Below are 60,848 nucleotides of genomic sequence, written 5' to 3'. Positions count from 1 at the left end.
GGTGGATCGAAATAATATATGAACCTTCAAAATTAGAATTCCATCCTGCTTTGGTTGTATTCAAACAAAGTTCAATTCTGCCCAATTTTCTAGAATGGAGTTGATGCTGCTAAGTTAGGAACTTAGGAGTTTCACAAATGCAGTTTCCCTCAGGGCTCAGGCTCAACTCTCAAGTTGAGCAATGCAATGATTGCTTCATTTGGTTGTACAAGTCACTTGTTATTGCTCATGAAAATTGAAAAGGTCTTGCCATTTCAGCAAGAGCAAGTATTGCTAATGCAGAATTCAGGGTGGACTACAGAACTTCAGAAGGGTTAATATATGAACGGTACTCATCATGATGGTATATGAAGAAGTCCAATTACGAATAGCATATAATTATGAAGATAAGGCCTTTTTATAAGGGCTCTGAGTCGACGCTTTCATGGTCAGACCGTCAGATGAGCGGCAACCGGCAAGACCAGGAAGAATTGCCTTCTTTTTTTCGATGCTTGCCGATTTTCATTTCCCCAGTTGAACTCACTAGCAAACGTCCCAAACCAGCTTAGTTTAAAGATAGACATTTTTATTCTCAAAAGAAGGCACTGCCACTAAAGATGTTTACTCAATCACCGTCCAAAAACAACTCCCAAGCCCAACTGGAATCCAACAAAGCTCCGCAGGGAACAACTCTACCGGGCCATGCTTACGTAAGTCCGGAAATTGTAGCGGATATAATCAAGCTCATTTACTTAGTGTAGAATAGCAGCGCTAACGATGATTAGGTAGGTGTGACCCATGGTTGAACTAGTATATGGTTGAACTAGTATATAGTTCAACTATGAGTGTGACCCGTTGCCGCTTCTTGTAATGTTCATAATTTGCTTAAAGTGAGTCTTAAAACTAATCATTTAATCGGTTCTATCCAAACTGACTCTGATGCTATAAGGCTTATTGTTGCAATCTATGTAAATGTTCTAATAAACTTTGCTCTAAACTCAATTCTAAATATTACTTATGCGAAAATAACAAAATTATTAATACATAAAATAAGTGATGTGTGAATGTACTCGCAAGAAATAATTCTCGCATGAATAATTCTAGTCAAGAAAAATGCAAGAATCGGCGACAGGCCTATTCTTCAATGCCGAAGATACTATACAATACTAAATGAAGCTCACGCCAGTTGGCAAGTGTAAACGCTAAGGTGTGTTGCACAGGCGTTTTAACATGCGTCTACTTGGAGTGTTGCACAAGCGCTCTACCACGTGTGTTGCACAGGCAGTTTCTAACACGCGTTCTACCAAACATGTTACGAAGTTGTTTTAACACGCATCCTATCAGGCATATTCTACCTTTTTTCAACATGCTTCGTACCAAACACGTTGCAAAGGCATTTGACAAGCGTTTTACAGTCGTGTTGTAATGACGGTTTGTAACACGAGTTCTACCAGGCGTTTTGTAAAGACGGTTTGTAACACGAGTTCTACCAGGCGTGTTGTAAGACGGGTTGTAACACGAGTTCTACCAGGCGTGTTGTAGCAAGAGTTCTACCAAGCGTGTTGTAAGACGGGCTGTAGCAAGAGTTCTACCAAGCGTGTTGTAAGACGGGTTGTAATACGAGTTCTACCAGGCGTGTTGTAAGACGGTTTGTATCAAGAGTTCTACCAGGTGCGTTGTAATGGAGTTCAACATTCAATGTTGTGTGAACTGACGAATTCATTGAAGGCGCCGATGCTGCTGATGTCGCGCGCCCTGCAGACGTCGCCGCGCGTCCTCTGTCGCCGTCTCCTGTCAAGCGGCAACTCTCGTCCTACAGTTCATTCTTAAGGAGTTATGACGTCATGTATTTCAGTCGACATTGAAATCGCTCACACGTTCACGAGAATTGCTTCCGTGTTTAGCAGTTAAAATTAACAATAAATTGGAATAAGATTTTATCACATTCTTCCTTATTTCTCCCACCTGTCACCCGTTCACACATTTTTCGCGAGTAGTGCTGATGTTAATTCTTATACCTTTTTTATACACCAATGGATTTATCGCACGATATATATCAATAAAAGAATATATTTATGTATTCTTGTCATGACTTCTGACCTAGCAACACTTCGCTGTCCTACAATACCTCCCAACTCACGTCGTTACATCTGGCCTGTAACACTTCGCTGTCCTGCCACTCTCGTCGCGACTAATGGCCTGCAACACCTCGCTGTCCTGCCACTCTCGTCACGACTAATGGCCTGCAACACCTCGCTGTCCTGCAACTCTCGTCAGGACTTCTGGCCTGCAACACCTCGCTTGTCCTGCAACTCGCGTCACGACTAATGGCCTGCAACATCTCGCTGTCCTGCAACTCTCATCGGGACTTCTGGCCCGCAACACCTCGCTGTCCTGCAACTCATCGTTATTTCTGGCCTGCAATAACTCGCTGTCCTGTTATTATCGTCGTTACTTCTGGTCAAGCAAAACCTCGCTGTCCTGCAACTCTCGTCAGGACTTCTGGCCTGCAATGCTGTTGCCGTTTTGTGAGTCTCCAGCCACAGACGAGCTGAATGCGACACATTCTCGGTGCAACTACATAAGTAAGTAGGTAGTAGAATGGTTTCCTAGCGTTTCAGCTATCAAGCAATTACGCACCGGAGGTCAAAATTTAACATCGCCAACGAGGCGGAAGGTCTCAATTATTCAGAGTCTCAACTTAATCATCACCCACAAGGGTCGGGAGGTCTCAGATGTCCAGCCCGTTGAAGCTGGCTCGAAAGAAGCAGCAAAAGATACTCATAGAGACGAAGTGACAAGGAGGGACAGGTGAAGTGAAAAGCAACAGAAACAAGAGGTCGCTTACACGGGATGTCGGCCGATCGCACGAGAGAGACAGAGAAGAGAAATGTAAGGAATCCTACCTACATAATAACTTAATGCAATGAATCCTAAATACATAATAACTTAACCCCACAACTGAGACCAACAGTCAGACACCGCGAGCTCAGCGGTGGGGCGCTCAGGAACAATCCCCCTAGGAGCGCGAAATCCCATAGGACTTCTGACGAGCACAGACACACGTCTGAAGTCCCCACTGAGGGGGGTTCAACTACATAATTTAATGCTTAATAAAAGTTGGTGTTTTCTGATTTTTAATGAGCAAAGTTGGTACAAAGAATACATAGTAGTTTTTTACAAAGGATCAATTGATATAATTCTGGCACTGCTAGAGTTGTCTATAAATTAAGAATAACTGAGGAGAAAGACAGTTTATGAGTAAATTCGAGCATTAAAAGTAAACATGGAATAGCTAAGAACTTGAATATTTTTGAGGAAAATGGACACATTTTGGTTTGCCAAAACTGTTACAAAAATAAATGTTATAATAACCATCAAGAGAAATGTAATGCATACCTACAATACAAAGAAAGAGAGCTGAGGAACACCAGGCAAGCACGCCTTAAAATACTCAGTATTTTAAGCCATGTATCAGTATTATCAGCATACAATATTTTATTTAAATTTTTAGGAACCGTAACAAAGGATTCAGTCCTTTAGCAGCAAAATTAAAAATAAATTGATTCCCATTTAATGAACAAATCATTTTCTGGAAATAGGACACTTAATAAAATAAAATCACTTCCCAGTATCTTAAATTTTATGTCATCATTACGTTGGGGCTAGTTTAGCATCGACAAACGTTGACACCAACAAAAGATGAAATTCAATTAACCAAAGTTTTGCACAGTCACTTAATGACTGGAGGGTCAATCAATTGTACAACAATGCAAGAGTGTATTCTGGTATCAGAAAACCAGCAGCAAAGTTAGTAACCATCAGTCAGTAAACCTGGGGGTAACTGCAACAGTTTGGCCCGAAATGAAGTCTTCAAGAAATATGGATGCTGATATTCCAATGAACAGCATTCAAGCCCCAACAAGTGAGAGGCATTCTTGTTCTCTTCCATACCCACACCGTTCTGAGCTATTGCCACCTTTGAGGGACACTGAACAGGTGCGCCCCTATTCCTTCACGGCAGTGGTCATCTTTGTTTAGGTACTCTACATAGCTTGGTCCTATTGTCTCAAAATATCAAATGTTATGCACTTGATTTCTGTGTCTAGCTCCCTCCATCCACATGCCTCTTCACTTGAGCCACTGAAATGCTTTTTGATGGATTCTGGAGATTAAGTGCTGTTCAAATATGTATGCATTTTAGATACACATATCCCACTCAATGGTGCATCTAATGGGCTTTTTCTGTAGAATGCTGCAGAAGAAAATGTCTTTTCAAAACTTGTTTTGTGATAAAAGAATAATCACACTCAGGGCACTGAATGGGCTTGACAAAATGTTTGAAGTAAATGTGACTTCTTAAGGGCTTTTTTTTGTTGGAAGTGTAACCACACTCAAAGCATTTAAAAGGCTTGCTTGTTGAATGCTTGCTAAGGAAATGATATTCCAAGTTTATTTTTGTGGTGCAAGCATAATCACACTTGGAACACTGGAAAGGTTTTTTGGTTGAATGTTTGCAAAGGATATGATGTTCCAAGTTCAATTTTGTAGTGCAAGCATAATTACACTTTGAACACTGAAAAGGTTTTTTTGTTGAATGTTTGTATAGACAGTGACTGTCTAATTGTCTTTTTCTGGTGCAAGCATAATCGCACTTAGAGCAGCAAAACTTCTTCATTGATGAACGTTTAGGAGGGCAATGCTTTTGCAAGATTTTTTTGCAACCACCCATGTATTTACCCATGGGTTTTTTCCCTTTCTTTTTTTGAGGATGAAGCAAGAGAATATGTTGTTCGAGATCAGCATCAGTAGCACATGAAATCAAACAGAATTTGCATTGGTGTTTAATTCTTCTCAAATAATTGGAGTTGATTTGCTCTTGAAGTGATTTTCTTGTGTAGTCCTTTTTTTTCTTCGGTAGTACACTTCCCGAACTAGAGGTGTATTTAGAGCAGTTAGCAGGTCCTGAAGCAGGATGTTCTAAATCAATGTGCTGCTGCAGTTGGCCTGCACCTGCAGGCACCAATCCACACTGGGAACACCCGAGCCAGATGTGTTGCTTTGTGCTGCACACTTCACAACCATCAGCGCCACCAGCAGCCTCTCCTGATGCTGACCCATCTTTGTCTTGCTAATGATAAAATATATAGATTAAAATATTCTCACATAATAATAACAGCCATATTAAACTGTTGACTTTTAAGTTTGATTCTCAAAGAAATCCCTTATGTGTCAAAACAAAAATGTAAAATTGTGACAAAAATATTGTAATCGTTTGGGAATTTTCACTTAGTATGATCTGATTCATGAAACAATTTCTCAGCATCATTATTATTATTTTGTATAAAGTCAGATACAATTATTTTTTTTAATTTGCTGTGCTGATAAGTAATAGAGCTATAGTTTTGCCATAGTGTAAGGGGTCGTCTTTATTGGTTAAGTGAGGGAAGGTATTCAAGGTTCTTTAAGAATCTAAAGGGTTAAATAAAAGATGGCCTCCCAACTCCCCTTATAGCCATCCCTGTCCACCAGGTGTTTTTTCTTTTTTTTTTTTTGTTTAACTTTATTTAATGCTAATACAAGAATTAATCATTAAGGGACTTAAATTTAATCCTGATATGGAACCCTAAATCAAAAAAACCTTGCCAAATAACTGGGTAACTGGAAAACCATTAATCATATACCCGAATAACCATATAACTGCTAGACGGGACAACCGGCAACTGAACAACTAGGCAAACGGGCAACCAGATAACCAGACCCAGACAACTGGACAACTGGGGCATGAGTCGCTCATGAAAGTACTTGAAGATGCTTCTGTAAAATATTTATATTATCAACACCTAATGCACTATTATTAAACACAACATCACTACAAACTTCAAAGCATATATACACAATAAACTATCAAGCAGGATAACAGATAAATATATTTCTCATCTATAACGGTATTCTCAAAAACACGACATTAAAATCTTCATCAATGAATATATGAGCAGTGATTACAAAAGGTAGGTATATTTTGTCAACTACTCACCAACCACAGGCAGTAGTGTGAGTATAGGGTATCAATTGATAGGAGATTTGGAATTTAAATCACCACTGACACATAAAATAATGGTCTGCAAAAAGGCAAAGAGAATGAGATGAAGAGCACTGATAACACAAATATAGATAATGTTCACCATGAATTTCAGGATTCTAAATAATTTCGCATTAACTCAGAACTGGGGGAGCATTACTTCCCCAAGTGGGATCAGGGTAACCACCACACTCCAGCAGTAAGAGTGACAGCCCATAACAATAGTAGTGTAGTTACTCTTCAACAGCAAGGCAATACCCAACTTTTTCCAATACCTACAAGCTGTTAATCTCAACCACCAAATCAATAGTAACCCTCACATGGCCCAGTACCTTTACTGCCCTCAAATAAAAATTAATAACCAACTGCTTCAACTTGAACACTACCTAAAACTCCTTGGCCTAACCATTGATGCTATGTCCACTTTTCCTGCCCACCAGAAAACCACAACCAAAAAGTCACAATACTTAATATTGTACTATAAGCCCTCTCACAAACATCATATGTACAAAGACAAGGACTAAACCCACAAAAACCACACAAAACCATGTCATCCAATAATCCACTATGCCTGCCCAATCTGGACCTCTGAACAATTATTCCCCAGATCTACAAGACAGATGCTGCCAAAACTTCGTGCTTGTCTAAGCATTCTCCTAAACAGCTTGAAAAGCAGAATCAACATCAATGCATGCAGCTACTGTTATCTCTACGGAGACATACAGCAGCGGTCGCACATTGGCTGCAGCCTCTGCAGGGGCCAGTGATGCCTCAGCTGGCCACAACAACAACCTTGCATTTTATATTTTGAAACAATATTTTCAGAATTACTGAGATGAATATAACCCTTGAATTTGAAATTTGTATTTTGCTGTTCTAATGCTGAATATTAATCAACTATTTTTGTGTTCTTGTTGATGATAGTTCAGGGGCCACATAAAGTAGGACATACTTTGCTATATCTATATATTATGGATATTTAGGTAATATTATCACAAGCAGACCATGGACAACTTCAAGATGAAAGAACTACTGTTGGCAGTGTAAACAATCCACCCTTGCCTCAAGGTGGCAAGGATGGTTTTGATAATAATATGTGGTGTTGAGAATAATGAACACCAAAAACATGAGAAAAAGGTAATAACATTGTAAATCCTTCCATAAATGTGATTCCAGATTCAAGAGAGTGACCATGTCACATTGAATGTAACTGATTTGAGTTCATTTCCTCATATCCCCACACTATAAAAACAAGATGTCTTGTTCAAGGATTTCGTCCTTGCTTAGGGGAAATCAAAGGAATTGATTTCTGTTTTTGAAGATCAAAAACCATCAACTCTCACTTGCAGGATTAGAAATTTATGAGGAAAATGTACCAGTTTCAATACCAAGTATTTATAAAGTTCCCTATTTCTAACACTTCTCTTTAACTTCACTGGGTACCTGTTGTTTGTCTGCTGCAAATCTTATAATCAATATTTAACACACTTTTACCTGTTCTATCAACCTGAAATTTTGCACACTTGCAAGAAGTCAGAGACAATGCATGAATAAGCCAACAGAATAAGTATGGTAATTTTAAAAATGAAAAAATTTTATATATATTAAAAAAAATTTATATAAGAATATTTAAAAAAGAAAAAAAAATTTTGGAGACACTGGCCTCTTTAGAAGTGATATCTTTAAAAAGTTATTTTTTACCACATATTACCATTATAACTAAATCCGAACAATAAAACAAAACATTAACATTAGTAATGTTGAAGATTTGGGTTCTCTCAAAAATTCTCTTCAGCATTACGAATGTTCTCTCAAAAATTCATTGGATACAGGTAGTGTAAAAGATGAAAAGCTGATGTTATAGGCAGTCACTCTTACTGCTGGAGAGTGTTGTTACCTTGATCCCACTTGGGAAGTATAATGCTCCCCCAATTCTGGGTTAATATGAAGTTATTTTGAATCCTGACATTCACTGTGAACATTACCCATTTTTGTGTTTATCAGTGCTCACCATCTCATCCTCTTTACTGACCATTATTTCATACGTCAGTGTTGATTCCAATTGAACATCTGCCAACAGTCGTTACCGTGTACTTACACTACTGCCTGTGGTTGGTGAGTAGTTGCCAATATTTACCCTTTTTAAAGCACTGCCCATATATCCATTGATGAAGATTTTAATGCAGAGGTTTTGATAATACTGTTATAGCTGAGAAATATATTTATCTGTTATCTGTTTGATAGTTTATTGAGCATATATGTTTTTTCAGTTTGTATTGACATTTGTGTTTAATAATGGTTGTGTTATGTGTTGATAGTGTGAATATTTTACAGAAGCATCTTCAAGTGTTTTCTTAAGCAACCTCCAGCCTGCACAGTGGCAGCTGTGGTCGACATATTGAAAGCTTTCAATAGTGTAGACCCCCTCTCCTCAATATGATTGTGGTCATGGACCTACACCACAATCTGGTGTGCTGGCAGTGCTTCTACCTCCCATGTCCCTCAGCGTCTATCTCCCATGTCCCTCAGCATCTATCTCCCACATCACCTATTCTATAGACACTATATTCCCCTATTCGTCCCCTGTGCTTCTATCTCCCACGTCCAGGCTGTGCTTCTATCTCCCATGTCCCTCAGCGTCTCCTCATTGTGGGACAGCCATGTGGAGGCAGTGGCATTCCTGGCCACCCTCCCTGCCTTTGCCCTTCTCTTCCAGTACCTCTCCCTTGGCCACCACCATAGCCTCCAGCTCTGTGAGTGCGATGTCGGCGCAAGAAACCACAACCTGTTTTGTTGTTTAGCGGTTTAGGTAATGCCTAATGGTTGGATTCCACCAAGTTACATGGTTATTTGGTTAGGCTTTTTGATTTAGGGTTCCCATTTGAGCCACTTGCCCATTTGAGCCACTGCTTTGAGCCACAGTTGTGTTAAGTTCTCACGTAGGTTTAAATTTGAATTCTCTAATAATTAAGTTTTGTATCAGAATAAAATAAAGTTGAAAAGAAAAAAAAAAAACGCCTGGTGGACAGGGTTGGCTATAAGGGGAGTTGGGAGGCCAACTTTTATCTAACCCCTTGGATTTTAAAGAGCCTTGAATACCTTCCCTCATTTAGCCAATCAAGACAACCCAATACATCAATAATATTACAAAACTCAGACTATTCAGAATTGAGAAAAATTTTTAAGCTCCAGATAGATTGTAATTGTGCAAAGAGTAAACAAATTTAGGAGGAAAAATATCACTGGCCTTGTAAATCTCTAAGGTCAAGTGTTAATTTTTATCTAAATTTTCAGGATCATCATCTAAATTTTTAGGATTATATGATATCAATCTTGAAGATCATAATCAATATTTGAAAACTTGAAATTCAAATATACAACTTTACAATACATGATTCCACATAAATATGAAATGTAATTATATAAGCTTTGCCAAATAGATATAAGAATGACAAAAGAAAAAATACATTAAGCACAAAAAAACTGGATCACTATATGAATATGTTTGCCAGGTATAATTAACCACTTTTATCATCAATTCCAGTGAAACCTTACCTTGATGAGATCAGGATTCAGGGCTTCATTCCAGTCAAGCTCGGTCTTCACATCAACTACCTCCTCTTCGAGTTTGATGCCAATAATGGCATCAGGTTGTGTGCAGACACCAACACTTGGAACATCAAGCTCTTCTTTGATGAACACTGTTTCTATTGCAGAAGCACAGAAGTTCTTGGATTCAAAAAATGACTCCTCTAAAGTATTGTCTGTTACATCTACATCCATTTTTACAACACTTCTCTTTAACTTCACTTCTTGTCTGTTTGTCTGTCTGCTACAAATCTTGTAATCAAAATTTAATACACTTCTACTTATCCTATTGACCTGAAATTTTGCACACTTGTGTTAAGTTGGAGACAATGCATGAATCAAATGTCAAAATAAATTATTTCAAAAATTAATAAACAATTTTTTTTAATATTGAAAAAATTTAAAAAATAATTTTGTCAGCTTCAAATCTTATAACTGATATTTGACACACTTTTACCTGTCTAATTGATCTGAAATTTTGCACACTTGTGTGAAGTCAGAGGCAATGCATGAATTAATTAATAGAATAAATAATTTTGAAAAAAATTATATATTTAAAAAAACTTATATATTAAAAAAATTTGAAAAATAATTTTTTTTAATATTCGAAAATTAAATGAGAAATTCATTGTACATCTGTAAGATTGGAGACACTGGATTCTTTGGAAGTGTTGTCTTTAAAAAGTAATTTTTAAACGTATATTATTAGGTGGACAGGTTATATTAATAATTTAGTTGACAATCTCTTTTTCAAAATTATTTGTTGTCTGTAATTAATATTGAGAAGATAAGTTAATCAGAGGTAACAGGTTAATTTTGGATCAAGGTTAATCATATGTGCTAAGTAGATTGCATGTCACTATTGACAATGTTGAATCTTGAATTGCTATGCAGGATCTCCCAGACCTCAGTTCACAATTCTGGTGTTCACAACTTCACAACAAGTTAAAACACTTCTGCTTTGATCTGAATCCACAAGATCTTTTTATAGTAATAATTAGTCTGATTTAGTCAGTTGTCAAGGATACAAAACTGATTTACACTAATTAATTTTTTATTCCATTCAAATTTTCAAGATTCCCAAAAGATCATCAAATTTATTATTGTCGTTTACAACGTCGCAATTTTGCCATTGTGTTGTTGTTGGCAGCTTGTAGGTGAGGAAGTAGCCGCCCGATGACCACTTGTTACACCTGGACTCAGCAGGATTTACTTGGGAAGTTTCAGTGTTATTTCACTGGTTCTTTGAGATCTTATTCAATGGGCTTATAGCTTTTGGATCTGAGCTCAAACAAAGATGTTACTTGTGCATTACAGAGAAGCCAGGTAATTTGTCTGTGTTAAATTGATGACTGTTGCTCTTATTATTGCATGCTGAACCTTTCTGCAAAAGTTGCCTCCTCCAAAAAGTATCTGAACAGATGGAGGCTGACACCCAAGGCTTGAGTACTATTGATCAGCATCTGATGCTCCAGGCAGTACTACAAACATGCCAGGAGAAAATGCCCTATGGTATCCTCCACCCCACAGTGCAAGCACATGGCAGTGATGACATCCCCCGACACATGGGGGGATCATTGCTGACATACCACCAGACATCAGCCATACAGAACAGTAGTTGAACCGTGCAGACAGGGTGCACCTCAGCAGACTCTGCTGCGGTCACCATCCTGGCAGCACCCAGGCTGCAGGCAGACATAACATCCATCGTGCAGCTATGGTCCATGCAGCCTTGGGTGGCAGCTTTCTTGCACAGCGCAGGCTTCCTGGCATGACGGGTTCGGAAAACATCAACAACAACATGGTAGTTTCAGCCATGCCAAATTGATGAAGGTATGATCGAACCCCAGCATGACCCAAACAAAGGGATGTAAGAACCATGGCAGCATGACAGGAGCAACATGCAACCCATGGAACAGGGGACAAATTAGTCTGCACAGAAGCAAGATGATGTCCCTTACCCTCAACAGCCAATGTAGAGATCCAGTCCAGCTCCCAAGACCTGACAAAGCAAGAACAAAGCAAAGCAAGTGTGTCAGAACACAAGAGATGAAATAACACAGAAGGGTCCAGAGTATGACCCATCTTTGCAACTGCATCTGCCTGCTCATTCCCAATAATGTCAGCATGGGCCCTGACCCATTGTAGGCGCACAGTTTTCCTCTCATTCAGATCCAGGAGCAGCTGACGAATTTGATATACAAGATCGCAATTTGTATCCATTGGGGAACATAGGAGCTGCAAGGCCACAAGTGAATCTGAGAAAATAACCCAGTATAGAGATGTCTCACTTACAACAAGCTTCAAAGCATGTAATATGGTGATCAATTCAGCTGACAGGATGCTATGCCTGGGGTTAAGCCTCCATGCAACTGCCCTTGCATGTGATGGTATATATAAACCACAGGCTTTAGATGGATTGTCCATCAATCGCAACCCATCACAGTAGATTGCCTTGTCCCCAGGGTAATGTTCCCTACCATGAGCAGAAAAAACAGTTGAATCAGTCAAGCCAGCGATGAAGCGAAAAACAAGACAAATAAGACAAGCCACACAAATCTGAGGGGGAACCGGATCAAATGCTGGTAGAGGCTGGCGATAACAAATCTGGAGCCCCAGGTCAGTGAGCAGCTGAAGGCCCCGGCTGAGCACTGATGTAGCACCGCCACATACAGCTGCTGCGGTATGATCCCTAGCCGGATGATATTGCAGCATTATATATGTACTAGCAGTCAAGTATTGCTGTCTCAGGGCCAATGGGGGAACATGGGCCTCAATACCAAGTGAAATTACTGGTGTAGTACAACGAGTGCCTAGGACAAGTCTCAAACAAGCATGTTGAAGTATGTCTAATTTTGATAATTGTGCAGATGATGCAGTTGCAGTCAGATAAAGAACACACCCATAGTGTGTTATTTAGCCCTGATATAGGCACAGTAAAATAGATGGAGGAAGTGACAACTGACACCCCAGTTTGGTGATGCCAAGTGTTCAAGCAAGTCCATATGGTGTATCACATCTGTGCAAAAATGGCACAAATGTGGCCCCCACTTGAGGCAAGGAGCATCCAATATCATTCCTAATAACTTATGCTGTTGTTCATATCTAAGTGGTTGTTGACCACATCTCTAAACTGGGACATTTACATGCTTATGAGTAAAATATTGGAAGACAGTTTTTTGTGCATTTACTACTAACCCCCAAGTTGCGCAGTATGCCCTAAATATGTTCAAGTATTGCTGTGTGAGAGACTTGGCTGCCCCCATTGTTGCGCCCCCGGACACACACTGTTATGTCATCAGCATATAATAGCACATTGACTCCATCAAGCTGAGGGACATCCATCAACATGAGGTTGAAGAGCAAAGGGCTTGGAACAGCACCCTGAGGCACCCCTGTAGATAATTGGAGGTGGTCAGACAGAACTCCATTGACTCTCACACGAACAGTGCGAGATGTCAAGATGTCAAATAGGCATGCAGCCAACATGCCATTGCACCACCAATTCCAGCAATTGCCAACTTATAAAGCAGACCATCTACCCATACCTTATCAAATGCCGATTGCAAATCTATAAAAACAACCAAACACACCTAAGCACCAACTTTGAGCTGAGCAAATATGTTTCTCTGGCCTAAGCAGGACATCCATAGTGCTGTGCCCACGTCAAAAACCACATTGGTTAGGGGAGAGAAGAGACATTTGGTCAACTAAATACTCGGGCGAGCAGCCACAAGACATTCTAATCATTTATCAATAAAGGAAAGCAGCGTAACAGGGCAATAAGAGGTTGACATTGTAGGATCTTTCCCCAGTTTCAGGATTGGCAATATAATACCTTCCTTCCAGGAGTTTGGAAGGATGCCCAGTTGAAAGCTTTGGTTATATAAGGCCAAAATTGAGTCTTTATGTTCATCAGAAAGGGCCTTTAGAAAGCTATTATGTATTTCATCCCTGCCTGCTGTACTCATCTGCATGTGCCTCGTAGCTCGGCACAGCTCATCCCTACTGAAAGGAGTTATAGTCCCCAGTTCCAGCCCAGCTTCCAACAATAATCCTTTGTAGATCTGCAGTGGCTCTTAATTCTCCACTTTCTCCAACAGCCTGAAAGTTATGGCAGAGTAAATTTGCCTTGTCAAGGGTATTACTCAACATTTGCCCATTGTCAACAATAGGGTACATAGGCAGAGTAAACCTTGATCATAGTAGGCAGATTTTCCTCCATGCAACTCCAATTGGTGTTGTGTAGGTTATTGATGACAGAAATTCTCTTTTATATCTACACTTGCTTTGAAGTATACAATTCCTGGCCACGGCCTGGCAGCGTTTATATTCAATAAGATTGGCTCAAGTGGGATGCCTCTCCAGTGCTTGATGAGCATGGTGCTCACCCTTAACTGCTTCACCACAAGCCTCATTCCACCAAGGAGAAGTTTGTCGATTTATATGCATGCCACTTTGTTGAATACAAGCAGATGCAGCATCAATAATGCATGAAGTTATCCTGTCTGCCACTTCATCAACTGAGGCTGGTTGAACCAAGCTAGGGAGAGTTAGGTTTCCAGGCAATTTATGCAATGTTTCTGGTGTAGGTTTCCATTTTGGCACAGGTAAAGATGCTAAGGTGTGAAGAGGACAGGGTTGGCGATTTTTTTGATTTTTTTAAAAAAATCAAAAAAATCAAAAATCAATAATTTTTTTGATTTTTTCATGATTTTTTTTATTTATTTGATTTTTTTGATTTTTTCAGCTTTTTTGTATTTTCGAGGTGTTATTTTTTATGTTGCAATTAGCCTACTAACAATAACAGTATATGGATCATAATGTATGGCTAAAAAGGGCACTTATTGCCTTCAATAATGGTCAACAGGCCAAGGTGGTGTTTACCACTTTGGGATTTTTGGGTAAACAATTATTGATAAGTCTATTCATTAGCTTTGTAAAGTTTGTATGGAGCAAGGTAATGAGCTAAAAATTGACCATTTAACTGGCTTCAATATACAAAAACACTTCAGGAATGCAGATCTCCTAAACATTGAAGAGTCGCATAACAGATAGGTAGCTGATTGCACAGTGCACAGCACTATCAATAGATCTACTTGTTTTATGTCCTATAAATCTACCAGACTCTACCTTCTATACACACCTACTAGTAGTGACTGAGTGACTGACTGCACGGTTCCCATTTAATTCAGACCAATAAACCAATACTACTAAACATAAACTGAACGATAACCAAACAAACCTCATACGACTTGAAACGAGACTTAAGTTATGAGAAAAGCTAACACTGTTTGAAATAAACATGTGCACAATTTAAATATTTTATATCCATTCACTGCATTCAAGTATTTTATATATACATAGTCTTATAATTGTAATTGTTTTGTTTCTAGTTTCAAATTCACATATTTAAAGATTGAAATTAAATATTTTAATTAGAATACCTACTCATATTAGGGTGGAAAATCTTTTTAATTGCCTAAAAGGTCAATACAATCTCAACCTCTCAATATACAGGGTGGAGCAGAACCAATTGAGCAGTTTTGAGGTAAAATAAAAGAGTATAATGGAGGTACTACATAAAGAAGAAAGTTTATTTTCCTAGAGGTTAGCATAACATACCATTTAGAATACTTATGTTGTGAAAACAATATCTGGAAGATGGGGGCCATTAGCTGCAACACACTGTTGGAGTCGTTCTCAGAGGAGGGAGTAACCGTAACAGTGAATTCCAATCGCTATGCTGCAAAATTTCTAACAGCCCATGATGGAAAACATTGTTGAAAATGAAGCATTGAGAGATGTGTGGTTCCAGCAGGATGGGGCTACAGCTCACACAGCCCGAATGTCACTCAATGTTTTGAAACGCATGTTCCCAGACTCTGAGGGGTGATTTACAGTGGCCTGCTAGGTCACCTGATTTGAGCATTTGCGATTTCTTTCTTTGGGGACGGGGGGTTCAGAAACGGGGATGGGGGGGACGGGGGGTTCAAAGAAAGGGGTTCAGAAGTCACACTCACACCCTACCACAGCTAAGGGAACGGATTATTGCAGCAGAGGTTATGGCCATACCTTGCCATATGTGTGAACGTGCTGATGGAAACTTCCGAGAACAACTCCAACAGTGTGATGCAGCTAACAAACCCCATCTTCCTGATATTGTTTTCAAAACATAAGTATCTTAAATGGTATGTTATGCTAATCATGAGGAAAATAAACTTTCTTCTTTATGTACCTCCATTACTCTCTTATTTTGCCTCAAAACTGTTCAATCAGTTCTGCCCCACCCTGTATAAGCTAGCTAACATATTTAAATTGTATATTGTAATCAATATATAACAAATAGTCAAATAGTTAGACTTCTTTTAGCCTTATAAGAATTAGCTAAGCTGCTAGCTACGTACAATGTATTGCACACTTGATGCCTCTGTGCCAAAAACATTCCATTTATTGGAACCTAATACACACTAAAGGCAACAAGTTTATATACCAATTTGTCATTCATAGTACATTAATACTAATGCATGAATAACAGAACCTCAATATAAATTACAGACTGCCACTTAATATTTTTAAATATATGAAAAAATCAAAAAAATCAAAAAAATCGAAAAAATAAAAAAAATCATGATTTTTTTATAAAAAAATCATGTGATTTAATCACATGATTTAATCATTTAGATTTAATCATTGCCAACCCTGGAAGAGGAATATATGAAGAGGCTATAATGGGGTAGTGGTCACTTCCTACATCTTTTAGCTTTTCCAGATGAAAGAATGGTGCGACATCTGATGAAATCAAAAATAGATCCAAGCAGCTATGCTACATCTGCCTGTTCTGCAATCAATATAGGTATAGAAATTGATTGTATTGAGTAAAGTTAGTGAGGTGGACATAAGGAGCTGCTCAAGAGACTGCCCAGCTGTATCAGCATGAGAGCAGGCAGAGGAGAGAAGAGGAGAATGTGCATTGAAGTCCCCAGTTAAAATAAAAGGCTCAAGCTGCTCAGTGTAGTGAAGAAGCTCTGGAAAAGTTACTGCAGCATTGGGATTATAGAGATTAAGAATTGAGAGAGAGTTACCAGAGCCTAAGCGCAGCTTGATTGCCTGTACCTCCAAGACTACTCCTCTGAATGTGTTCAGCTTAATTTCTTGGTAGCACAGAGATTGATGGATCAAAATACAAACACCACCTCCACCATGTGCTACTCTGTTGCACCACAAGCAGTGATAGCCATAAAATGTTGGTAGGTAGGCATCCTTCACCCAAGTCTCAGTGAGGCACACAAGACTTTGTTTCAGGCTATAGAGGAGTAATTTGACTTCAGTTAACCAGGCATAAAAGCTATTGCAATTCAATGATACTACAGAAAGGGACATCACATCAGCTACTGAATGAGCTATTTCTTTCTGCAATTATGCAACTTAGATTGAGTCTTTCTACGAGTTATAGAACCTTCACTGGCAGGTACTTTACCATTGGCCCTGGGACCATGCTGACACGTGCCCAAAACTGGACTAGTATCTGGGGAGGATGAGGCAGACAAAATACTAACATGATCCTGACCACTATGCCTTCCAGGAACCACAGAAACCCACTCCTTACCAGATGCAACATCTTTACCCGACATATCTGAAACCCAAACTCATCGTCAGCTGAACAAATATCATCCAGAGTTGAAGAGGTTATAGGACAAGAAACACCAGCACAATTGGCAGAAGCCACAGCAGCAAGATCAGCAGTAGCAACAACACCACGATTCACCAAAGCAATAGCACAATCAACAGAAGCAATGTCGGCACATTCAGCAGGAGCAACAACATTTGGAGATTCCAACACATTTAAGGTAGCCAGAGCAGGCCCAAAATGCTTTTGGATAGCAGCACAGATCAATGAATGGAACTTAAGTGGAGATTCTTGATGCAATGAAAGGAAACAAATCAGCAAGACAGTCAATGTAGTCATGAAGTCAGCTGGTAGAGCTGCAACACTGTATGGTGCCAACAATGGAGCAGGAGCATTCAAAGATACAGGAGAATCAACACTTGATCTATCACCAACAACCTGACTAGGTATATGTCAACAAGCCAAACCTGTAACTACCACCCTGACTGTTCAACCCATGATGCACCTTGGCAGACACTCTCATGCCTTACCCAGCCTGAGGTGAGTGGTACCCCAGCACACCCCTTGTCCCTTCCCATGCATACCACCACCAGCAGCCCTTACCACGACTAACTCGCTCAGGTGGTTCAGCATGCCTTGGAGCACACACACAGTCAAGAAAGTTGGCCATACAAGGCCCACCACAATAAGCACACTTGGGAACTCTGATTGTGCACTTGCTGAAATTATGTTCTTGGGCACCTCTTCTAGTTTTCTTGCTGGTGCATCCCTCTGCCTAGTGTCCATGACGTTGGCAATTGTAGCATTGCAGTGGAGGAAAGGCATAAGGACAGATCAAGTAGGCAATATATCCAATCTTCATCTTATTAGAGAGCTCTCTGCCATCAAAAACCACTGTAATGGAAGTACGCAGAAGGCACACACCTAACTTCCAGATTTCAGTTCAGCCTTTCCATTCTAACAAATTTACAGGAACCATCAACTCTGACTCACCTCTCCATTGCATTAATGACAGCTTCTATAATCTATATCAATAGGGCTGATTTCTCCATAGCAGCACTTTCCTTGGTTAGGTCAGGAGCAATTAAAAGTCCAAGTGCCAAGCTGCGTCAGTTGCTGAAGTTGAACAATATTTTCCTCACTTCCCTATGATAGTTCATAGTTGTACAGCAACCAGTCCTTTTCGGCAATTCACGCGTATGTCTTCAACATGCTAGATGAAAATGGTAGGGCTCAGGTGAAGTCAACAAAGTTTAGAATTTTCATCTACTGGATGGATGAGAATTACACAATCATCTTGTGGCTTGTTAGCTGTAGGTAATCCAACAATTTCTGAATTCCACTTCCTTGGTCTTTATGGTGCAACATGGGGCATGGGCTGATATTAGTTTGGTATTTGGGTGCTTATTGCTGTTGAGTGTTGGTATCACCAGAAAGATCTGCAATGGCACCGGGAGCACTCTTGCACTTGTGGCCGCCATCTGGGCAGTCAGATGAGTCTGCTTTCTGATTTTGTGTTTGCGAATGAGTCAATTCATCTCTGCCGGCAAAATCATTTTCACAGAAGTGTCTAAGTTGCAACTCTGTCAACTCTTGAAGCTTTTAGCGATGTATTCATTGCAGCACCTGGGTCAACAAGGTCTTGACCCTCAGATGTAATATTCATTGAGTTCATTGTGGGCACTTTCACAACTTAAGAAAACAGAGAGGATTGCTGCCACGTCCTCTTTTGACAACGGTTCAGGCGGGTACGCAGCCGTGCACCACAAAATTTGTGCACCAATCAGCCTTGAAAGGAACGCCTAGCATATTTCCAGATGACCACCAATCTGCCGTGGATTGAGTCATCCATCATAACCAGCCCGTGACATCATCTTGCTTTAAATATTAGGAGCTTTATGCCACCACATTCTGAAGCAAATAGCCCAGAGACTCAGGGTAATGGTTATGCACCACTGGGGTATGCAGCCATGCACCACCAAATTTGTGCACCAATCAGCCTTGAAAGGAATGCCTAGCATATTTCCGGATGACCACCAATCAGCCGTGGATTAAGCCATCCATCGGTAACCAGCCCGTGACATCATCTTGCTTTAAATATTAGGAGCTTTAGGCCACCATATACTGAAGCAAATAGCTCATAAAATAATGGTTGTCCACCACTGAACAATGAACATTGCATCGAATCATACCTTCATACCCTGACTTTAGCCCGAACTGTAACTTGCGGACAACGGACTGCGACCAACCAGCCCAGGTCGCCAGTAGAACTGCATCTATCCTGCCATGCACCACAGACCATCAGTTTTAGCTCACAACATTGGGGACTGGGGTTAGGTTTCAGAGAGCATAGCATAGTTCTGTTCCAAAATTTATCATCCTTCAACGAGCGACATCTAAAGCTTTGCTTAATTACGTAACTTTTAGCTTGCAGCATCGGGGGTTAGGTTTCAGATAGCATAGTTCTGTTCCAAAATTTATTGTCATACAACACATGGCCGTCCAACCATAGGCTGATTCGGGTGGATAGCTAGAGGTCAGCATAGCCCAAGCCCACAGTGCGATTCATATACCTTCCCAAGCGTAATGCAGCTGGGAATCTTCATGGCTTTTGACACAAAGCGCCCACCACAACAGCGATGTTCAGTCACAGGCTGGAGCGCATACAGGCTGGAGCACAACAGGCCCTACCGCAACAGCTACTCCTAACATAACCTAACCTAACCTGTGCCGCCTGTTGCGGTAGGGCCTGTTAAGTCCTTCGGTTGCGGTAAGTCCTTCTCATGAGTTGGCGAGCATTGTTATATTGGGCGCATTCAAGTAGAAAGTGGTCAATGGTTTCATCAACATTGCAAGTGTTGCACAGAGGAGAGTCTATCATTGAAAAGCAGTGCAAGTAGGCATTTACCCCAGCGTGTCCAACTCGAAGACGGGCTAACACGATAGATGCTCTACGAGATCTTGCATGTATCCATGGTGCCGGCTGCAGGCTTCTGCGGACCAGCAGAAGTCGTCTTCCTTTTCCAGTCTCATTAACATTCTGTAACCAGTCTCTTAGTGGGCATATGCTTTTTCTGAAGCTGTATGTCCAGCACACCTGGATCTATAAGATCGGCTGACTCAGGATTTCCAGCCATATGGCTTGACTGGAATTATAGTCACACTGAGATTGCAAGGCAATGGAACACGTCTTACCTTGATCACAGTTCAAACGAGACCACATGAAGTAGATGTACCATCAACAAGTTTTGAGCGCGCTGCAACTTCTCCACGCGACAACATTTCTTCTCGGTTCGAATCACCGACATGTGGAACAGCCTCCTCCGATGACATCATGACATCGTTGGCGCTCCAAGTATGAAGTTATGAACGCGTTCAAAAGCAGAATAAATAAAACTATGGAAAATATATGTTCAGATTTGAAATGCCTAGAGCACCTTATCGAACCCAGTGGAAGTCGAGTAACTATTTCAAACGGTAATACTTTAGATTAAGTGCATCCAAAAAAGGGTGTTTATTATATGTTTTTTGGGTGTAGATTAAGGGTCTGAAATCCGTTTTTGGCGGTCGACATCGGAAATTTTTAATGGAACCTGTTCCTAACTGGACCTAACCTGCGAGGTTTTCGTTGATTGGCTAGGTTTTTCCGGCCGCCGGATGGACCCCAAACTTAGAAAAAAACCTATTGGCTAGGTTTTTTCCTGCCGCGGGACGGACTCCAAACATAGAAAAAACCTAGCCGATCAACGAAAACCTCGCAGGTCAGGTCCAGTTAGGAACAGGTTCCATTAAAAATTTCCGATGCCGACCGCCAAAAACGGATTTCAGCAGATTCTGAATCTACACCCCAAAAAACATACAATTGAAAAAACACCCTTTTTTGGATGCACCTAATCTAAAGTAATACCTTTCAAACTATCGTCAGTCATGAAAAGATTTGATCAAATGACACGATTATAGATCTTCTGTGAACAAGGCACGAAAAGGAAAAGAATCGGCGACAGGCCACATCAGGCCTACACTTCAGCGCCGAAATCACGATGTTAAGTTAACTTCAACTCGTAAAATTTTCTAAATTCTTGTCGCTGACGACTAGTGACGAGGAATCGCGGATTCCGTGTTTCTCAAGCCTTCTCTGCGTCTGCCAACAGGCCTGCTGGCTGCTGCCCCCGCAGACGTGGAGCTACATTCAGTACATTGACGTGTCTCCTAAGCTCCAGTAATCATCAAACAAGAAGAACTGGCCTGCTGGACACGATGAATCATGAATGCATCCTCTCAACATATTCTTCTCTCTGAATTCTGGGCGAGGGCTGTGTTTGCCTCTAGCATGCATTCCGTATTAGGTAGGTATTTACATCTTTCTCTGTCCTTTCCCGTAATAGTTACCTTATGACGGAAGATTTTTCTAAATGGAGTAACGCTTCCATTCGCGAGCACATAACATAGTGATAGTGATGTCGGCGCTGAAGAGCAGGCCTGATGTGGCCTGTAGGCTGTAGCCGATTCTTGTACTTTTCATGACTTGTTCAGTGTTCACTGTTTCACATAAGATCTAAAACGTAAAATCGCGTCATTTGACCGGATCTTTTCAGGACTGACCACCAAGCACTGACGTCTGACGATAGTTTGAAATACCAACTAGCCTACCTAGACTTACACCGGGTTTGATATACCGTACTCACGTCACATATAGTGCTAGGCTAGGCTGCTATCCTGCTAGGCATTTCAAGTCTGAACATACCTATATTTTTCCATAGCTTTATCTTAGTTTGTTCTTGAATGTGTTCATACTTGGAGCACCAACAATCAAGTTATCAACAATGTAGCTAGCCTAATTGGGATTTGGGAAGGCTGTTCCTGGAAGGCTGGAGTGTTCCACATGTCGCTGTTGGTGTCACTTGGTGATACGAAGCAAGAAGAAATGTCCCGTGGATAAGTTGCAGCTGCCACGTACCACGTATCAGCCCAGTTAACTAAACTCTCCAAGATCATCTTGCAATTGTGCTTTATTAGAGTTAATTAATTTATTTGATGCATCATTCACCTTCACTGTATTATAAACTTTTGTGTCATTGGCAATGGCACACATGGAGATTGAAGATTGGAGCACACGCTGCACACTAATTCTGGCAGATCGTTTATAAAAGCAATGAACAAAATAGGCCCAAGAGCACTTCCTTTTGGCACACCACTGCTGGCACTGCACAGTGCACACTGAAGCCCAGTCTGACATGGTTCTGTAACTTCTGTTAATACTGACACGTAGTGATATAGAAGACGTCCAGAGGCGAGCAACAAAACTCTTGGCATCACTAAAAGACAAGCCCTACTCAGATAGGCTCAAGACGTTGAAGTTACCATGCTTGGAACACCGCCGGCTGAGGGGCGATATGATTGAGGTTTATAAATACCTACATGGCTACTATGATGTTCGCCTCGATAAACATTGGCTTCATCTGCCTACTCTCTATGCTCCATCATGCCAGAACTAGACACTAACTTTTTTTGCAACCCAGCCGCCCCCGAATTTTGCTAATATTACAAAGTTAGTATAGTCTCGGAGAGACGAACAGGTCTCTGAGAAAGGCCTCAAGCGTCTAACTTGTCAAGTCAAGTCAAGTCAAGTTGTTGTGAGTTGTCTACGTACTAGAAAATCTCTGATCTATTGGAGTACATTTCTCTTAATTCCCAAAGACTTCTCTTTACACAACAGCTGCTCATGCAGAACACAGCCAAATGCTTTGGCAAAATCAAGGTACAATGCATCCACTGGTTTCCTTTTGTCCAGCAGGAAAGTCCAATTGTTCAATGTAGATAATAAGTTAGTGGTGCAGTATCTACGGCAATAAAACCATACATTGACAATCTGATAGAAGATGGGAAACAGTCAAGTGATTGATAATCCTACCTAGGTATTCCTCACAACAGATCCCATTACCTTGCAAACAACACTTGTCAGACTGACCAGAGCTACTTTTCTGGTCTTTTGTCACCTTTTTTGAACATTGGTGATACTTGAGCTTCCTTCATATCAGATGGCAAAGTTCCTTCCTTCAAGGTTTTTTGAAAGAATACTGTCAATGGGCCGGCCAGAACGGTTGCTAATTCTTTGAGCAATCTGGGATGGAAACCGTCTGGTCCACATGACTTGTTGGAATTTAGAGCTACCAGGCGCTTGAGAACCTCTTCTTTGTGTTTTTCAAAACCTGTTAACTTTGAGCCGACTGGGCGCTCCTCAATATCTGGAATACTGTTCAAGTCCTCATCTGTGAACACACTGCTGAAGAACTGATTAATAACGTTAGCCTTGCCTCATCAGAGGAAATCTTCCATTGGTCTACTTTATAATCAGATATACCATCATTTGTCTGGCACTTTGAACTAGCGTACAAAAAGAAGGCTTTTGGATACTTCTTTGCATTTATAGCAATATTTGTATCAAAAATTTCCACTGATGTACGACAGACGTTTTAGCTTGATTTTGAGCTCTTGCATACATCTCTTGATAGTTCCTCTCCCACAGGCTGACTCCTTAATTCCTTCACTAAGGATGAGGTTATGGAACTCCTTTGACTTCCCTCATCAAATAATAGACTCAGACACGCATAGTGGCAAACCACAAATTTTTTAGAATAAGTTCATTTTTAATCTGCTCATCAGTTTAAGATTTAAATCAGTGTCTTAACTCTTAAGTCTGGAAATGCTGATATCTACTATCTATGATACTTCACTGGTCAACTGTCACTGTTCTATGGTACTGTTCAAGGCTGGCTTGATTCTGAGCTTCATACCTTTGCCAGCAGCATCTTCATCAAAACTTCATTGGTACCGGTATGCCACTATGCTGTCACTGGGTGCTATAGCTATACTGATAGGTGGCTGTCTCTGGCCCCTGGGTTAAGGTTGCTTGTTTCATGCGGTTTTTTTACTACAAAATAAGCTGATGGGACAGTATACAATTCACACTTGAAGAATATAAAATGTTCATGCTATAGAATGAAGATACTGTTTATCTAGCAGAAATCTAATGGTTCCATCTGAAAGAAATCTTGTGATTCAAAAAATTGTAAGAAAACTATTGAAGGCCTGGTAAAGTCTCTAGGCAGCTTTAGAAAGCCTGTCTGAATAAAGATACCTATACTCATAAAGCTGCTAGTCCATGACTGGATATTTGAGTATTTAGTTTATTAATTATTACTACAAAAAATCTCAGCCATTTATTCATTTTTTTGGCATAAAGGCATTAAAATATAGCATATCCTTGTTGAGAAATACATATGTTCCATGGCTAACTTGAGAGTTTGCTTTTTTTCTCTCATAATTATGATCATTTTATATTATGAATGGTTCAACCAACAGGTTTTCAGGAGAGTGAGATTTTTATTTATTATATTAATATTAGGCTCAGGCTTGGTTTAACCAAAATCAATTCAAATCCCATGAATATTTCATGGTCTGAAACTTATCTAAGACTTGATTCTTCCGAAATTAAAGAAATTGCTTCAATTTGTTCTCTCCCTCCTTGTGAACATGCGCTGCTTGAAAATACATCAATTCCTTGTATAGTTCATAATTTTTCCTGCTGTTCTCATTGTCTGACAAATGTGATGTTTAGTTCTATGAATTATCTTCAGTCAAAGTTGCTGCAGGACAGACAGCTGAACAATGGGTGCTATGGGAGCTCGTTCTCACGGCATCACAAGCCCTGCTAAGATCATTGCCAACGTCTTCATATCTTTCATTGGCGCAGGCATGTTGGGACTGCCTTATGCATTCAAAGAGGTCAGTCTAGGTCTCAAAATTTGTTATTTAAATCTGCTTACTGATTGTAACCATGAGCATTGTTCACTAAAAATTAACAATGAATACCTCGCATTTTTTTTAACTATCGTTATATTGGATTGATTGACGTGTAAGAACACTTGTGCCCGGTTGCATATTATATAATAAATATGAATACATGTTAGGCATATGACCAGCTGTGTAAGAGCTGGTGTGTGCAAGGCTGGCAGATCCTATGTGACTGAAACTGTTTTAATGTTGCGTTTCCTAGTTTAATGAATGCTTGAACTGCACTGGAAAATTCAGTAGTTCATTTAAAAAGGAAGAAATAAATGACTGTATCTAAATGCATATTAATTGATAGATAAATATTTTCAAAAATTCATAGTCAGTACAATTTTTTAATGCATTTTTCATTTGTTCATTTTAAATGTCTAAAATCTATTTTTATCTTAGAAAAGTTTTATTATAAAATGAGTCAATTAGTTTATATATACAGTTTATATAGACTGTATATTTATAGGTATGTATTTTTTCAGACAATGTTGGTTGATCAAAATGCAGGCTCAAGGCAGTAATTTAATTTCATTAAAGACATTTTGAATGTGACAACATTCATTTTCAAGTTACAGGAAGCATTGAATGCAGAAATTTTAGTGGAAATATGTACATGATACACATAAAAATGATACAATATAAAAATTTTGAACCCTGAAAATAACTCCGAAACACTCTAAAAATTTAGAAAATCCAGTAGGTAGTTGTGAGATGGATAGCTGGAGTCCAATGCCAGGAGATAACATCTTCAGCCATCGTCAGTTGGATGATGTCAAGCCACAGCAAGATGAAGATCTGTTGAGTTACTCCAGCACAGAGCAAGTGACAGCCTCATTGAGTTTGATGTTGTCAAGGGGGTCACAGAGCCTATGGTATTGAATTCTTTGTGGATTTTGAGATGAGTTTTGTCAATTGCAGTACTTTGCGACCTGGTCAAGTGGAAGCTTGTCTCAGGTGGCAGGATGAACATTGGCTCAGTGTTGCAGTAGTCACTCCAATGTGGTCAAAAAAAATGATTCCAAGGAGGTTGTAGACTTCTTCATTCATTTCATAACATAATTTTTTGTATCAAAATGTCTAACATTTTTACGGCATAATTTTTTAACATGTTATTAACAATGAAAATGAGGCATATTTATATGTTTTATTGTTTATTGTTGCTGCTAATTGATAATTTAACCTTGTACAGATATTTTTGGTAAATTTTTGTATCTATAACCTAACCTATAAATGGCAAACCTCTCTTACTTCCAAATAGGCCCAATTTTCGGTACCCATATGGCAGGTGCTAGTGTGACAGAAACTTCCCAAATGCTTGATGTTTCCAGCAGTACTGTCTCAAAAGTAGTGACTGCTTTTGAAAGTGGAAAAAAATGTCCTACAAATTGTGAGGGAAAATTGTAAGACTGCGGCTGTTAACATTATTGCAAACCTCAATGGACACCTACAGAGCCCAGTTTCCATAAAGATGGTCTGATGAAAGCTATACAGATCTGGATTCTATGGAAGAGCTGCAATTAGAAAACTTCTAGTTTCAAATACAAATGCTTCAAAGTTTAAATAATGTAAAAACCTCCAGAATAGGTCCCTCAAGCAGTTGGAAAATGCAATTTTTTCTGATGAATCATCTTTTACCTTATTTCCAACCTCTGGCCAAGTTTATGTTTGGTGACAGCCAGAAGAGCTATTTAATCATGAATGCTACCTCCCAACTGTGAAACAGGGGATCTTTGATAATCTGGGGTGTTATTTATTGGAAATCCAGCAGACCAATCATTTCTCTTCGTGAAAGACTAAACAGCCATGACTATTTACAAATTTTGGAGGGAAGTTCATCCAATGGTTCAAGCCCTATTTCCAGAAAAAAATGCCATCTTTCAAGATGATAAAGCCATAATTCATGAAGCTGGAATTGTTAACAAATGGCTGGAGGAACATTCTAATGAAGTTGAGCATCTCATTTGGCCATCACAATCACCCGACCTGAATATTAGTGAGCATTTATGGTCCATTGTAAAAATGAAAGTCAGAAGTCAATTACCACTGCCATCATCTTTAAAAAAGCTCTAGGGATTTTTATCTGAGGAATGAGTTGAAATTCCTTTGGAAACAATTTTTAAATTTGTATGAATCAATGCTTCATAGAATTAGTCAGTTATTGCCACAAAAGGTGGACCTTCACCATGCTAAAATATATTTTGTGGATTTATCAGGCGTTTCCCTTATTTTGTCTAGCTTGTGTATGTATACCATAGGTTTGAAATTGAATGTTGTTTGAATTTTGAGTTTCTCCATCCAAAAATGAATGGCTAATGAATGCCATTTTATCAGGTGTTATAATTGTTTAGGAAGATTGTTGGTATTTTATACTGTCATTGTTGGATGAACTTCTGGCCTTAAATGGTTGATATGTTTGTTTAAATATTGATACAATCCGCAGGCTGGTATTGTGGAGGGAATTGTGGTGATGGCTGTGGTGGGGTACCTGAGCACAGCTGCCATGCTGATGCTCATAGACTGCAAGTATGCCATACTGGCGGCACACTCCCCCAGGGGCGGACAGTCCTTCAGCCTGCACGGCAAGAAGGTTTGTTTAAGTATTGATTAATTAAAATTAATTGATTAATTGAAATTAAACTTTGAGCTGACTAGCTTGTACATGTCTGCATTGCATTGATTGATTGCTGCTGGCTTGCAGATAATTGATCTCTTTTTAGTGCATTTTCTAATTTATGAAAAAAATGCACTATTGTGCTCGCCATGTCCATCTGTCCGTCCATGACTTCATGATTTCGTCAACGAGAAAATGCGCTCTCTGTCACTCACTGCTGTGAGTACTGAGTTATATTTTTTTTAACCCATTGCATGCTTTATACCCATGCAGTATGAAGTAATGTGATATTCTTTATTAATTCAATGTTTATCCTGTCATAACAAACTATCTTTTTTAAGCTATTCTGAGTGGCACATAGAATTTTAAATTTAAATAAACCCTCTATATATTTCTACCTATTAATTCACCACTTCCATCTCTAACTTTAGTCCTTCCCACTGAGAAAGGCATAGGATGGAGGCTTTGGACTTTCATAGAATCTGAACTCAAAGCAACGGGTTCAAGCTGCAAATTTGTAGTTTTCATGTCCAGATATGTGATACAATAGCAATTCATTTAATAGTCCAGTTCTTGAAGTAAGGTTTAATGCATGTGTTGTTGTGCAGCAACCTATGCCCAGTGACAGACCATTTCTGTTCAGTTACAGACCATGTCTGTTCAATTACAAACCATTTATGTTCAGTTACAGACCATTTCTGTTCAGTTACAGACCATGTCTGTTCAATTACAAACCATTTATGTTCAGTTACAGACCATTTCTGTTCAGTTACAGACCATGTCTGTTCAATTACAAACCATTTATGTTCAGTTACAGACTATTTCTGTTCAGTTACAGACCATTTCTGTTCAGTTACAGACCATTTATGTTCAGTTACAGGCCGTTTCTGTTCAGTTACAGACCGTTTCTACCTATTAAGGCACCACTTCCATCTATATTCCTATAGTCTTGATTCTTGCAGTAGCTCCCGATACTCCAGTTCCATCATTTCTCACAAGGAAGTTAGACCTGTTGTAACTCTCACACATAATCGATTGCAATCAATATTCTTTGTAACTAATGATATATCCCTACAGGTACTCTTTCTAGACAGGTTCTCCTAGAATACCTCATGGCTTTTTTGTCTCAAAATTGAAGAGCTCTACCATAATGCTCCTGAATAATCGGCAACAGGCCATGGGCCTATTTCTTCAGTGCCGACACTTCTATTCTATTCTACTCTATTCTATTCTATTCTATTCTATTCTACTCTATTTTATTGTATTGTAGGGGGCGCTGCTGGGGGGCGACAGCGCTGACGAAGGCAGCGGCGAGGACGATGACACGGATGCCGCGGTGCTGATGCGGGCCGCTGACGTCACCTACGGCGACCTCGGCCAGCACGCATACGGCACGGCGGGCAAGCGTCTTGTTGATGTGGTGGTCGTAGTCAGCCAAGTGGGTGAGCTGACAAGCGTCTTGTTGACGTGGTGGACGTAGTCAGCCAAGTGGGTGAGCTGACAAGCGCCTTGTTGACGTGGTGGTCGTAGTCAGCCAAATGGGTGAGCTGACAAGCGTCTTGTTGACGTGGTGGTCGTTGTCAGCCAAATGGGTGAGCTGACAAGCGCCTTGTTGACGTGGTGATCATCAGCAATGTTGCTGACGTAATGGCTTGTGTGAGGTCATTTGGATTTTTTGTCTCTGGTGAAAAATTAAGTTTAAACGATGTTAAGATTGAATGGTTTTAATGATTGAATGGTTTTTAAAGTTAAGATTGAACGGTTTTAATGATTGAATTTTTTCAAAATTAAGATTGACCGGTTTTAATGAGGATTATTAAACATTATTATACTACGAAGACGGTATCGCGGCTTCTGGTTCAACAGAACTTATACTGTGGATCCACGGTATCAAAATTTGGTTGAGCTTTGAGCTAAGCTTGACCAGAAACAAAGATATAGATATTTTCAATAAAAGCACCTCTTACCACAGCCTCGCCCGCAAAGTTAACTAAAACAAGAACCCCTTAGCGATAGTTACACGCTGTAATCTTGTCTTAATATGCAATTTAGTCCAGGGAAGAATGGCAAAAAAATTCAAGGGATCAAAGGAGCTGAAAATAAACATTAATAACCACATTAATAATTGCTAAAAATCTCAGTCATTGCAAAATAGTTCCATTATTCGAGAATAAATGAAAAGAAACTAATTTTTATAACAGTGCTTCTAAAACCAGGCCATTATACCCATTCACGATGAGAGTATATATATAATAAGATAGATTATCCAATACAGTACCTGATACTGCTCTTCCTATACAAATTTCTTACGAGTTCATTTGATTGTTCTAACAACACAAAGTTTTTATTATTCATGCAATACCTGAAAATTTTTAAAATAAATTAATCTAAAATAAGTAAAGGTGTTTATATTTCCTCAGAGTATAGCAGACATGAGCATTAACTCAAAACGAAAATACTTAATAAATTTGATTAAATAAAATAAATTTAATATATTAAGCTAGATGCACATGACGTGAGATATGCCCAGTCCCATGTTTGCTGGGTGAGGTCTGATATACTATGACATCCGTCGTCTGTTATTTAATACATTTAATTAAATTAGATAAATTTAATATATATTTAATATATCGTCTGTTGTGCAGGGTTCTGCTGTGGGTACCTCATCTACCTCAGCAAGAACCTGAGTGTTTACTCATCGCTGCTGACCCAACATCAGTGGTTACTTCTGCTGCTGCCTCCTCTCTACCTCCTCACTCTACTGCGACACCTCAACAGTCTGGCCTTCTTCAGGTAAACCTTTCTTTAAAGTCAAGTATCAGGTATAAAACCCTGGGGCCACACTTTCAAAACTCGCTAAGTGGACGTAAGTTCTTACGCTCTATTGTCTTGTGTATGGTTGGTGGGTTTTGCTTGAAAGGCCGTCAATGATTGGCTGATGAACTTACGATCTCTTAACTTTTTTTTGAAAGTATAGGCCCTGATCTTTATCAGGTCAACTGCCCCTCTATACTCTCCACTCTACTGGCTTCTCAGCACCCTTATATTTTGGTACACTGCTTTAAACTACCTCATTTTTCATCGCCACAAGACTCTGCTTTTTTTGCGCATTTTCTCATTTATGAAAAAAATGCACAATTGTGCTCGGCATGTCCGTTTGTCCGTCCGTGACTTCACGTTTTCGTCAACGAGAAAATGCGCTCTCTGTCATTCACTGCAGTGAGTACTGATGTATTTTTTTGACAAACTGCCCCCCCCCCCCACACAGTTTACATGCCTCCCCATGCACCCTGTTACAGCCCAGCAACATGTGTCATCAGTTGCTGGGCTCATCCCGCTTTCTAACTCTCCATATATGTCCCATTTCCTTATATATATTGTACTTTTTGACTGTTGAGCATTCCTTGTAGTTAAGATTAGACCCATACCTATTGTCTATTAAGTGGGTAATCTCATATTATATTGGCCTCTTGTCCATTCAGTATGCTCATTGTCTATTAAGAGAGCCCTTATCTAATAAGTGAGCATCTTTTTCATAAAATGGCTTCTTTTCTATTACAGAACTCTTTGATTATTAAACTGGCAGCTTGAAAATTAGGTGGAGCTTTTGACTATTGAACTAGCCTCTAGACTATTAGGTAGGATATTTGACTATTAGGCTGACTTCTTGACTGTTAAGTGAGTCCTTCGACAAAAATGATTGTGCCTTTGATTTTCAAGTTATCCTTGACTCTTAAGTCTTAAGATGTCAGACCATAGCGCAACATGTACAAGAATTAGCATTATGCTCTGCCACTGTCATGCTGATGCACCACCTTCGACGCATATCATGCGCCGCATACCAACGACAACAAGAAATGAACCAAGCCACCCTAGGCTGAAAGCCATGACTTCTCCAGCCATCTTGGTGCCGCTACCACTGCGATATGGTGGACAGAATATTACCACCTCCTGACTTATGGCAACCTGCTCACCATTAAATGTGCATTTTTGACTTCTCCTGGCTTATCATTGTTTTCTTGAGCTTTTTTTTTTTTCTTTGACGTCTTAGCGTGTCTCTTGACTTAATAAAAATTGTACATTGACTGTAAAACTTGTCCGTTGTCTATAAAACTTGTTCACTGACTGTTGAAGCTTTACACTCACTGTGCAGGTACTTCAATAATTCGTTTGACTCAATTTTAATTAACCAAGATGGTGAAAGCGAAGCAAGTTCACCATATCTTGGTGGAAACAATGAGTATTATTTAAAAGCAACATTCAATGGTGAGCAGGTTGCCATAAGTCAGGAGGTGTTTGAATCAGTCTTCAGTAACCCTCGCTACACAAGGGAGGAGAACGAAATCGAAGTTTTCCAGGAACTACCAGGAGGAAGGGGGTTGGAGAACATTGAGTTTGGGCCAGAAGATATGGAAATAAGTATCAAAGAATTGGCGACGTTTTCAGCACCAGGACCCGACGGAATTCCGGCAGTGCTGTTGAAGAAGTGTGTTGGAGCACTGAAGGCTCCGCTCACAATGCTCTGGAAAGCCTCGATGATGGAGGGAATTATTCCTGAGGGCCTTAAGATCCCGGACTGTCCAGTAATGGGAAACTACCATCAGCAAGTGACAAGCAACAACATCTTGCATCAGCGTGCCCAAATGAGGGCTAATAGACGGAACACGTCCAACGTTACATCCGACGACGACTCGGAGACGGAGGACGACGAAGGCGGCGCATCAGCATGACCGTGGACTGCGACGTCCTAAAGCTCATCATAAGGTCATAAGGTGGTAATATTCTGTCCACCATATCGCAGTGGTAGCGGCACCAAGATGGCTGGACAGGCCATGGCTTTAAGCCTAGGGAGGCTTGCCAAATTTCTTGTTGTCGTTGGTATGCGGCGCATGATATGCGTCAAAGGTGGTGCATCAGCATGACAGTGGCAGAGCTTAATGCTAATTCTTGTACATGTTGCGCTATGGTCTGATATCTCAAGACTTAAGAGTCAAGGATCACTTGAAAATCAAAGGCACAATCAATTTTGTCAAAGGGTTCACTTAACAGTCATGAAGTCAGCCTAATGGTCAAGGTTCTTACTTAATATTCTAGAAGCTTGTTCAATAGTCAGAGCCCTGCTCGAATGTATATCTTGTAGCAATGAAGTTTATCATGTAACAAGAAAAGTATCCTATGACAATGGACTACAACCTGTTACAACAGCTTGTATCCTGCAACTGTGGAGCTTGTCTGGAACATGTTTGTGCTCACTTATCTTTTTAGCTTGTTCGCACTCACTTATCCTCATGTCTACAATCTGCGCTCATGTATCCTCCTCTCAGCTTGTTTGCGCAAGCCTCCAACATGTTCGCACTCGCTGTCGTCTTCTGGTTTGACTTCGCGCACTCAGAGGCGGTGCCCTTCACCCCGCGGGGGATGTCGCTGGGGGGCCTGCCTTTCTTCTTTGCCGTCGCCATATACTGCTACGAGGTCAGCCTTTGACCCTGTGGGAGGTGTGGTTACTATACATCAGTGAACTATTATTATGCGCTGCATTATAACAAATAATAGTTACAATGTCCCTGCAACAAATAATAATTACAGTGGAAATTTAAAAGCGAAGATAACACCACAAAAATTTAGCATGTCTCTATTGAAAACGTTTCGGAGACCAGCTCCATCGTCAGTTCGATAAATCTAAAACACAAATAAAGTCAGAAAATTAAGTAATAAATTTTGGAGTGAAAAAAAAAACACAGAAGTTAAAAACCTAAATCTACAGAAAAAGGGCAGAATAATAAAGTATGTACCCATCTATTCACAATTTCTAATAGTTAAAAACTATAGGCAGCATTTAAACTAGGACCAGCTCCAAATCTTTGACGATGGAGCTGGTCTCCGAAACCTTTTCAATTGAGATATGCTGAATTTTTGTGGTGTTTTCTTCGCTTTCAAATTTCTAGTGAATCTGCGATTAAATCAATCTAGTGTCATTATAATTACAGTGTCCCCGCTTATCAAAACGCTGCTCTGATGCCATTCTTCCCCCTGCAGGGGGCGGGGCTGATCTTGTCACTGGAGGGGTCGGTAGGGGGGGCGCTGCGGACCAGGTTCAAGGGGGTGTTCGTGGGCACCATGGTGGGCATCACTGTGCTGTACGTGACCTTTGGGGTGTCCGGCTACCTCTCCTTCGGGCCACGTGAGTCTCGTACCACAAAATATAATATTAATCTTTATTATCATTAATACATATTGTTTATTATTATTGAGCCATAACACAACTACTTCTAGTATTCTTTTAATTTGTCTACCCTGAATCCCATACTCCCGCCCGTTATGTCCTGCGAAGGAACATCCATATTAATACAAAATGTCTGTCTGTTTGGAGTTTATGCTGTGTGAATGATAGCTATTCTTTCCTCACTGTATTTATTTCACTGCCTACCTCCTTTATTTTCATGATGTGAAGTTGTAATAATAATATTAATAGCGGTTTCAGCGTTTATTAGGCCGTAGGCCTGTCGCCTGTCATGTTCCCCAAGATTCTTCTAGACTACCTGCAAGAATTGATGTTAGAAGCTACGGCTGTCTGTGGCAGAGGGTCATAGAAGTACCGGTACTCGATAAATATCTGCCATATCTCCATAGGTATATTTTCACTATATATCTGCCTATATATCTCGCGCTCCCATTATGATTTCTGAAATCTCCAAGAAACTGCTAAGCGTCCTGAATTTTGATTTTAGTCACGTGGCATCCTTGAGTCCGAAAACTGGCTTCCTTTCTTCCAACTTCTCTAAGATGGGAAGTATGATGTATGAGTTTGAACCAAAGTTCCGATGAACATCGCTTCCAAGTGTTATATGGACTTTGATAGGAGATTAATGACTTTCATTTACAAGTATTTTAAAGTATACAGATGCCGGTGTTTTGTCATGTATGCTGAATTCACTAAAATGTTCAATAGTCAATAGCGGAGGACATATAAAAACACTTGAGTGAATCTGAATGGAAAACGTTCCATCTTTGTCTCGTTATTGAACGCATTGATGAATCAATGATGGAGCTGGTGTCGTGAGCGCTCTATCAACATTAGCTTGTCTTTTTAGCGCATTTTCTCATTTATGGAAAAAGGCGCTATTGTGCTCGTCATGTCCGTCCGCCAGTCCGTGACTTCACGTGACAGAGAAAATGCGCTCTCTAGCACACGCTGCAGTGAGTACTGATTTATTTTTTACCATTTCTTAGTTCTTAGCTCAACCACTTCGCTACTAAGTTCCATTAAGCTTCCCGCTGTTCCGAGGCTCAAGCATAGTGCATTCAAGCATCCTGCATTCTTGGGGACTGAATTTGCCGGTGTTGGAGTGATGCAAGTAGGAGGAACCACGCTGCAGTGTTGGCTCTTTAATGACTTTTGGCTTTAATCGATTGAATAAATTTTTCGTGTTTGCATGGCGATTCTTGTGATGGACTGCGAATGTTTGGAGCCCATTGGCCTCATGTCTGATGATGAATAAAGATGTATTGTCAAAGGAGATGTCATGCTTACATGTCTCGTGAATGATCAAGTAATTCAAAGCTTACCATTAAACTGCTCATTTTAAATGCAGCATCCTGCCACATCTCATTCTTTGCGAGAGTCCACGGTGCTTATGTAAACCTAAAAAGATATTTCTGCGACCCTTATTTAAATCAATAGTTGTAATAAATGTTCTTATGAGATTTTGATTGTTCAGACACGCAAGACATGATCACCCTTAACCTGGCTGGGGGGTCTGGGTGGCTGGACCTGGCGGGGGTGGTGAAGATGTGTCTGGGGGTGTCACTGTTCTTCACCTACCCCATGATGCTGTACCCCGTCACCCACCTCCTGGACCTGTCCTGCGGCCTGCGCTCTACAGCCACTGGGGTACACTAGTTATTTCTTGTTACTAGCTACTACTTACTAGTAGGGTACACTAGTTACTGGTTACTGCCTAGTTACTAGGGACTACTAGTATGTAGGCAGTCATTACGTGCATTAAACCATTCAATAAATAAATCACCCTAATATGTGCATTAAATTGACGCCTAACAAGTTGAACTTATTCAAGTTTACTACTCGTAGATTGGATTAAAAAAAATTCAATGAAAACGCCTAATAAATTAACCATATCTTCATCACAAACGTTGCGGAAGACCAGCTCCACCATCTGCTCACCAACTAGAGAAAAAAAATTCACTAAAAAGTTCCATTTAAGTTACTGAACTGAAGATATGGTGACTTTTACGAATGTTTTATTTCTGAACTGAAGATGTCTCACTGGACGTTTTCACTGAAGATATGGTGACTTTTAACTTGATTGTGATCAAAACTTGATTGTGTTAAAACAAAACTTGATGTTCTAACTTGATTGTGTTAAAACAAAACTTGATGTTCTAACTTGATTGTGTTAAAACAAAACTTGATGTTTTAACTTGATTGTGATGATGGTGCAGAATGTGATGCGGCTGGTGGTGGTGATGGTGAGCGGCGTGGTGGTGGTGGTGATCCCGAACTTCAGTATCCTGATCAGCCTGATCGGTGCGACCTGCTGCAGCCTGCTGGCCTTCATCCTGCCTGCCTTGTTCCATCTCAGGATCTGTAGAGCGTAATTATCCTACGGCAGGTCATATGATGACCTGCATGACAGGTCATGTGATCACCTGCATGACAGGTTATATGATGACCTGTTAACCTGCTGCAAGGCAGGTCTTGAAATGACCTGTTTCACTGCTACAGTAGCATGTCGCAAAATAACCAGCCAGGCTCACTAACCTGTAATGCAGCAGCAGGCATCACTAGCCTGTAGTGCAGCAGCAGACATCACTAACATGTAGTGCAGCAGTAGACATCACTAACCTGTAGTGCAGCAGTAGACATCACTAACCTGTAGTGCAGCAGTAGACATCACTAACCTGTAGTGCAGCAGTAGACATCACTAACCTGTAGTGCAGCAGTAGACATCACTAACCTGTAGTGCAGCAGCTCGCGCTGGTGACTCGTCTGATAACTTGCATTACGTTGTGTCATGTTGGCCCGTCCTGTTTCGAGGTGCTGCCGTCTCTGAGATGTCTTTCTTAAGGAACCGTCTCTGAGGCTCGTTCCTCAGGCTTGGTCCCTTAGGTTTCGTCCCTAACGTGCCGTCCTTGATGTGCTGTCCTTAACGTACCGTCCCTAACGACCGTCCTTGAGGTGCCGTATCTAAGGTGGCGTCCCTATCGTGTAGTCCCTAAGGCGCCGTCCCCACGCCGCCCTCAAGGCGCCATTACCAAGCATGTCTCTGTTGCAGGCAGCTGACACGGCGGCAGCGCAGCTTGGACTGGCTGCTGGTGGGGCTGGGGGCGCTGGGTGCCGTGGCCGGGGTACACGACGTCTACACGCGCCTCGGGGGCACCGTGCAGCTCAAAGAGCTCTCCCAGCCCTCCAACCCCTCGCTCCTCCTCACCAACGCGTCCATCCTCCACAACCACTCCTCTCTACACCACAACTCCAACTCCTCTCTACACCACAACTCCAACTCCTCTCTACACCACAATTCCAACTCCTCGATACACCACATCTTCAACTCCTCTCTCTCCAACGCATCGCTCGCCCATCTCGATAACTCATCTCTGTCCCACATCACCAACTCATCACTGTCCCACATCACCAACTCATCACTGTCCCACATCACCAACTCGTCATTTGCTCTTATCACCAATTCATCACACTCACTTATTACAGCCTGGGCTCCCGTAGTATCTGTCGGGGGCAATTTGCTACATCCAACCTTCCCCTCTTCTCCATCCTTCCCCTCCTCTGCATCCTTCCCTTCCTCGGCATCCCTCCCCTCCTCTGCATCCCTCCCCTCCACCGCCGCCGAGAAGCCCCCCTGACCTCCGACCCCGTGGTCAGCCCTGGCTTCGTTAGCAGGCCTCAGCGTCAGCGCCCCCGAAGCCTTCATGAAGCGCTGACCAAATCTTGAACTGTTAGCGTCATTGATAGCCAACCTCAGCTCGTGTGCTGACTTACCTGTTATTTTTGTACTGCATTTTTTTACCGGGCCGTGTGAGGTATACGCCATATTTATATGGGACTGTGTTGGGGGATTGTGGAATATTTATACGGGACTGTGTTGGGTGTACATGTTGCAGCAATGTTCGATGCATGAATCTAATTGTTATGTCTGCGTGAACTTTAGTTATGTGTGCTTGTAAGTATGTTGTTGATGTTCTTGATGCAAAACTTTCTGGTGGGTTTTGCCTCTGGTGCTTCATGCTGCGTTGCTTCTGATTAACTAATGCCTTAAGTTATTTACACGGGTCATTCTCTAGTAAACCTCTCCTTCGGCTGGAGAACTACCATAAGATGTTGCTGACGCTCAGACGTCAGACGGCAATTGATCTAGTCATTGTTTACTGTATTTAGGGATGTCTTAAAGATTGTAATACCAGATGGAATCAGCGCCCTTCTTGGTGCGAGTTGCTAGAGAACTTGCCGCGAGCGTCAGGCTGTTAGGGTCAAGAGATAAGCGTTGCTGGGGAGAGTATCCTGCGCGACTCTCCTGCCTACACACCTAGATGTTGCTCCCGCTTCCTGCCTGATCTGCGTGTCAGGAGGAGTGTAGGAGGTGACGCCAGCTGTCGGCCTGACCTGCGTGTCAGGAGGAGTGTAGGAGGTGACGCCAGCTGCCGGCCTGACCTGGTGTGTCAGGAGGAGTGTAGGAGGTGACGCCAGCTTGCCAGCTGCCGGCCTGACCTGCGTGTCAGGAGGAGTGTAGGAGGTGACGCCAGCTGCCGGCCTGACCTGCGTGTCAGGAGGAGTGTAGGAGGTGATGCCAGCTGCTATCCTAATGGACGCCATGTTTAATGTCGCTCCAATAAAGCGCATCAGTCACTGCGCGTCCCGGCCGTTCATGTTAGTTTGAAGATAAGGTACGAGTTCTTACGCACAATATAATCTCTGCAGAAAAATGCGTGACGCTTAGGTAAATTCTTTATTAGGAGTGATATTCGTCACGTGAACCAGGAACACTTAATTAGTTCAAGGACGTTCGTATTTACTTGCTGTGCAATCGTCTTCTGCTCAAGAATTGTGATCTTAAAAGCTCAATGCGGCTTACTGCATAAATTCAATTCCAGGAAGATTAAGAATGTTTTTTGTAAAGTAGGTACTGTTATTTATGTGAAGAAATATTATAACTATCATGGATCGCAACAAATGAGTGAGATGCCTTACCAAAGTTCATATATTTTCATAATTTTGACCTGCACTCTGAATCAGGCAGCTATTGATGATATTTTTAACCCATCGTCTGCAAATAAATTAGGCTCCGTCTATAAAATTCCTATTCCTATTTAAAGTCCCTGGCACGGAGAGTTGCCGTCTAAGGGCTGTAGTATTGAGCGAGCCCGCCCTGTCTTGCTTTGATCTGTTGGTTGATGCGAGACAGGGACCTCCATCTGTCTTGAACAAAACATGTCGCCCATCTGTGCATTAGTATTTGTATAATTAATTTGCCTAAATCCCAAATTAATCCCGAATTTGAGAGCTAAGAAAATGTCAAGTTATTTCACGCGATTTTCATTGAATATGTTACCGATACCAGCTACATCATCACTTCAAAACTTTAGGAAAACATGTATAGTCAACAGTGCAACTAAAATTAAGCGGAAGAGATTAGAACCTTTTTATGAAATTTTGATCGAATGAACGCTCATGAAATTTGTAATATATGCGTTTTAGCGCATTTTCTCATTTATGGAAAAAATGCCCTATTGTGATTTATGGAAAAAATGCCCTATCGTCATGTCCGTCTGTCTGTCTGTCCGTCCGTCCGTCTGTCTGTGACTTCATGTTTTCGTCGACGAGAAAATGCGCTCTCTGTCACTCACTGCAGTGAGTACTGAGTTATATTTTTTTAATAGCGTCTCTTATATATGGATGTTATATCTGCGCAGATACGACCCTCTCTGTAACAATTGTGCACATCGACAAATTAAGAATTGCGACCCGTAACTACTACACGAGATCTGAGGAACACTGCGGAGTTATCATTGTAGAGTTCTGCCAGCTCATCCACCTCATTCTGCCGTACTCCTTCACGCTGGAAATTGCGACATTCTTGGTTTCAAAAACAATTTTGAATTTTTGTGTGCCCTGGGGCCTCGAATTGGAGGGTCACGAACCGCAGAATATTTTCAAACGAAAACCTTGACAAATTGATAGTTATAATTTGCTTGAGCATTTTAATCGATAAGTATTCGATTTTCCCTGACCTGTTTATCTGGCTAGTTGGTTTTTATTCTCATCCGTGTTAATTTTTGATTGCTGTTTATTATATTCTTGAAATTTGAACTGTGAATGTAGCGCGTCTCAGAAAAATTTTGAAAGTTATGGTGGCTTACAAGCCTTTTTTTTTTGCTTTCAGGTGCTAAGTTTTATCAATTATGTTGTGTACACTGAATAAGTCTCTTATTCATAATTTAAAGCGCTTTATTTATATATATTTTAGTATATTATTGTTTATTTTAATATCGAGTTGTATTCACAGAGGTTGTATTCAGCAGAGTTGCTCTGATGCTCCATAATTTAATGGTTGTTTGGCTGAATTTTTATCTGAATGGTTGTGGGCGCTTGGAATATATTAATAATTGGCCATATCGTTAACTAACGCTTCTGTCGTTGCCAAATTTTCGCGTAATTAACTATCGAGATACTCGTTTATACTTGATTGTTAAATTGTCTACGATATTAACGCCTATATTTATTGTTGAATTGCCACACAGCGGGGCGATGGAGGCGGCTGTAAGCTCCTGATTGCCATTCCATGTTGCTTTGTTTGTTGTTTACCTGTTGCTACAATGTTTGCAGCAATGAGAAGTTTTATACAATATTTATATGTTTACTATGGAATTGTTTTCACCCTGACCATGAACTGCAGAATGCCGCCACCGCAGCGGTGGTCGACGAACGAAGCGAGAGAAGTCGGTCGCAAGTTTGTCGATTCGACCAGCAACAAGCGATCGAATACAACTAGCAACAACAGGCCACATCAGGCCTACACTTCAGCGTCGAGATCATTATGTTATGTTATGTTATGGGCCGGATTGCCTCAGTCTGGACTCTGGACTGAAAAAGCCAGTTTCTCATAGTGGAAAAGGGCCTTCTGAAAGGTTGAGTGAGCAAGCTCAGGAAGGTTGCGGGTACAACCTAAACAAGGTTGTGGATGCTGTTTAAGAATGGTTAATAGGAGGGGGCACAAAGTAGAGCGCTGAATTACTGGTGCGGAGTATCAGGGTAATAATGTCTCCTGACAGCAATTCGTCATTGAATCCCTTCAGTGGAAAGTAAATAAAAACGAAAGCAATTAATTAACATGAATAGTCTCATTAAAAGCGTGGTCGTCTTACTTGAACAGTCTCGTTAAAAACGTGGTCGTCTTATGTATTCTCACAGGAGCACTGGAAACTAGTCCATGCAGCCCCATGCTTAAACGGGTTCCTTTGTGCCTAACAGTTACCAATTTGAAAATTTGCAAAAAAAAACTTGCGCACTTGGACTTGACGTCCCAGTTTTCGCTACGAAGATTTGTCTTCTCTTTTATTTTTATTTTCCTCGTGGGATTATTTGATGCGAGCGATTTGTCGTCCGCTTATCACGAGGTATCTTCCTAGTCTTCGTTTACCTAGTGGAGGCAAGTGAGCCGTAAGAACCAACAAATTACCTAGTGTGTGCATAGTGATGCGATTTACCGGCAATTCTTATTTCCTGCAGTGGTTTATTCTCCCTGTCCATCCCAGTAAAAGGGCTGTACAGTACAATGGAGTTTTAGTACAATCGGAGTATCCTCTACCAAGACGAGCTGCAGTTAAAAATTAGCTATCCTTTTCTGCGTGCAGTAAAACACTTGGTGATCAACGGAGAGCAGCATGAGCTGGGACTCAGCTCGCTGTTTTGCCAAGAGTAAGTTCCAAACTGACGCCATCAGAATGTTGAGTCCGGCACACATTGTCCGACCCATGGTTGAACTAGTATATAGCTTAACCATGGTCCTGCCGTTCCAGTAAGCGATACGAAAAGTTTAAAACTTAACTTTTCTTTTCCTATGACCTATGACAATTATTCTATACGACTGTTTTGTGTTCATCAGAAAGACTAGCAGTCGTTAAAGGATCCCTTTACAACAAGTAAAAGAGCTATGGACCAGAATAGTGCAATTGCTGGAACCCACACTTATGCTCTGGAGACCATGAGGGCCGGCTGCTTCAATTATTTTAACTGCCAAATGCAAAAATATTTGGTAACCAAGCACTGTTACTCACTCCACTGTTATGCCTGCTAATCACCAAAACGTGTTATATGGAGAATAAAAATTCCGTGATGCCCTCAGAGCATGGTTGAACACGGAGGGCATGGTTCAACCATGGCCTCAACGGGCCTAGCTGCGAATCGGTCGACCCGCTGTGACATTAATAATGACGAGTCCGAATATTCCTGCTCTTATGAGCCTCACATTGCCGAATAAGTCCGCGGAACTGGAACACTTTCAATTCTCTTCAGTCATAACGATCATATTAAAAAAATGACCAGGCTATATCCAAGCCTTTGTAACAATCCGTAAAGTTGGTGAAAAGAAAGCGCAAATTACGACGTTAAATGTAAATGACATTGAGAAAAAACTTGTATCGGAATAATTAATTTTGATAAGTGCTTGTATAAGTTGTGTATTAGCTGCCAGGAAGAGGCAGCGATTAATTCGTTTGGATGGGTTGATTAAGTTGAGATCGGTGATTGGATTTACGATACCAATCTCAATAATACACGTTTTAATGCTTAAATATACCTATAAATGATGATTGAAACTTGGTTACAAGGTTCAACAATCCTTATAAGGCATCAACACTCGCGTTATTCAGACATTATTTCGTTCTACGACGTATATGAAAAATTGTGCATTGTAAAAATATGGTAAAGATTAACAGAATGAAAATGCAAATAAATGCTGTGTTTTTATTTTCACTAAAATTTTATTTTCAATTGCGATAGATATTATTTGATCATTTGAATTGAGTAGCCGTATTATCTGCAATGAGCCCTATTTGTGAAATTCTTATCAAACTTTCAAAATTGATCGTTAATTACCGATATTATGAATCAAAATCACACAATGAACTTTAGTCCTGTTCATTTTTCCTCTCATTTAATTTTCATTTTGCAGTCAGCTAAGCATGGGTTAGTTAGAAGAAATCTTTTGTTTTCTCGTTCGGCAACATCGTTCTCCGGGTTCTGTATCTGCTCATGAGTGTTAGTTGTAGTACGTTTGTGTGCTAAAAGTGAATAAATTCTAAAATGGGTAAGTAGGATATATTCAACCCATTTATTTGCATTTTGATTTTTAATAATTTATTCAAAAGTTTCTGTTTAGAATGTAATTTTGTACATTTATAACCGTATAATCGGCTGTAAGCTGGAATACTGAGTCTTACCCAAATTAAAACTAGAATGTGACTACCTAAGAGTTGAACCAACCTAGCTCCCTAGTTTATTTGTGCTCAAGTTTCTCATAATGTAATATTATTAATAAAGTGTAGAGATAGAGCTTTCCTACCACGTTGGGGACTGTGAGTGTGAGAATCCTGTAATTCCTGTTAAATTAAAAACCTTGTATCTAATTGTTATTAAAGTGCATAAAAGTCATGGACATAGTGGCAAAGCATAGAGTTTTTTAGACTCTCCCTCAAGTTCGTTTTTGAGTCCTATAAGTAGACCAGTAAAGTATCATGGATACCAGCATTATCATACATAAGAAATTAGTTTAAATCTTAGGTAGGCTAAATGAGGAAATTAAAAATGAACTGATTCTAAAAAATCTCTGGTTTGTCACTATGGTCACTCATGGAATCACATGGATCATGAGATTCCAATTTCCAAATGCATTCAAAGTTTGTCAGTACTCACTTTAGAGCCACAAGATTTCCAAAATAAGTAGAAAAATTCCAATCCTGTTCAGAGTGTAAGTAGGAAAGTTAAGCATCATAGGACATAGAATAGATACCAGCATTTTTATTTATAAGATATAGGTTAAATGTTAGAATGTTGTTAATGAGGAAATAAATAATGTAATTGATTTTAAAAGTCTATGGTTAGCAATTATGATCCATTTGGAATATTGGACATACCTAAGTTTCATGAAATTACTTTTGAAAATGATTGTTTGTGGAACATTTTCAGAAATTGGGAGTTAAAATAGGTAGTCAGTCAGAGTGGAAATCTAAGATTAGAGGTTCACTTAAAAAAAAGCGTTCCGCCTTGAAAAAAAAAACGTTCCAGGCAAGTGGCAACTAGAAACAGGTTTGCAGGTCGTCAGAAATCGGCCTCGGCATGAACGTTACGTCATGCAACACAGAGAAAATCCCAATATTGTTAATTGTGCGCGTCACTCACGGATAAGCAAGAGGAATCTACTGAAAGACATGTTGTGCTCAGTAGAACACATTGTGCTCAGTAGAAGTTACAAGGTCGCTACTGACACCAGTAGAAACTCATCACTCACAGTCACCGATGCGCAAGGAAGATCTTGGGAAGGCTGCTTAAGCTTTGCGCCCCACATGAACGTTTCCGAGGTCGCCGGTAGAGACGCGTCACTCTCCGGTGGGCAAAGGATATCTTGAGGAGGCCTCACAACGTTGCAGCCGGTAAAGGATGTACTCTTGATTCTGAAAAAAGTTCCATTAGATCTTGCCAATATACTTGAATGCAAAAGTCGCCTATATATGAGTTGATTAAGAGCACTTGATGTATTAGTTGTTCAGAGTTTGACCAGTTGATTCAGAGCACACCAAATTATTCTCATTTACGGTCATAATTAATTTACTCCTTAATTTTTTTCATTATTTCTTAAAATCATACCTGAAACTGATTTGGAAGATATGCTAGCATCCGACTCCCAACCAGCTCAAACAAACGCGGATTCGATTGCATGCAATCTATTCCTTTGTATCATATTAGTTAAACTTTGGAAGTGTGCTGGACATTCCAGATTTTTGGGTCCTGCTTTCCAATTTGCTATGTTTACCAGTTAATATATTACCCCTCTGGATTTCCACACTGTAGTCAGTTCCTCTTTTTTAATGAAGAAATTAGATAAAGGTCATTGAAATGGGTGAAATTGGTAACATTCAAGGGCATTTTGCCCAATTCATTAGAGGCTTGCCCAATTTACTACTTTGGGAGTTGGGACTATGATCACCTCTGTGCTCGGTGCTTGCAGGATTGTAATTTTCTTACTTGATTCTGAAATCTCACAGCTCTGGCATGACAAATTTTTAATACATTTGGAAACTTGCAGCAGGATTGTGCACTTTTGTTAAAAATTAGAGAGGAGCTAATTCATCTGGCAGGAATCTTGTGGTTCTGGAAATGGCAGGAAAGCTCTATTTGCAACCCTGAAGGGAGATGTTTCCCACGCTTATGCTCTTGTATCATCAGCCTTTTAAGAGCTATTTAAAAATAACCAAATCACAACTATCTACTGAAAAAGTGATAGGGTAAACGCAGTATATTCCGACACATTAAGGACGCATTGAGAAATGAAAAACTATAAAAAAATAACCGTATTTGTTACTCAAGTTCTGTTTGCTTTATGTGACTCTCAAAACACCGTACTACGCGCCAGCAACAATGAAACGTCACAAAATGATCCCTATATTCTGACGCTGAGTGGGGCAATATTCGGCACGTGGCGAGGCATATTCCGTCCGCGCTACAAATTCTACTGATACGTAATGCCGTCATCCACGTGTTCAAATTCCGTTCGCTGTGTGAGCTGTATTGGAATACAACATGGCTTTGAATTAGAACTGTCACCATTTCAACCATCAACGAACGCATGGAACTAAAACAAAGCTTAATATAAAGGAAAAACTAGAGAGGTGACAGAATTACCCACGATGACGGAATATACCGCGTTTACCCTATTGAAATGGCTTCATACTTGTTATGTGGTAATCTAACTTCACAAATCTTTTGACCAATGGTATGTGGTTTATTATGAACCATCAAGCAGGATTAAAATATAAAAATGGTGATTCATATATTACTTTTGATTCATGTAGGCCAGTGATCCTGGATCAAAAAATATAGGTTTGAAAAATTGAAAGGTTGTGTTTAATAATTTGAGAAAGTCTTATTCTCTCCTGCAATACCATATGATGTAATTACTTGAAAGTTTGAATAGACGTTCAAAAAATTCAATTAGAATGATATGTATCAGGTCAAGGTAATTATTAAATTATTGAAGACAATGAACAAAATTTGAATAAAATAATTACATATCACGCTTCAAAGCAGTGTTTACTGGCTTACTGCTCAACATGACACTCTTACTGTAAATTAAGATACAGCATTCAAAAACACATGCACTGTGCACAACAAAATCACACATCTCACTGATTGATCCAGACTCTGGTCAGCGGTTGCTGGTGCTTGATGTCATTTCAGTCGGCAGTTGCCAAGTGAGAGAGTTCTCAGTTTCATTATGGAAGATATGGGCATTTCTTTTATATTGAAATCCTTGTATAGTCCTGATATTTTGACAGAAGCATTACATTGAGCTGAAGTTCAAAATTCATGACTTCAAAGGCATTAGATTTCATTCCCACCAAAATGTTGGGTTCAAGTCATGGTATTTTAGAAAAAGTATTGAGGGTATTAATCCTGGTGCTGAATGCTGCTGTAGCTACAATTTTTTTCATTTTTTGGGGGGGGGCCTCTTGTTCTCTTTTTAGATGCTTTTTGCCTTCTTGCAGAACCCTAAAATGTAGCAAGCATAAGTATACGCAAAAGATATTATTTTTTGTTTTGTTAAATTGTTAGTGGAAAACGATTTTAGATGTAAGCAACATTTTCTACTTTGTAGGTTGTGGCAACACCAGCATTATCATACATGCAAATTCATGGTATCATCACTCAAATTTTTAATGATCCCAAAACCCAAATTTCTTAATTTCACTTTAAATTGACAAATATTTGCAATAGATCAATTTTGTGTAAATATCTGTTAATACTGCAATTTAATTATGTTATTCATGTTAACAATTTGAATGAAAATACATTGTTACAGATAACACCTAAATTCTCAATTTGCTGCCCTCTTCCTGGATTTTAAACACACACTCAATTTAAATCACTTGATGTGCTATACCAATCAAAAATAAAACCATATGAAAATGATTTTTAAATTTTTTTAATAACTTTTAGCTCTAATGTTGTTTAAATATTTCCAATCCTTATCCTTCCAAACAAATATGTGTAGAAAATAGAATAATTTATCATTACTGGGAATGTAAAATATTTTATTGCAAGCGAGCTTTTATGTAATCATACATGTTACACCAGGGAATTTCTTTATTTAGTATGTATATATTATGTATGTAATAACCGTATGTAACTGTTGAGGTGCTTTCTGATGAACAATTTCCATAGTAATACACACAGTATGGCTGCCTGTCTTGATCTATTGCTATTTGACTGTGTATCCCTATTCTAGCTGTAGTCGTGTTATTTCATGCTTGGCGGGATTTTTTTTATCAATTTAAATATCTTCCGATTTGTTTTTTCTTACTGAAATTATAAAAACCTCTTTGAAGCAAAGCCCCAGAGCATAAAAGTTTCAGGTCACCAACTCAATCTCAACCAACGACTCGTGTTTTTTTTTATATCCCAGTCATTCATAAAATACCCAGAAATAACTTGAATTTGTTGTTGCAGGTAAGCCGCGCGGTATCCGCACAGCTCGCAAGTACAAGAACAATCGCCGCAGTCAGAGATGGCACGACAAGGACTACAAGAAGGCACATCTCGGCACCCGCTGGAAGGCTAATCCTTTCGGTGGCGCTTCTCACGCCAAGGGCATTGTGCTCGAAAAAATGTGAGTTGAAACAATTTATACTTGATAATACTTTTATGCAAACCAAAATTATTATATTTATGGATTTTAGAATACTCCATTATTCAATAAAAGGCTGCCTCGGTCTTTAAGGGGACCGACCTGGCTAAAATTTTCAATTTTGGCGTTTTCCACTTTTTGGGCTCATCTTAAAGCTTACTTTTTGACGAATCCAACGGTGCCAGAATCATCCCTCTACGTCGAAAAATGATTTCGTGACAGCTTCCCAAAGAAGGGCAGTTTTTAGGCCCTTTAACAAATGTCTATGGGATTTAATTACAGGGCTGGACAAACTAAAAGAAACGCCTAACGTAAAGCGGCCAATCATGGCATTATCCGGTGCTTCCTTACTCGACAACTCCCAACGTCGCACTGACGCGGGCGCAGTGTACCGAAAACGCTATACTCGTGTATAGGCTCTCAGCCTGCAAAACTGTAGTATACGCAACCAATATACGCAGCTAATAGCCCTGTGTATAAGCACCTATAGATATTTTACAACATGCACAAACGGTAGCCGCTAAGTACTGCCAAATATATCGGGTTGAAGTTGCAGCATGAGCTGCATATTTTATATGCAGCTTTCTGCTTAGTCATTTTATCAGTTCTCATACTTCCTTGTGTCTATTTATTTTTCGCTTACTATTAATCTTATGTGTGACGTGTCCCGAAGCCTGTCTGGACCAGACGCCACGATAACTGCTTCGTAGAATAATAATAAAAATAACAATAATAATAATTAATAAAAATTTTAGCTTTCGAATAAAAATAAACTCATTTCTCAACACCATGTATCCACACTATAAGTTTATGAATATATCCTACGGTTTGTAGGTGATGTTAGTAAGAAAAAAGCAAAGAATGGTGCATTTGATTAGGGATAGTTTTTGCCAATGCTGAGTCACGAATCGATTGCTAATGAAAACCAGTCTAGAAGTAGTAGTTACGGTGCCCCGTATGTTTGCGGGTAAAGCCTCTGTCTGATTGAGCTATTTTTCAGAGGTATTGAGGCGAAACAGCCCAACTCGGCCATCAGGAAGTGCGTGCGCGTGCAGCTCATCAAGAACGGCAAGAAGATCTCAGCATTCGTGCCTCGTGACGGTTGCTTGAATTTCATCGAGGAGAACGACGAGGTCCTGGTCGCTGGATTTGGTCGTAAAGGTCACGCCGTTGGTGATATTCCCGGTAAGTTATCGACTTGAACTGTCGCCGAATCGTAGTTCTTTTTTAATGACTCGTGTATGTATAAATTTATATTTAAAATTATTGATGCTTTGATTTTTATGGGAAATGAATAACGATCTGCCAATGCTAGTGACACATTCACGTAATTACAAATAAAATATATATGTTTATGCTAATGTAACTGACGTATCGATGTGGCCGTCACGTTCGTTGTTGCCGGGCAGTTGGCGCAAGATAATTCTTGATAATCAGCCTCACCTGAAATTTCGTGTTCTATAAGTAATGTAATTTCCTCACCATATTAATTTCCGACGAATAATGAACGAGTCAAAGGTGGTGTCCTCATATGGGAAAACTTGTTTACATCCAGTAAAGAGTATAGTTGTAGAATACAGTAGAGAACATAGCCATCTAAACTGAAAGCATCGACTCGCTAGCTGCACTGTTCATTTGGGCATGGGGCTCGCTAGCAGCGTTGTATGATCGTCACTGATGTCCTCCAAACCCTATCTCAGGTATCCGCTTCAAGGTCGTGAAGGTCGCCAACGTGTCCCTTCTTGCACTTTACAAGGAGAAGAAAGAAAGACCGCGTTCTTAAATAAACGTGACTCGTGAAATTCAATTTAATTTCCCCCTGACCCTGTATGTAGCTCACTTTCAATATAAGGTTGCCTCATTATGATGCAAGAGCATTTATGAGCATTTCTGCACCGCTATTGGCTTAAATCGTGCAAAACATGTCGCTGATTCAAATGAAGACCAAGCTGCGAATGTTTGGAGCTACTCCTTTTTGTGCCAGTCTTCCCACGTTATAATGGAGTGTAATCAGAATTAGTCTCGCCCATCATTGCAAATGAAACACCGTATGTCTGGCCAGTTCCATATTTTCTACAGGGGAGTAAATAATAGCGAGTACCAGGACACGTCTAGTTGAGCACTCTTGTAGCAGTTGACACGAATACGTCAGGTTGATCAGTCGTCGTGGACAACTCATATCGTCGAAGATCTGTTATCAATCAGGCATAATTTCTTGTAATGTAGATTTGCACCTATTGGTATGGTTTATTCGTCTGAAATTGTATATTAAACTGCGAATCTTGACAAAATTAAGCTGGAATATGTGAAACTAGCATTAGGAAGGCAAGGTGAGTTTGGAACAAGTGAAACTCTGCCCCTTGCTTCTTGAACAGAACCTTATTCGCCCTCATAATGTGCTTGCGAATCACTCTTACCTAACGCCATTCGTTCTCAAATGAAACGCGCCTTAGATATTGAAAATGCATGGAAGAGCTCGCACTCCATGTAAAATAAGCTTCGGTATTGCACATGTTGCGATTGACTTAACCTTTCTAAAAAATATCTACTAGTTAATTATTTCAGTGATGAGATAGAAGGCATCAGTCGAGTAAGCAATTACATTATGATAAAATAAGAATTTAACGCGGATCTAGGCGAGCTCAATGAAATTTCGCGTAACTGGGTCGTTGTTCAAGTCCTCAGGCATGAAATATGCGGCGGGCATTTTCATTTTTTTTGCATTACCTGTAATGTTGCCCGGCCAAAATAAAGTTTGTGAGCTTGAGCTGCCTGGCTTCCCGCGAAGCGTCGGTTGCGCATTTCTTTCCTTGCAATGCTTCATTGGAAACTGACGTTGACCGTGAGCTTTCATCAGCTCCCGCGACTGAGCCTCCAGACTTCCCTTGTGTGGCTAGACGAAATTGGCGTGGTGGTCTGTGAAGATAAACCTCTGGAGTTCCCTCCGTTGCAACAGTCCGCCGCGTACGTTTTGCCAATATCTTTAACCCTCTACCGCCTGACATGAGTAACCGGAACAATATTGTGGCAAGCCTGCTGCCCAAAAAGGATAAGTTCTAGCGAGCGCAACATGACACACTGATGGTTGCCGCCCCGTACTACAATTTTTTTAAAAGTGTTTTCTGTTGCGTACAAACGTCCTCAGGTTGCTACACTCAATAGTTTGCGTATAATTTAAGTTAAAAGTTATTTTCCCTGAGAGTAACATACGGCGGTAGAGGGTTAATTGACGTAATACCTCTGTCGACGGCTATGGACGGGTGCGGCCACCAGATAGTGGTCCTAGAGCACCATCCTCGATGATGGAACCGTTTCCGACGCTGAATGCGTCTGGACTTCATGTAGTCAAGTAAAATTAGTTACTTGCCAGCCTGCGACTGGCGAGGCAGGAGACGAACGTTTGACCAAAGCTAGTCCCAGCGAGTCTGCCACCAGCACGTATACCCATCAACCTTAGATCATCGTATGACCTGCCATCTTATCAGGCTGTGACTTCATATCGACTAAACCGTTTAAGTTGGGTCCCGCCGAATATTTTCTAATTTATATTTGCTGTTGATATTTTCTAGCTCATATTCTTGAACCAAAGAGTTACCGTCTCGCACCTAGCCGGATTAGTTAAATCATTCTTCATAGTAGTTCTTAGCTCATTAAATAATGTACGTGCTCTCTGTTCCAGATTGGTATCTTATTTCTTTATAACTTGAACCTTCAAAGAAGTATACGATATAGCTCTCTAGGAAACGCGTTGCGCCACATCTCCCTCAACGATGCTCTTTGTGGAGTCAAGTTACAACGTACGTCGGTTTCTTTTCAATTCTGTTATTCAACTAGGGCACGAGCGATGTCTACTGAGCAAGCTCTTCTCCGACCCTTCGTCTCAGCAAGGTTGAATTCGCTTCTTTCTTGCCAGCGTAGAGGTCATTTTGGACCTTCCAATCTTAGAACTGGCATCAAACGATAGCAACAAGCGAGACCTCTCACCGACTTGGTAACGATCTCTGGTAGAATGGCTCATAAGTCGATGCGCTGTAGAAACTTTCGGTCTATTCTGTCCCCACGACTCAACTATTTGCTTATCAATGGTGAGCTAACTACAGCGCATTATATGTATTTTGTCGCATTAGAACTTTGCAGGAATGTACGGACTAACTTCAGTGCTTCTTTGGGATTCAGTCTCATCACCTCAATAAACGGAAAAAGTGACCGAAAGGCTTTAAATGAAGACAGGTAGCAAAATGTCAAGCAAATTACGCAATACATCTGGCTCGAAGTAAACTTGACTATTCCTACTCCTGCCTAGGCGGCACACAGTGAAATCTGATGGAGAACAGTACGCCATTTCTTCACATAACGCGCGAACTAAGTTTGCGCCTCACCTTCAAAAAAACCCTCACCGATACAGTTAGGAACTCAAACCCAACGAAATATCCAAGTCAACTTGTAGACTTTCGCGAAAACTTTCATTGTAAAACAATCTCGAGATAGGAAAATTAAAAATAAGTGAAGCCCCTCTTCTCCCTTATATTTGAATTCTAACTCAAAATCATAAGTAATCAGAATAGAAATAAAAAAAAGCAGCACACGTAGTCTCGAATACTGCTATAATCACGCAAACGTGTCGGTTAAATTCATTGAAAAATTATGCTAAATTCACTGGGATGTTTGCCCCCACAGCAAGTTTTGCATCGATGAATCAAGCTTGAGAAAGTTATTTCTGAAGCATAAATGACATTCATGGCAAACCACGAATTTAGCGAGGCTTTGAAAACAGAGCAATGTTGTAGGAGGGAGGGGCAGTGAATATTTGTTGTGCAGCAGGCGCCTCAGTGTAGCTCCTTGCTGCCTGAACTGCCCACCAGCAGCGTCAACTTCTCGTTCAGTGAAACATTCACCTTCGTCAGTTGTGACAGATACACAACCATCAACAGATCCTGAGAACCAACGTTGTGATTAGGTAGGAAAAATTCAGAAAATGTTGGCCGAGTAGTTTGATGTAGAGATTCGAAAAAATGGCATGCACGCTTGATGTATAAGTGTAATGAAGATTCTGACGAAATCATACTGTAAATAATATGTTTCACATATACAAAAAAGTATATAAATAAGCAAATAAATTTGCTGTGCACCTTCATGTTTGTGTTGAGCATCTCCTCGAACTCGCCCGCGGCCATCTGGGGCACCTGGTTCACCATCCTGGTGAGCTCCCGTCCGATCTGTGAGTCCGCGGGACACTTCCCCGCCAGCACGTCCTCGATGTAAGCTGCCACAACCACGCCCATTAACGACCAACACAGGACAGGGAGCCACAAGAGCTCTCTTTCTAATAAGATATAAGCTGCCACAACCACGCGCATTAACGACTAACACAACACATGGAGCCACACGATACCAATTTTTCTTCAATAAACAGCGCCTTAACTCAACAAATGAAATTATCGGATTTGAGTCCTTCATAACCAGTGCACTGATATTGCTTGTTTGTACCTCGGCACAACTGTGGATACGTGACCAACGTTCGATCCCTCACCAGCACGTGTACCACACAACTAGAAAAGATAACATTTGCCTGTAAGTAAACTCACCGAGCAAAACGCCAAGTTGTGCTTCTATCTTGGAGGATGCGTCAGCAATGAGCTGCAAGTCGGAGCAAGGCTCCACCAGGCTGCGGTTTGGTGCTTTGCTCTTCTGGGAAGCACACACTGCACGAAGTCAAATTATTTCGTTAATAAAACAATCTTGACCCGAGTGACAGCACCTATACTCCTGCAGTTACAAAGTTAAAGAAGTGCCGATTCTTTTATGAGCCGATACTTGCGACTTTGGCAGGATGAGGCATGAGCACAGGGAACAGATGATCGATTTCATACCCATAAATGGTTGCTGTTTCTGTTGCTGGCAAAAGATATGGCTGTAAGGTGTAATTTTGCCATAACAAGGGAAGAAAAACCGTGTGAAGGAGAGAGAGCAGAGAGACCTGAGAGCCGCTAAAAGGAGAAGACCAGAAACGAGAAGGAAAAATGTTTGGGAGGAAAAGCTGTGTACCACACCAGTGAAGCCACATGTTCCCAAATCTTTATAAGGGATGGAGCACGCGCTACGGCGCACAACAGGCTACAGTCTGTTGCTTCAACCATCAACGGTCACCCAAATGAGAACTGCGCTGGTTGAGTGTGATGTCGGGCAGTGGCAGCACAGAGCAGTTTTGCTCCTGCCAGGACAGCTGAAACACTAACTCACCTCCCACAACCTCAGGCGCCAGAGAAGTGATCTCCGCTGGTATGCTGGCAAACATCGTGGCAGGAGTTTTACCCGGCAGGCCAATCAACATACTGGTGTAGGCCTGGGAAGGGACACACATATGTCAAGTATCTGAACTGGTAACATGTTATTCCAGATAAGCTGATATCACTAAACAACCAAACACAAAATAATGACTGGCAGGTCCTAAATTCAAAGACAATGCAGGGAAGGGTAGTACCTAGGAATTTTCTGTCCTGAAACATTGCAGCGTTACATACCAAAACACTTCAAGAAGCAAGAGCTCATTGCAAAATAAACAAGAAACTTTTAAAAGTACAGAAAGATTTTTCTCCACCTACTCACAATCCTAAAATGCTTTCTGAGTGTGATAATCATTACTGCAAATAGCCTATGATTCAAGCAACGTTTCTGTGAACTTAAAAGTCTTAACTGATGAGCATAGACAAACTAGTACAAACAAATTAACATGAACATTGATGAATTTCTTACCTTCATTTCAATTTTTCCTTTCTTCAAGGTAGTGTCAACAGTGATGTGCAATGGTGATGTGGTGACCCGGCAGTAGTAGTCATGGATGAGGAGGCTGTGGTCAGTGATCTCGTGGCCGGTCGCCCACCACCCGACTATAGACTCGCCTGGAGATATTTTGCGGTGCAAGTCATGCATGTCCTTGGCAAAATCCAGCTCCACAGCAACCTGAAAACAGAAAGAAAGTTACAGCAATATATCTCTAAATTATACCATAGCAGCAGTGTATGCTGAACTACATTTAAATATTAAACATATTGTATACCTATGTATGATTAAATCATTCTATGTTTACCTTTAAGCAAGATAGGCAGGATAAGTCAGAGAACTAGTCAAGTGAACTGCAATATCAGGCATATACAGTGGGGGGAAATAAATATTCGTACACTTGAAAAATCGTATTTTAATGTATGTAAGTACACAAACTTAACAGGAAAAATGATTTAAATTATGTATAGAGACGCATAGTATTCAAAAATACTATCAAAAGAAATTAAATCTCAATGCAACAAAAAACAATGCAACATGTTCACTTTTCGGGTGAAAAAAGTATTCGTACAAAACAATAAATCCGCATTATTTAAATTTAATACTTGGTTGAATACCCTTTATTCAGCTCAACAGATACCAGTCTATTTCTATACGTCTCGACCAATGATTTGCAGATGCTGACTGGTATTTTATACCATTCTTCTTGGCACACCACCGTAAGATTCTCAATGTTTGTTGGGGACCTTTTCTTAATTTGAATCTTCAAATACCGCCACAAATTTTCCATCGGATTTAAGTCTGGCGACTGGCTTGGCCATTCCATAATGTGTACATTTCTATCAGCGAACCATTTCTTTGTGGATCTTGCAGTTCGAAAAGTGAACATGTTGCATTGTTTTTTGTTGCATTGAGATTTAATTTCTTTTGATAGTATTTTTTAATACTATGCGTCTCTATACATAATTTAAATCACTTTTCCTGTTAAGTTTGTGTACTTACATACATTAAAATACGATTTTTCAAGTGTATGAATATTTATTTCCCCCCACTGTATATACTGGCTCAGGGTCTACAATCTACATATACAATGATGAATTTTTTTAAATTTTAGTTTATGTTGGACACAAAAGCATGGACATTTTGTTGCACTTTTCCACATGTAAGATTCTAGTGCAAATAAATTTTCCTATTTTTGTAGCTAACACAAACATTCATCAAAGAAAAAATCTTGAATGGTCCAACTTGCCTCTTCTTGAGATTCATTATGTGGCACGCAGAAACAATTGGTGACTTCAATGCAGCCTTTGTCATATGAACCTGCACAAAAATTATTAAAATTGAAAAATCACAAATCACATTATTAGGGTTTCAAGTTTCAAAAAATTGCAGGTTTGGGAAAACTCTCTCAATGGATTTTGACACAAGATACTGGTATCTGGTGGTCATTCATTTAATTTTGTTGCGATATAACAGGTCTTGAATGACTAAAGAACAAGTTGGAGGGCCTAGTAAGGTATAGATAAACTTTTAATAGGTGGGTTTTTTTTCTACCCACTTTTGCCATGGATTGTTTTCAGAGTCTGGAACTATACAGTAGGTACATGATTTTCAATATCAAGATGAATTTATATAATAATTAGGGGAAATTTCTGATGTTAGTTTGGCAATTGGAATTGGAATTATGCTTATGATCACAAGAATAACAGATTCTTAAAAGATACACTATCTTTGCATAGCCCATTTTCAAGACTTTCATACAAAGTATACTTGTAAGCTATAAATGTATAGTCACAGGCTCTAAAAACAAATGCAACAAATTAAGGTAAAAAAATTAACAAATTCTCTATACTGTCAAAAGGGGGAATGAGGGATAGTTTTGAGCGTTTTTTGTTAATAACTTCTTACCATGAAACATTTCATAAACAAGTTTAGGCTCATTTTGTAGCTCTTTGTGAGGGCTATCAAATAGCATCTTCAAAAAAAATTCCGTAAGCTATTTGTAAGGTGCCAGACGGCAGACACAAAATAAAACCGTCCTGAATTACCCTTGGGAATGGGGTTATCCGGGACACTAGAAATAAAACTCAATTTTAAAATGTTTGAAGCATGCAAAGTGTACTCATCCATTACTAACAGTACTCTGAAGTTCTCCTCTTTCATTGTAGATGATGTTGATGTAGAATAAAGACGTTTTCTATGTTTTTTACTTGCTTATCCTTTATTGATATGATATCACCATATTCATTCATTACAGTATTATTGATGTGATATTACCATATCCACAAACATGCCATTAAGCATTTACAACAACAAAGTCTACTGCAAGCTTCATATCAGCAGCTGTATAACATTTCTTCTGTATCAGTAAGCTTACAGGATGGCTTGTAATTTCACACCATTTCAATTTTTGATTGTGTTAAGTGCCAAAACATCCACGTATAGCCAAAACAGAAAGTAATGTTTCAGAAACAACCATCATATGTTTTGGAGAAACAAAACGTACTTTAGGTTAATTACTTTTTATTCTATGATGCCCAGTGCACAATTCTATACATGACATTCTGTGCACAATTTTGTGATGACTGATGATGCATTAATTTTTTTATAGGTGAAATTTTTTTGCTAAGCGAGGTACATATAATCAAAATTCTTTGTTGTTAATCAATATTTTTGTTAACTGGAGCCTTTGCTAACTGAGGTTAAACTGTAAATAGCAGACTACAGAGTTTTCCACATCTTTTGTAATTTTTTTTTTTTTTTGTTAATCACTGGATTCACTGCCCTGACTGCCCTTCTAGAAAATGAGGAGAAACCACTCATTAATGAGACAAAAATATCTGTGTTTGCAGTTAATTTAGGGTAAACGCGATATATTCCGACACTTTAAGGACGCATCGAGAAATGAAAAACTATAAAAAAAACGTATGCGTTACGTAAGTTCTGTTGCCTTCACATGACTCTCAAAACACTTCACTACGCGTCAGCAACGATGAAATGTCACAAAATGTTGCCATATTTATTAAAAAGCCTTTAGAATGGAAACCTACCAAATCCCTATATNATTTTCATTCAAGGATTACAAAGAATATTCATTTCTTTTTGCCATTATCCCAGTATTGATGCGAACATTTAAGTAAATTAGTTTATCTTACCATTTACTCGAAGCGACCGAGAGTAGTAATGGAATAATTTTGATGTTCAAATTATTCAATGTCTTTCACTGTAATGTTTAGAGTGGTTTTGTCCATCCTCATATTGCATCAGTTCTGTCTCTTATACACATCTAGATGTGTATAAGAGACAGGTCCAATCATAGTGGCAAACCAGAGCTTTTTTAGAATCAGTTCATTTTTAATTTCCTCATTTACTCAAGATTTAAACCAATTTCTTATATATGATAATGCTGGTATCCAGGATACTTTATTGGTCTACTTATAGGACTCAAAAATGAACTTGAGGGAGAGTCTAAAAAACTCTCTGCTTTGCCACTATGCATGATACTTTACTGGTCTACTTATAGGACTCAAAAATGAACTTGAGGGAGAGTCTAAAAAACTCTCTGCTTTGCCACTATGCTGTGTATTCTCGCTCCCATGAATTGCGTGTTTAGTGTATGCATCATCGAAAAGTATGCTTGACAGCGTAGTCACGGTAGCTGTAATTACTTTATTAAGTTTACTTCTTTGCAGTGATATTAAGAAAGAAATCTTTAACAAACTAATAATTTGTATAATTTTAATTGTTGAGTGAAAGCTGCGCCTGCAGCCTTGCTGGCATGCAACATTTCCAAGTGAGTTAGCCTACTTTTAGTACTTTATAGAAACTTAGCATACCCATACGTGTTTTAAGCCTATAAGAAGTTAATTTTTTTGCCTGAAATAATGTTGTATCGAAAAACTGGTGTAGGTGTATCGGGAATAATATATGAACAGTCAATATTAGAATTCCATCCTGTCCAGGGTAATCGCAATTTCACCTATTCTTATAGCCTTTTCCTAATTTCTTCTAAAAAACATAAGAAAAATGGCCCATTTTAATCAGCAATTTTGAAAAATAAAGAATGAAACTATTGCTTTTAACAACAATTTTAGAAAAATTCTGCCCAACATTTCAAAGAGGATTTTTATTACCCCAGTCTGATTTCTTCCACTTAGAAATAAAAGAAACAGTACATTTTTACTACTTATTTTCAGAAAGTTCTTCCTGACATTGCACACTGTTTTGGTAGACTAGTTGGTTAATGTTGCAAAATAGGATTAGCTAAAGAGTTGGGAAAAAATCCAGACTCCAGAAGCATTTTTCATGTCTGGCTTACATTCAGATTCAGTGGTTAGTAAATTGTGTAAATTACTAAAGCTACAATTTGTATACCCTGGCTCAAAGCTCAGCAACATATTTACCTATGTAGACTTCTAAGTTATTCTTACCCAAAAGTGTTCCGATAACACGATGTGCATCTATGTTTCGACGCTCGTATGCATCGACAATCGTGTAATAAACAACTGGATGAACTTTGGCTGTTAAATTGAGCGCCATGTTAGACTTCACGTAATAATTTCCAGGGTTAATATGAGCAAGAGTTTGAGTTCTAAACGCGAAAAACAACAACCAAGATTCCGTACTTTGTCAATTCCTGCAATTCGTCCAGTAGGATAAAATTAATACTCTCGTTCAGCTTGCCGCACCACAAGCCACACCACACGTAACCCTTAATGAGCCAACTGTGAAAAGTAGCTCCGAAAAATACTCAGCATGTAAGTGAACTTCACAAAAAGATCCCCACAAGTGAGCTCACGTTAATCCCTTTTTTCCATTAAAATCTCAGTATTCGTTCAATCAGAACAGATTGTCGAATAAATCATATTACGTGCTTAATCTTAGATACACAGATCATTCGAAATAGATCGTTTAAAATTCCATTAGTTGGCAAAGGCTACCTGATCACATTATAGCAAACTTCACATAACTTCTAATGATTAATGACATGGTTGAACTAGTATAAGGTTGACCCATCAGAAGCCCATTTTTGCGGATGTAGTGCGTTGTTCGCCTGTGACGTCATTGATCTCAGTGACGTCACGGGCATTAACCAATCACCGAAATGCGATCAAACCAGTCAACCAATCCGTCGTGCGAATGACGGGTTTGTTTACGTTTCGCGATCTACGTGACGTTACAAGAAAGCTGAACTGAAAGACGGAACTTCTCGTGGGTCAACCTTATATAGTTCAACCATGATTAATGAACCAACGATAATTATATTAATGCCTAATTTAGATTAACTTCTATAATTTATTTCATTTACATATTTTGCACACTTTTCTTTTAGGAAATTTTTTCCCTAAACATAATTACATGGTAATTCATTTTTTTACAATGCAACTTCTGCCCATGGTGCTTCTACCTAATTTCACGCTTTATTTACTGCACAACTTGTGTAAACCAACCTTGCACTCTCAACCAAAGAAAATTTCGAGCACGTTTGACAAACATATTTTCTTCCTTTCGAGAGTCCGCAGAACATATTTAGAATGAGAATAACATGAAAATATTAAAGTTATATTGCTCATCTAACGTTGAAGTCAGCCAACCTCTGCCTTTTCCAATAGTACTATATTTTATCAAAATGCGCAATATTTCATGTAATAAGAGCTATGCTAATGTTCCGAAAGTTTTTAGCAGCGTCTTTACGGACGAAGACTGTAACAGAATGCTTTTTTTGAGGAGCGCTCAGTGGCTTGAAGTTAAAAAGTTTTGAAATACAAGACGAGGTTCTCAATCGTCCCTGTCACCATCAATTCAAGCAAATCATGTGGACCTGATGACATCCACTCCAGATTACTCAAAGAATTAGCAATCTTGCGTCCTGCCCTTTAACTGAATTAAAAAATAACATAGGAGCTTGGTCGCCCGATTGGAAAGAAACTCAAGTTGCATTATTGTTCAAAAGGTTGACAGTAGCTCGGGCAATTATCCCCCTGTCAGTATCTAGTGTTGTTTGTAAGTAAATGCTCTCTGTTGAGGGATAATGTGATCGATCATTTGACTGCTAACCATCTTCTCTAAAACTGTAAAGATGGCTTCATTGCCGGCAGATCTTGTCCCACTAACCACTTGTCTGCCTTAAAATGCTTGTACACCAGGACAGTGCAGGCGGCAAGTAGATCTGGCAAATAACGGCCTCTTGGTGACTATCCAGTAAAGTAAGTAAGCCTGTACACGAGGACAGTACGAGGTGCCGATATCAAGCGTTGAAACTCTTTCGCGCTTGCCAGTGCGTCGTTAGAAGCCGTCGGGTGAAGTCTGTGTATATAGATGGTGGGATCACCTTCAACAATTCGAGTCTGTACGTTGTTTTTATACTCTTTATTCTAGCCTTTATGCAACGTCGGGAACAATTAA

General features: G+C 39.9%; 4 protein-coding genes and 1 long non-coding RNA gene across 5 annotated transcripts; 2 read left to right on the top strand and 3 right to left on the bottom strand.

Moving 5' to 3' along the window:
- Window positions 1–3,141: 3,141 nt before the first annotated feature.
- On the bottom strand, window positions 3,142–9,871 carry LOC108673986 (gastrula zinc finger protein XlCGF46.1-like). Its single transcript, XM_018161881.1, has 2 exons — window positions 9,617–9,871; window positions 3,142–5,110 (listed from the first exon to the last, which is right to left on the bottom strand). Exons 1-2 carry the CDS (start codon window positions 9,842–9,844, stop codon window positions 4,211–4,213), a joined length of 1,128 nt encoding a protein of 375 aa, XP_018017370.1. The 5' UTR covers window positions 9,845–9,871; the 3' UTR covers window positions 3,142–4,210.
- A 14,772-nt stretch (window positions 9,872–24,643) lies between these two features.
- LOC108673991 (amino acid transporter AVT3B) lies at window positions 24,644–38,436 on the top strand. The gene is made up of 9 exons (XM_018161887.2): window positions 24,644–25,064; window positions 27,562–27,708; window positions 29,003–29,174; window positions 30,378–30,525; window positions 33,057–33,204; window positions 33,769–33,913; window positions 35,451–35,623; window positions 36,193–36,344; window positions 37,026–38,436. Exons 1-9 carry the CDS (start codon window positions 24,948–24,950, stop codon window positions 37,609–37,611), a joined length of 1,788 nt encoding a protein of 595 aa, XP_018017376.2. The 5' UTR covers window positions 24,644–24,947; the 3' UTR covers window positions 37,612–38,436.
- A 4,536-nt stretch (window positions 38,437–42,972) lies between these two features.
- LOC108673994 (40S ribosomal protein S23) lies at window positions 42,973–49,465 on the top strand. Its single transcript, XM_018161890.2, has 4 exons — window positions 42,973–43,070; window positions 47,486–47,645; window positions 48,664–48,848; window positions 49,364–49,465. Exons 1-4 carry the CDS (start codon window positions 43,067–43,069, stop codon window positions 49,444–49,446), a joined length of 432 nt encoding a protein of 143 aa, XP_018017379.1. The 5' UTR covers window positions 42,973–43,066; the 3' UTR covers window positions 49,447–49,465.
- On the bottom strand, window positions 44,271–44,728 carry LOC108673995. Its single transcript, XR_001931014.2, has 2 exons — window positions 44,627–44,728; window positions 44,271–44,433 (listed from the first exon to the last, which is right to left on the bottom strand). It is a non-coding gene; the product is annotated as an uncharacterized LOC108673995 (long non-coding RNA).
- Window positions 49,466–52,167: 2,702 nt separating the features above from the next.
- LOC108673999 (eukaryotic translation initiation factor 3 subunit F-1) lies at window positions 52,168–59,159 on the bottom strand. Its single transcript, XM_018161894.2, has 7 exons — window positions 58,874–59,159; window positions 55,693–55,763; window positions 54,417–54,623; window positions 53,904–54,006; window positions 53,249–53,365; window positions 52,793–52,926; window positions 52,168–52,597 (listed from the first exon to the last, which is right to left on the bottom strand). Exons 1-7 carry the CDS (start codon window positions 58,980–58,982, stop codon window positions 52,490–52,492), a joined length of 849 nt encoding a protein of 282 aa, XP_018017383.1. The 5' UTR covers window positions 58,983–59,159; the 3' UTR covers window positions 52,168–52,489.
- Between the last annotated feature and the right edge of the window lie 1,689 nt (window positions 59,160–60,848).

This window comes from Hyalella azteca, unplaced genomic scaffold (assembly GCF_000764305.2).
Source record: "Hyalella azteca isolate HAZT.00-mixed unplaced genomic scaffold, Hazt_2.0.2 contig12830, whole genome shotgun sequence".
Classification (NCBI taxonomy): domain Eukaryota; kingdom Metazoa; phylum Arthropoda; class Malacostraca; order Amphipoda; family Hyalellidae; genus Hyalella; species Hyalella azteca.
This window is presented reverse-complemented; position numbering and strand designations above follow the sequence as displayed.

Excerpts from the sequence above, each read along its gene's own strand:
- LOC108673986 (XM_018161881.1), bottom strand. The coding sequence starts at position 9,844 with ATGGATGTAGATGTAACAGACAATACTTTAGAGGAGTCATTTTTTGAA. Across the intron at positions 5,111-9,616 it reads TGAATCCTGATCTCATCAAG|CAAGACAAAGATGGGTCAGC; the intron begins GTAAGGTTTCAC and ends TTTTATCATTAG.
- LOC108673991 (XM_018161887.2), top strand. The coding sequence starts at position 24,948 with ATGGGTGCTATGGGAGCTCGTTCTCACGGCATCACAAGCCCTGCTAAG. Across the intron at positions 25,065-27,561 it reads TGCCTTATGCATTCAAAGAG|GCTGGTATTGTGGAGGGAAT; the intron begins GTCAGTCTAGGT and ends TACAATCCGCAG. Across the intron at positions 33,205-33,768 it reads TCGCCATATACTGCTACGAG|GGGGCGGGGCTGATCTTGTC; the intron begins GTCAGCCTTTGA and ends TTCCCCCTGCAG.
- LOC108673994 (XM_018161890.2), top strand. Across the intron at positions 47,646-48,663 it reads GGCATTGTGCTCGAAAAAAT|AGGTATTGAGGCGAAACAGC; the intron begins GTGAGTTGAAAC and ends GCTATTTTTCAG. Across the intron at positions 48,849-49,363 it reads CGCCGTTGGTGATATTCCCG|GTATCCGCTTCAAGGTCGTG; the intron begins GTAAGTTATCGA and ends ACCCTATCTCAG.
- LOC108673999 (XM_018161894.2), bottom strand. The coding sequence starts at position 58,982 with ATGGCGCTCAATTTAACAGCCAAAGTTCATCCAGTTGTTTATTACACG. Across the intron at positions 55,764-58,873 it reads TGTTATCGGAACACTTTTGG|GTTCATATGACAAAGGCTGC; the intron begins GTAAGAATAACT and ends ATTTTTGTGCAG. Across the intron at positions 54,624-55,692 it reads ATAATGAATCTCAAGAAGAG|GTTGCTGTGGAGCTGGATTT; the intron begins GCAAGTTGGACC and ends TTCTGTTTTCAG.